The sequence below is a fragment of the Pieris brassicae genome, chromosome 12 (assembly GCF_905147105.1).
Source record: "Pieris brassicae chromosome 12, ilPieBrab1.1, whole genome shotgun sequence".
Lineage (NCBI taxonomy): Eukaryota > Metazoa > Arthropoda > Insecta > Lepidoptera > Pieridae > Pieris > Pieris brassicae.
This window is the reverse complement of record NC_059676.1, coordinates 6964532-7036620: the sequence shown is the minus strand read 5'-3', so window position 1 is coordinate 7036620 and position 72089 is coordinate 6964532. Positions and strand designations below refer to the sequence as shown.

The 72089-nt window shown below is 34.1% G+C and overlaps 6 protein-coding genes and 1 non-coding gene across 13 annotated transcripts; 2 read left to right on the top strand and 5 right to left on the bottom strand.

Annotated features, from left to right (window-relative positions):
- Positions 1-11571: 11571 nt before the first annotated feature.
- LOC123717376 (pro-resilin-like) lies at positions 11572-27828 on the top strand. The gene is made up of 7 exons (XM_045673331.1): positions 11572-11651; positions 13042-13072; positions 21285-21396; positions 21775-21902; positions 25540-25675; positions 26115-26201; positions 27533-27828. The coding sequence occupies exons 2-7, from the start codon at positions 13055-13057 to the stop codon at positions 27643-27645; spliced, it is 594 nt and encodes a 197-aa protein (XP_045529287.1). The 5' UTR covers positions 11572-11651; positions 13042-13054; the 3' UTR covers positions 27646-27828.
- On the bottom strand, positions 22160-23469 carry LOC123717374 (ommochrome-binding protein-like). The gene has a single exon (XM_045673329.1). It carries the CDS (start codon positions 23081-23083, stop codon positions 22229-22231), a length of 855 nt encoding a protein of 284 aa, XP_045529285.1. The 5' UTR covers positions 23084-23469; the 3' UTR covers positions 22160-22228.
- LOC123717375 (ommochrome-binding protein-like) lies at positions 23555-24491 on the bottom strand. Its single transcript, XM_045673330.1, has one exon. The coding sequence runs from the start codon at positions 24407-24409 to the stop codon at positions 23582-23584; it is 828 nt and encodes a 275-aa protein (XP_045529286.1). The 5' UTR covers positions 24410-24491; the 3' UTR covers positions 23555-23581.
- A 203-nt stretch (positions 27829-28031) lies between the features above and the next one.
- On the bottom strand, positions 28032-48906 carry LOC123717526. Of its 3 annotated transcripts, XM_045673568.1 has the most exons (13): positions 48504-48906; positions 47453-47592; positions 46605-46743; positions 45237-45430; positions 38759-38956; positions 38226-38378; positions 37918-38128; positions 35853-36028; positions 32022-32274; positions 30065-30222; positions 29304-29406; positions 28280-28383; positions 28032-28121 (listed from the first exon to the last, which is right to left on the bottom strand). In XM_045673568.1, exons 1-13 carry the CDS (start codon positions 48564-48566, stop codon positions 28052-28054), a joined length of 1962 nt encoding a protein of 653 aa, XP_045529524.1. In that variant the 5' UTR covers positions 48567-48906; the 3' UTR covers positions 28032-28051. The 3 variants fall into 3 exon arrangements, with proteins under 3 accessions (XP_045529524.1, XP_045529526.1, XP_045529525.1); XM_045673570.1 differs by lacking the exon at positions 46605-46743; XM_045673569.1 differs by lacking the exons at positions 45237-45430; positions 46605-46743.
- Trnak-uuu lies at positions 46962-47034 on the bottom strand. The gene has a single exon. It is a non-coding gene; the product is annotated as a tRNA-Lys (tRNA).
- Positions 48907-48984: 78 nt separating the features above from the next.
- On the bottom strand, positions 48985-51344 carry LOC123717510 (ommochrome-binding protein-like). 2 transcript variants are annotated; one of them, XM_045673532.1, is made up of 2 exons: positions 51156-51344; positions 48985-50186 (listed from the first exon to the last, which is right to left on the bottom strand). In XM_045673532.1, exon 2 carries the CDS (start codon positions 50180-50182, stop codon positions 49373-49375), a length of 810 nt encoding a protein of 269 aa, XP_045529488.1. In that variant the 5' UTR covers positions 50183-50186; positions 51156-51344; the 3' UTR covers positions 48985-49372. The 2 variants fall into 2 exon arrangements, with proteins under 2 accessions (XP_045529488.1, XP_045529486.1); XM_045673530.1 differs by lacking the exon at positions 51156-51344 and adding an exon at positions 50712-50843.
- A 553-nt stretch (positions 51345-51897) lies between these two features.
- On the top strand, positions 51898-70814 carry LOC123717293. Of its 4 annotated transcripts, none has more exons than XM_045673209.1 (15): positions 51899-52113; positions 53841-53980; positions 55787-55864; positions 58207-58221; positions 58922-59075; positions 59745-59938; positions 60793-60993; positions 61095-61247; positions 61677-61884; positions 63393-63568; positions 64361-64613; positions 65241-65392; positions 66358-66517; positions 68077-68180; positions 68869-70814. In XM_045673209.1, the coding sequence occupies exons 2-15, from the start codon at positions 53841-53843 to the stop codon at positions 68945-68947; spliced, it is 2067 nt and encodes a 688-aa protein (XP_045529165.1). In that variant the 5' UTR covers positions 51899-52113; the 3' UTR covers positions 68948-70814. The 4 variants fall into 4 exon arrangements, with proteins under 4 accessions (XP_045529169.1, XP_045529165.1, XP_045529167.1 ...); XM_045673210.1 differs by lacking the exon at positions 51899-52113 and adding an exon at positions 53712-53769; XM_045673211.1 differs by lacking the exon at positions 55787-55864.
- Positions 70815-72089: the final 1275 nt, after the last annotated feature.

Here is a 72089-nt window from a genome sequence, read left to right as displayed (position 1 = left end):
GACTTAGAGTAATGGGAAAGTTTCACGTTTTTAGAAAATTTATTAACACTATTTAGAATTTCATTTCGTTAACAATTGCCTAGTTATTTCTTCCCATAACCTATAATTTAGGTTTCTTAAAAATTCGATTTTTCAAAACGTTAAAAATTATGTATGTTATGCTTTGGGCAAAATAATTTTTGAAAGGCTATACTGGGCCATGGGCATGACATAAAAAGATTGGGAAACACATCCAGTTTGTAGAATTTCACCAAAATAATGATCCATTATTTCCGAGTGACATTGCCTATAATTATATTCAATATATTAAAAAATAATAATTGGCTAGAAACACTGGAACAGTAAGACAGTTATGTATCTTCTGTCTACCTATTTTCAGTACATGTTCTCATAACGCTTAAGGAAATCCATAGGTTTGAACGCACGACCACAGGAGTCATCTCTTCCTATAAAAACTAATTTTTTAGATGTTTTGTACGTTTAAAACATTACAATGGATACAAACTGCTCTAATTATTCATAAGTACCGCGCGGAAAACTAATTTACATAGTCAGTCATTCCCAGGCGATAATCTAAGATTTGTATGAGAGAAGATGGCCATATTATGTAAGTACTTTTACATCAGACTTTTGTAATATATAAATTATTGTCTCCAGTATACGCTAAGACGTATAATTCTTTTACGTTGTTCTCGTTGTGGGTACTCGTAGTGAAACATAGTTTAAATCGAAGACAAAGATATTTGTTTTCTAAATGTTTCGTCTCCTTCTGTTACATTGAATTTAAGCCTTTATGACAGGGATAGAAGAGTACTAAAATGGGTGCAATTAGAATCTAGTTTATTAATAACTTTTCGCTTTAGTAATTTTTTTTACTCAGCCTACCTTTTTAGTACATAATATATACACATGAAACATTGTAAGAACATTGTAACCTAACTATTAAGTACCCTTACTCAGAGTACAATAAAAAATAACGTTTTGGTCCAGCCGCCTTCGAGTTTTGTGTTAGCAACATACCTACCTATTTTGCGAGTCATTTTTATTTATATAAATGCTGTTGTGTTTGTTACCATGGTTACGACGCTGCTTTTGTCTAAAATATTATCTACTTATTAAGGCTATATTTTTACCTCTTCTGTGCGAAAGGTTTCTGGTTACGACGGTCCATTACTTAACAATTTATTTAGAATTCCTGCAATGATAATTATTTGAAGGTGTGTATTTCATATTGCTATTACGTGTCACGACTGTCTAAAGCGTTGGCGTAGAAGACATAGACGGACAGTTCATAATTATACATTAGGGCATATTTTTTAATCAATCACAAACCGAATATCAACACAAAACATGCTTGAATTATATTATAGCAAGTGGTCTATTACTATTTTAATGTAACATTCACGGTAGTTCCACACAAAACCTAGTCCCTGATCTAACGATCAATTTTGTCAAATATTTATGTTTCTCGACATTATCGTATTGGCATAGTCTGTAAGGATAATTTATGTATATCTGTAATAATAAATAATTAATGTTCCGTTTGTGATTAAAGCCGTAAAACCATGAAAAGATTTTTCCATCACATCTTTCATATTGTTAACAGTTCAGAAACAGAGCAGCATTTATTTTAGGTAACCATAAAGTAAGCCAAGAGTGATTCAGTTAGTAACTTTACAGATTTACATTACCTAGTATCTGTGTGATATCTGTGATAGTTTTAGATATAAATTCATTTCAATTTCGAGCAGAAGCATAACAAAATAATATAGCACACATGATGGTTATGACTGATAAATGAACTTTAACTTAAAACTTTAAGGAATATGTTTAGTCTCGTACAACTAAATAAAGCATTAGTTTGGAGTACATAAAGGTTTATGACTAAGGCCAGTTTGTAGACAGTACAGTACCATAACCGACATCGTTAGGCTTTAAGCACATCGGTCGGCATTCGTTATGAATTTGGAGCAAGGCTGCAATTATAAGCTTATTGTGCTATCTTTGTGTAACAAGTAGTAAGAGCCAGCGTTTTTATTCGAAATATATGACGAGGAGAGAGGGGAATAGAATAAAGGCTATAAGGAATAAGGAACGAGGACATTACCTAAATATTGGTGCTGGAAAGACATAACGGTGACAGGAAAGTAGAAAGCCATTGCTCCGATGTATAGAATAAGATACTTTTGATCTATTTACATAAATCTAATTAGCAAGGATAGGGTGTACATTTCGAAAGCAATTTCCTGCATTTCGAGTTCAAGTGACGTAGTTACATAGTTTATATAAAATAAGTTTATAGTAGTAATGGTGGAAAAAAAACAACAACTTTTCTGTTAACGTCGAAAACAACTTATCTAACAATATTTGCGCAACACAACAAATAAAATTGTGGACCCTACGAAAGTATAACCAAGCCAAAACATTGATACAAATTAATTAGTGGTACAATAATAGTAGTATTAAATAGTATATTTAAATGTGTTACAAAAGTAAATAATAGGTACCGTAGAAGTGTGACAGGAATTTACGTAGGCAAGTCTAAATTCTTTTAATTAATTTAATTTTCCGGATAAAGAGATAAATCAAAAAAATTGACGACTTGGCGGCTGGCTTTTGCGCTTAGCAGCATCAAGTATTCATTTTATATATTATAGATTATACAACACCAAACACAAATCTAATAATCATTTAGCTGTGTGGTGTGTTCTGTAGTAAACCTGTATTCGTCTTAAAGACGCCTATGACTTGAAACAAGTATTTCGTGTAACCTCAGTTTTGTTTATTGTTTTAGAATTATTATTTTGATACTTCGCTTGTCAGTTCATTTAAGATATACTGATTTCTTTTGCATGAAATAGAGCGTGCATGAACCTTTTTAATTGTTTATCATTTGTAGTTTATGGTTAGTATCATTTGTGTATTTTGTTAAAATACATACAATAATAAAATAAGTACTTTTTAGTATACCTAAAATTTTAGTTTTATTTAGTACTTAGGTTTTTATTCCGGAGAAATAACAGTCTCTATAGGGTAGCATAGCAAATTATTCCATATATTTGTATGTTAGGTACATACAACTAGGTACATACTTAAAACGTAGGCTAAGTAAACAAATCATATTAAGGGGAAACAATGTTCACGGGGGCAGTATACCATAAAAATATTTATTTTTAATTTAAATAATTGTTTTTTAATAGAACAGGGGCAGGAACAAAAGGGCACAAGGCTCACCTAATGTTAAGTGATACGGCCACCCATGGACACTCAATGCCAGAACGCTCGCGAGTGCGTTGCCGGCCTTTTAAGAATTGGTACGCTCTTTTCTTGAAGGACCCTAAGTTGAATTGGTTCGACGTGTGAATTAAAGGTGTACGTATTTTTGTTCACTATAAACCAAAGAATTTTTGTTTATATTGATTGCTATTTTTTTTAGCAACCAAACGAGCTAATACATGAGAAGCATGTTACTAATCACGCAAAAAATGATGTTTTGTTTACAGTTCATTTATATTACGATAACGAAAACAAATGAGACCTTTTTAAAATACTCGCCAAACCCGATAAGCTGCTAATATTTCACTAAATCTTATAATCTCTAGGCGAGGCCAAAAGCCCTTTGACAGACCACATAAGTTGAATTACAAAACTATTGCAATACCACTCCTTTTGGTTTTAATTCAATCTGTACGCGGCATCTTGAAGATCTTTGATAGACATATACGATTTAGCTATTTGTAAAGAGGTTTTATTAGTTAGTATGAGCGATATAAGTACGTTTTTTTCTGAAAATGTCTTCAATTTGTATTTGTGTTGACTATAGTCCGTATTAGGCAAAGTTTATCACCGAATTTTTATTGTTACTGGAAATTAACACAGGCACTTCATAGCGATGTACTTAAGTTACATAGTTAAGTTTTACGGATATCGAGAAAACTTGCAAGTCGGGATAATCACGTTACTGACTCAATTTATTTATCGTCATTTGAGGTCATTTGTGGCATAGGAGTATTAACCTATACAAATCCCGTTTTTTCTTAGAAGCAGGGGCGGATCAACTTAAGGGCTTTTAGGATGCAGCCCAGGACCTCGTAGGTATAAAGGGAAATTTAAAAAAATACAATTATAAGGTTGGAATCCCTTAGATCAATCAACTCATGTGCGATGCGCGTCTATCAAACGGGAAGGGGAATTCGCCGTCATTTGTTTTCATGTTTATCATATCATGTATTTTTTCATGTTTATCGTGACGGGGGACTCCCCATAATAGCCCAGAGCCCTACAAATTCACGATCCGCCTATGTATGTATTACTTATGACACACATTCATATACATATTTTAAACGACCAAAGTGCGTTGTTTCTTAAATTGTTATATACATTTGATTACAATTGTTTAGCCAACAATTTAAAATCTAGGAAGTTTTCTTGTTGTAACAAAACAACACGTCGATAGCCAATTTTATTTTATAATTTTGTAGATTGAATTAAGAAATAACTTGAAAATCTTTAGAGAGAACTATGGTATGGCATCTAAGATAAACCAAAATAATCTAGTTAATTAAAAAAATATGCTTGAATTACATAATGTCATTAAAAATTATAACGGTCTTTTCTACAACTATGATTTCATTCCTTTAGCAGCGGCCATACAGGCGTAAGTTTCATTTGTCCGGCTTATTAAAGATTTAAGTTGGCGCCTGGTACGGGTGACCCCAGAGCTGGTGCTTTCCTCGCTCAATGTGTATCGCAATACAGCGAGGAAATGCTACCACCGTTAAAGGTACACTGCAACAGGGACCAAACTTTTGAATTTAGTTTGGTTGTTTATTTATCAAATTTTAATTAAATATGTAAAATTACTTTAATATAGTATATATAAGCAGTGATATTTCATTACGATAAACAATTAATAGGTAAGATTCTTAGGCTAATGAAGAAAGGAAATCTCGACCCACAAAACTTTCAACTAATCGAGGTTTGATGTATCACGATTTCTTCAATAATTTCACGATACTCATTAAATTAAAGTTAAGTAATCACGATTTTAACTTCTTAATAATTGTAGTTTCACAAGTAGTATGATTATGTATTATTACTGCACTATAGAAGTTCATAATTCTTTTTTTAATAGAACATGTAGAAAACTGGTAGGAGGTTCATTTTATACTCTCAATACCAGAGGGTTCGCGAGTGCGTTGCCGGCCCTTTTAGAATTGGCAGGCTCTAAATTTTGTATTGTTATTTTTTGAGTGTATTTTAAGTACTATTGCGATACAAATACGATTTATAACTTACAATTTTTTTCTCTTTTTTTTATTTTACAGAATAATATAATAAAATCATGATATGTTATATAGGAAAACTACTGTGACTGCTATATATGATTACCTAAGCTGAGACTGTAAATCAATTATGAAAACGATCTGATACCTTCAGTTACACTACATATATTGCATACATTGACTACATACGTTTTATGCAAACTAAAAGGGTGATCACAGGGAATCCCTATTTATGTTAAAACAAACATATCGTTGTATAAGACCGTAGAACAAAAGGCTGCGATTTATAGTCCAGTACAATTAGATATCACGAGATCCCGATGTGATAAATTGTATTAAAGAAAAGCTGTGTAAAAAGGCTTACTATAAAGTTAATGATTTCGTCTACTTGATAAAAGGGTCTGGGACTAAGAGAGGCTATTTCTAATTAATTTGCGATTTAAAAAAAAGAGTTGTTTGGCATTTTGTATGATGAATTGCTATTTTAAAAGAGTTCCAAGAATTTCTCTCAGCCTACACTCTGTCTTCTTTGCTGATGAGTAGGGATTTATGCGATACAAATAACGTGTAATAAGTGATGACCTGTATCTTATATTCCATAACAAAAATATTTTATTTTAAATCAATACATCATAATTATGCTCTTAATTTTTGAATGTCTTTTTAAAAAACTAGACCTCTTATATATAACTTATAACGCTTAATTATCATTTTCGTTAAAGTAAATACTATCCCTTGAGTACAAAATAAATAATTCAGACTAAGAAAGTAAAATAAGTTCACACAATTCTCCATGTGACTCTTACGAACACGAATTATCTGCAAAATTCGCTAATGTTTGGAGTTTAATCTAAGTATGACACTAATTATGATGATGTTTATATTTTCCACCTCACCAAAGAGGGTAATATTTAAAGAGGCGGAACGACTTTGACTTTGTTCGGCAGTAACAATTACATTTTCTCTTTGAAATATTAAGTTTTAATTGTCGTTTGTTTTATTTTTATTTCTTTTTGCCTCTTCATATACGCAATTATGTTTTTCTGCTTTATATACATTGTTTATTTATGTTTTGGCTTTGTATATGGTCTAAGTCATTTGTTTTATAATATGTATGTTAGCTGTATGATTACTAATAAATAAAAAAATTAAAATTTGTCTCTTATTACTATCGTTATATACATTAAAACATCAGAGGCTTATTAAGCAGTTTTTGCGGATTTTGAGAAATCATCTAACCTGTATTAAAAGAAGTTAGCACTAATTATACTTTTCGAAACCCTATTCCAGTCAACCACTACTTGGTGTGGGGTAAAAATCTTTAGGTAATTTATATTATTTTATTCTATTATATTCTTCAGTTTCAAAGAACTACACCTCAAATGTATGTTCTCAAATAAGCTTCTCAATTGCTAGAACATTCAAGTGGCCAGTAAGGATTTTATAGGTGTCAATGAGATTACCTCTTAATTGCCTACTTCCGAAATCAAGATCAACTGCTATTAGACGCTCATTATAAGATTTGTACGCCCATTAACAGATTACATTTTCATATAGAAATATTAAAATAACTAAGTTATTAAGTTATCACACAATTTAATTATTTGAACACCATATTAGGAAAGACATATCTTTTGATCTTAAAACAATCTCACATCACAAAGAATTGCGTAGGCCATGGTGTATGCAAATACATACAGTAATTACAAGACATGAAACTATCCATGTCGAGATTACCATTGTCTTCGTATTGACCAATTAAATATTGTTTTGGGTAATATGTTTAATCAACGTTTAGGCAAGTTTACTATTAGATTTTAATAAAAGATAAGACTTTCGTAATTTTCAATGGTTTTGTGTAAATTGTAAAGACATATGAATGGGAAGCTATAAGTGTATCAGCTCATCATCAGTATCAGCTCAGTATTCTTTAAAAGTGTTTTTTATTTATACTTTGAGTAAGTTCACAAAGATGCCCATTTGCTTGCATATAAATACCGCCCTATTTTATGAGCGATGACGTCATATCCTAAAACGCGCTAACAAAGTTATTACGAGGGCTATTATGTTCAACTTCTAGAACTCCACTGGAGCCTGCGAGGAGACAGTGGTTAGACTGGACCCTTCCTTTAGGTTGGAGGAACTGATTTCCATCATTTCTCCACAAATATTTCTTTTATATATTGAATCACAATTTGTATTCGTTATCAAAGCAGATCAGGGTGTTTGAATGAAACGCAATAATAATAATATTAGCGTCGCGAAGATGTGTTGCGTTTTTGTCGAAGAAAAGGGAGAGAGCGATTGAGAGAGAGTGAGAAAGGGCGAACGTATAAAGCAAATAGCCATAGAGCGAGAGTAGAACGACAATAGATGGTATTTTTACAAGAAATTTAGATAATGTTGAAACAGGAACTTATATTACATATTTTATTTATCATAATGCTATAGTCACAACAAACCCAATAGAAATCGCGTCGAATAGTGTAAATGAACGAAGAAATAAATTAAAAAAAAAATTATAATCTGTATTAATTTTCAATTTTAATGACAATTAAATTTATTACATTCCTAACATATATTTTTCCCTCCAAGTCCCTCAAAGTTTAGATTTGTATAAATATGAACAAGACTTCCATTTTTATTTTAAAGTAAGGCTTCTATAAGCTCTATAGTGAACGTTATGCTTTTTACTTGTCGTTGGTTGCCGCCAATTCCTTTGTCACTTTGATTGACCGTCAAAACCAGCCTACATACATCCGTCAAGTGTGAATCACGTAAATGATGTAATGTTAGGTCAATGTTTCTTGAATTTGTTGATTGCTATCTCACTTTAATGACATTTTCTTGAGATTTTAAATGGGGTGACCATGATATAGATTTTTAGAATATCGTGAAATTCTTTTGCACTTTTAGTATATTTTATGAATTACTACCATTTGGAATAGAGACTTGTGCCGTTTTAACACAGCCACTTCAAGGTCCGTATCTGAGATCGTTAATCAATTTTAAGGCTGGCAACGCACTTGCGAGCTTTCTGGTAATGTGAGTATCTATGAGCGGTGGGATAACTTAACAACAGATGCGCCTTCTGTCCGTTTATGTTCTTGTGATATAAAAAATTTAACAAACTTACATCGAGGAACTTTCAAAACAGTTTCTCTGAATGACAGAATTATTTGTGACTTTAGTTTTAACTGGCTCAGAGTCGTCGCTCGCCTTATACCTAAGTATAAACCCAGTGATGATATAAGAAAAAAAATATTATTTTAAAATTACTCTCAAGTAAACTGTAACCTATACATTACAAGAGAGGGAGATCTCCATGCTGCATCACAGTGATTATAGAGAGGATCTACAAACTGTCAGGATTTTTTTTCATCTAACAATAACACAATTTAAAACAATCTTTTCTGCCGCGCATCAGCTCTTTGTGGAGCCATCTATCGCCATCGGCTTAGATATATGCGATTAGATACTACTTAGGCGCCTTCAAGAAAAGGGCGTATCATTCCCTGAAAGATCGACAATACACCCTCTAACGTCCGGGCGTACAGGTATTCATGAGCTTGTCACTTTATTTAAAAAAATCTGCTGTCTTGCCTCGTGTCCCCTAAAAAAAATCATGGCCACCCTAATAACTACTACTGAATACGTAAAACATAATTTTACTTTAGGAAGGTGTCGCGGCGTATTCTCTTTGACTGAATCTGATTAGGAAGTTAATTTTAACTGGCACTAAAAACAGTCCCTACCTATTTCTGAGGATTACAAACTCGTTAAGGAATGGATTTTCCATAAGAATTCTTAAGGAATGATGTTAAAATAAATACAATAATTTTGATAACAAAGCTTAATGCGCTCTCTGTGGTAAATATTATTCCAAATTATAAACAAATCCTAGCGGTTCATTAGTAAGGTGTTTATTCGACCGTTTTTGTTATTATTGGTTTATCAATGGAGAAAAATAATCGCATTAAATTGTTTCATAAATTCTCAATCATGTTCTTAGGATATTTTTTTATATTTAATTTGTTTTATTTATGTTATAATCCTACAGTTAAAGTAAATTAATGTATACCAAAAAACAATTATACTAAAGATATAGCCAAATATAGAATAGATAATACATACAATCTTGGGTAGAATGCCTGGCGAACCCCGAGGGCCCATCTTAAGGGCGTGTGAAGGGCTGAGGTGTTCTTAGTGGGTGGGGACTCGCTACCCCTCTGCATAGCAGAGGGATTTGAGTGTAGCGTGTACCCAGAGGATTAGAGTGTACCCAGCCCCACAGTCCCCGCATCAAGACCGATATCCTTGGCGCGGGCCGGCGCAAGCGCATTTTCACCTCATATAAAAAAAGATAATTCATAACGTTCAAACATTTACGAAAAAAAAAACCGTATAAAATATTCAATAAATTTAACTAATTCGTGTGTTGTGTGATGATGGGAATGATGTGGAATTGACGAGAGGGTGTGTATGTGGTGTGTGTTCATGATGCAGGTAATTAAGCGCTATGGCTATTCTTAATAATCCGTTTGAGCATATTCCGCGATAGCTTAACACTGGAAGCACTGGTAGTAGATCAGCGATTGCATGAGATCTCAGGTTCAATTACCAACTGGGGCCCAAATAAAAAGTTTATTTGTAATTTTTTATTGTTACAAGAGGTAAACGGGCAGGAGGCTCACCTGATTTTATGTGATACAGCCGCTCACTCGCATTGCCAGAAGACTCGCAAACGCGCTGCCGGCCTAATAATTGGTTCTATTCTTGAAGAACCCTACGTCTAAGAAAGATTCAGGCAGTTCGGTTTCACCCTCGTGCCTAAAGCGTTAAGCTTACTGGCATGACCTTGTAATACTGCTGTCACACTTGTCACAAAGTCCCTCTGGTGTGTCTCCTTGGTACTAGGCAAGCCTCAATAGAGAAGCGACCGTGACTTTCGAGGCCGTGTTGAAGAAAATTATATTATATTCGCGGCGTATAGTCGGTAAGATTATAATACAAAAAGCTGCTAAAAAGGTCACTGTTATAAGACTTCTATTCAAATCCTTTTGTGTCTTGTCGCCTTTTAGGCGGGCATTAAGTTTCTCAGTTTGCCTCCCTCTTGTTTGCACTTATAGACGGTGCCGGTTTCCACAATATGTTTTTGATCACCGTAGGCGCGAGTAATAGACAGTTCATTGGTCCATCTCGGGATCGAACCTACAAACAAGAGAGTCGCACACAAAGCCAACATTGCTCTTTTAACGTATTATAAAAAGTTATATTAAATTCCTATTTGTGCTATAAAAATAATTCGATAATAAAGAGAATTAAGTCAATTAAGAGAATTATGATTGAATAATTTTCTTTTAAGTCTAGTAGTCTGTGCCAATATTTATAAATGATAACTTACGAAAATTAGTTAAATAATTTTTATACGTCTTTGAACTACACGAAAACTGGCCTCAATTGTATATAGGTAATTTAAATGAATAATATTGAATTTTGAGGACTAAAAAGTTAAAAGTAAAAACCTTGAATGCATTTCACCTAAATTGCTACACATTTGCAAATCAGTGTCTCATTAGCTGAAAAATAATATTGCACGTGCGGTAACATAATAAATAGGATGAGCTATCTACATAGGGTTGCCACACTTAAGTTCAAACGAATCATTTTTCATGATTCATTTCATTTCAAATATTTAATGTGACTTACCTACAAGTTGGGTAAGTTTCTAAAATTTCGTTGTATATGTCAAACTTGTGATCTATAGGAGGAATATAAAGCACGCGATTCTACTTACTTTAAAAATATGACGATATTGCAAGTGTAGTAGTATAGTTAAGTGTGGACTCAATTGCCGCACAAAGACCCCTATTTGGTCCGTTGCGCGTAAAGTCCCTAGCTAACTAAGCCAGCCTAGCTCCTTCCAGAAACTTAGAAGTTTCCTAGACACTTTACAGGTTTCACAGAGCGACGTGACTTCTCAGAAGATTTCTGTTCGTTGGTAAGCCACAGCCACACATTGCAGGACTACGTGGGTGACTGATTCTTCTGCGCCGAAATAGCCTCTATTGCAAGATTAATGAAATTTAACAAAAATATAGAAATTTCTTGCAATTTAACAAACTTGATTACAGATAAAATAATGTTCGTGTGCGAACGCGATTATTTCAAAGTAACATTAATTACATTTCTATAAAAGATCAATCGACAGCCCTAGCAAGACCCCACGCTTCTAAAAAACTATAAAATTTACATTTCGCGAAACTATATCACAGTTGTGTTTGAACTAGAAAGGTGCGCTGTGTGTTCTCTATTTAAATTTCCCGCGTAAACGTATCAAAGGCGCTCTTTATTGTGAAATTTTAGGTTAGTTTTTTTGATATATCTTAATTCATTTACTAATTTAAGATCAGCATCAGTCAAAACTAGGGCTTCTCGAATAGTGCTGGAATTTTCTAGGAGCAGATTTATTAACATGTCATTTCGGCCTCTATATTGAACAGTTTTAAGACCCCGGTAATTATATTTTAAAACGTCTCAAAGAAATCGAAAGTGCTTTAGTTATTAAGTTTGAAATGAGATTAACCACTAATGTCTGTGCTGCAAACTATATATTTTTTTGTTTTTTAGTATGTTTTGCGTGAAAAAACTGTATTTGGAGTAAATTTGTTATATTCCTTACTTATGATGTTTCGAGCTTCTGAGAAGAATTAGTTTGTAGTAAATTCGTATCCGAAATTTTAACCCCCACATAGCCAGACAGACATAGATAAGTATTTTAACAAAACAAATTCATTTTTAATTAAGGTACAAAGGTCTTATATTGTCTGGTTTAACTAATTACCATACATGTCTAGATATAACAAAAATATGAATTAACTTTAAAATTAAATCTTTAATTAAAGTACTAGTAGTTAAAATACTCGCTATATCATTAATCTTTTTTCACAAGCTAAACACAATTTTTAAGAATGAGTCTTTTTTTATTTATTTAGTAAAGCTTACCACATCATACATTGTACCCAATTTACTGCATATTTTACAAAATCTAAATTGAAATTGAAGTAAGCATAAGTGTTTCAAAAAAGAAATAAAAATTAAAAAATACAATTAAAACATATACTTAATAAATAAAAATTATCAGCAAAGCAGCGTATTAGGTTCGAGATAGGCACCTAACAATGCTTTCTCCAAAACCGATTAGCTCACTCCCGAATTTATCCAGCAGAATAAGCACTATTCAATCCGTTAAAATCGCGAAGAATTCGAAATAACTTGCTTGGACTCCTAGGCTGGTTTTTACAGAAGGAATTTGGAAGATTTTAGACCTAGGGAATGAGTAAGGGACTACAATTTTAATATCATGTAAGAGGTCACTGCTCTGTCTCATTATTTAGCAGTTTATATAAGAAGGTTCTGGGGTCTATTACTTAAAAGGGGTGATTTGAACTGATTTAGTTTTTAATAAAGGGGTTCTATTAACTTGCAGTTTACTTATTAATAAAAGTAAACTGCCTTACTTTCCCCGTGGGAAGACAGTACACACTGATTTGAATTCCGATAACCTCTCATTATACAAGGCTAATTTATAACAAAAGGTACTTATATTAGTCTATGGTACATATTCATTATGGCAAGGCCGAATTCCGGATTTTGCATTTCGCTGTTTTAACCGCCATGTGGTGATCCTAAGAAATCAATCAAAGATGTTACAAAATGTTATATATTTATTTATGTTTATTTGATTTTCTTTCAGGTACAATTGCTGCATGATGCCAATTTTAAAGGTAAGACATTTTCCAAAACTCATAGTGTAACCAATTGACAGAATACGAGAACGCTCTCTGTAATAAGTAGTTTTAAATTAGCTTTTTAAAAATCTTCCTTTGGCCGTTGTATAATTTTTTTGTCGTATCTTATTAACGCTTTAACTCGCTTTACAACTAATTATTTTGTAGAAATAAAATACTTTACAATACAAATAATTTGTCACCTCAACCATAATAAATTAAAGTTTCACAAACAATATTAAAGAAACGTTAAATCTTGAAATTACACTAATATCAAGTCGTAACGAGTGCGACTCATCCAGTTCGTAGGTTCAATCGCCGGCTCTGCACCAATGAACTTTCTTTCCATGTGTGAATTTAACACGAACGGTGAAGAAAAACATCGTGAGGAAACACGAAAAAGGTTGATTTTAGAGCCCACAACCGACTGCGTGCTGGTACACAGGAGGCTGATCACTTATTAGATTGACAAATGATCATAAAACAGAAATCTAAGGCTCAGACCTAAAACGGTGGTAGCGTCACTTATTTATTTTTATTAATACCAAGTAAAGCATTCGTAGAAAGGGTTATGGAGGTTTTTCGTGAGCCTTTTCTAACATTTTCGAAAATATTTCTCAGTAATGAAGATATACTCGTATAATGACAAAGAATTACCAAATTACATAATATTCCGTAAAAGTATAAACTAATTTGTCACGCATAATAAACTAGAAATAGGATTGACTCAATTATTATTAAATTACCTTTTGAAATGTTGTTGCGTGTAAAGGTATAATAGAGAAAATGTTAGATTAATGTTATGTCAAAATATACTTGTAGTACGGACCAATTCAACATCTTATTTGTGTATCGTAATACTAAAACTAACGAAAAATGTATATAAAAACAAACAATTACACTAAACATATAAAGAAGGTGCAATACATAATATTTACAAAAAGATTCAAATATTTAAAAGGAAAAAAAAACATTAAAAACGATTCAATACATCTTACTAATACCTAATTTGGCTGTGATGTGTGATAGTGTAAAAGTGAAGGTTTGTATGTGGGGTATGCTCATGATGCAGGTAATGTTGTGCTATGGATATTCCTAATACTCATTTTAACCATATTCCACGATAGCCTAATCAAGTCGAGGCTTAAATCTTAAATCTGCGCCAGGTGAGGTGCGAAGCGCCTTGACTTGTTTACAGTTTGAAGAGCTCCACCCCAAAGCGTAGACATCATTGATGGCGAAGTAGCTATCCGGGTTGGTACCACGCTCTACCTTGGGCTGGTTCTCGACCAGCGGTGGACTTTCAGACCACATTTCGCGGCACTTGCCCCTAAACTCACCGCCACCGCAAACATGCTCTCGCGCATTATGCCGTACCTCGGCTGACCGAGTGGGGGGTGTCACCACCTGTACGCCAATGCGATCCGGGCGAAACCATTGTACGGGTGCCCCATATGGGCCGACAATCGCCGGGCACACTCGCACGATTCTTAGGCAGTCGCAGCCAGGGTTGCGTACCGCGCCTATTACGCAGTGTGTGTGCTTCTAGCAAAGTATATAGGCGACATATATAAAGTATATATGTCGCGTTTGGATCATTGAAAAACATTTTTGTGACCATTTCGCCCCAAAGCGCTCGTTCCTGGCGTCTCGAGTCTTGTCAGTCGTCGCAAGTGGGAAGACAGATACGCGGCGGCCTGCCTTATAAAAATATTTAAAATTTCAATCGGATTTTCATGTCACTAAGCTATTAAAATCCCGTAACAGTTAAAGTACGCGAGCATATTAATAGCGTATACTATGTTGCGTAAATTCCAAGGCCCATTTTTAAGTGTCATTAATCATTATCGGGGGAAATTATGGCAATATTACTAACCTTGCTCTACATTTAATCTCTGTTTGATGAATGATACACAAATTACACGCAAATTCCAAAAATATTGATTAACTAGCTGTAATGTACTATGTCAACCGTGTTAGCTTAGTAAAAACCTCTGGTGTTCGATCCTCGGCTATGCATCAATAGAGTTCAGAATGCATCAATAGAGACCTGAGAATATAGGACGTTGCGGTGTTTTAGAAGTATTTTTATGTTAGTTAAAGAGTTTCAGTTTCCGAGATATTTGACATTTAAAAACTTTAAAAAATGCGTTTTTGGGTAAGATTAAAAAACGAGATTTAGCGCTTTGGATTTTTATAATTCGTAGCTACTGAATATCACTCTTGTATCAAATTCAGGTCAGGTATAAAATCAAGGTTAAATTTATAGATAAATTAAATCTAAACTGCTTAATACGAAAGTACCGGCACAGTGCTTGCTAAGTCTCCCGAAGAGTGAATTCGACTTCGTACCTAGTCCAGCCATAAGTTATGTTACAAATGAAAATGCATTTTTTAAATGAAGCATCATTATAAAAATTTATACCTATATATTTATTCAAGTCTCTAATTTAATGGGGTTTCGACGACTTTTGGCTTTAACAGCATCAACAGCCTTTGTAGTTCTAACAGCACGCGGCCGCCCAAAAGGAAAGGTCGGCTTTTCTGGTCTTCGACAGACGAAGTGTTGTTGTATCTGTTAATAGTACGATATACGGACACGGATGGCTTTTGACGTTTCTAGAATAAAACCGATAGCTCCATACCCACTTTGTGCAAGGCTATTTTCTTTAATATGAATCGAAATGAACTCGAAAAAATATGTGAAATGGCGCAAAATCAAAAACAAAATAATATACGTGCTCCAAATTCAAAATAATTAAAAAGTTGAAAAAGAAAAAAGTTTTTATTTAACAGTATTTATGGCCAGACAAGTTATTTTAACTTCAAAACTCATGCAACAAGATATCCTATCATAATTGAATAATACTTTATTATACTGAGTAATTATTTTAGTACTATGATTCAAAATACTTATAATTTTGTTATCAGCTTCGCACTAGATATTTATTTTAATAAAATGACTTGATACGGTACTGCGGACTTCCGACTAGATATTGCTGACTTTTACAAAACAGTTGTACATCACTGCACTATAAAGAGCAAAAACGCATAATATAATGTGTTTCATAGGTCACATAATTACATTACAATAATAACGCCCTACGATATTAAACGACTCTCAAATCTAACGAAACGTTTTAAACTAAATCTGTTAAGCTGTTCACATAATCACAATAATGTTTTTTTTTGTTTAATACAAAAAACATCATACATATACATACATATATAGTATGTAGTGAAAATACAGTGAATAGTTCCTATTGATAATTTTTACAACAACGTTGCCGTTTTGTGTTACGCTATTGTGTGAAAAGTAAGGAAATATCTATCTTTCCCCTGCCCTGCCTTACTTACCTTTTTATCCCTCAGTGGATTTGTCTCTGTGGCCGAAAATCCAGTAATTTGTCCAGGCGCCGGCGCCTTATCCCTTATGCGCGCGTAATAATTTATAAGTCTTACGTATAAAGATGTTATGATTTGTAAAAACCCAGTATGAATTAATAAGTGATGTGATAATAGTGGTACTAGCTTAAGAACCTAGGAATAAAAACACCAATTAACTATAGGTACAAATAAATGTAAATTAATATTTGCTAACAACAACAATAACTTTCTTAGACCTCACTAATAGTTAACCGTTAAAGTTAGGTGCCGCAAAAATTAAAAACCGTCTTGGAAAAAGCAATAAGTTTTTACCTTAATATTCTAAATATTTAATTTTAATCAACGATTACGATTTAACAAGTACTCATACGTCATAAAATAATAATTTCCACACACAAAATAATCGTCATATATAATGCAACATAAAGTAGGGGTTGGGTTTAGAATTACATGGCCCGAATTGGATGATACTCGGGGGAACTTGATTGGAACACTGTCAAGAGATTTTAGTGATATTTTGAAAATTATTATTTTTATTCATCGATTTTTCATGCCAAAAAACAATCGATTAATTAAAACACCGATTTTTTTATACAGAATATCACATATCTAATAGAAAAGTAAAACACGTACGGTTTGTTTAGTAATTTCAATACATTTTACAAAATTTTAAATAATTTTTTTTAATACTTAGATGCAACTCTGACAGCAAAAAGACACCTATATAAACAGTATCATCAAATTCAGGGCACGAATTTCAAAATCTTTATAAAGTAGATCGAGTCGATAAGAGAGTGAGATCGACTCATTTGTTATGATTATTACAACAAATTTGAACAATGCACAAAATTCTTTACGTATGTTTTTAGTTTTTACATTAAATTTAATAACGTGAGTCAACCCAATTAAATCAAGCGTAAACCTATTGAATGTATTACAAAGAGACATTTATCATAGCCTACACGGCATACATTAGATATTCATACGACACTTCTGAACATCTATAAAGTACACAATCGCATCCTATGAATCTGAATTGTTTGGATTTCGACACAAGTGAACTGAGAGAATATTTACGTCCCGATTATAAGTATTTTTTGATCCTACTACTACTTTTTCACCGATATCTAGTATGAATGATTTTGCAAGGCTGTTCAATTTATTGATTCATTTTGTTTTCCTTGTTACGTCACTATGCATATTGGCACTGATATCCTTGAAACGCGTGTTTTTATTGGGATTTCTTTTACACGTTATGAAAGTTTTCATATATACCCATAACTTCTTTCAAGATTTTCTATATACTATGATAGTAGCCCATGTTTATCAGGGATAATATAGGATTGTATTGGTACAAGATTTTTTTCAAATCGGTCAATTTACGAGATTATCTAATACAAACAAACAAATGTTACCTATTTAAAATATAGTGTTAAATAGTTTTAGATCTGGAAAATACACTTTATTTCGGTATTTATGGTCCTTCACGTTCTAGTGAATTAAGGTATTTATTTACCTTTAAATAAATACTTTAAATTACAAAGCTGGCAACGTACTTACAAATCTTCAGTCAATATGAGTGTCCATGGGCGGTGTATCACTTAACATATTAGCTACATCGATTTAAAAAATAATTTTACATAAAATAAAATCTGCAGTAATAACGAAACCTTTTTGAACCTTTCGTATTTTAATAGCTCGTTCATGAAGGTCAAATAATATTACTCCAATTTCTAACCATGTACCGTACATTGTAATACGGTCATAATGTTATTCAACCATAAATCAGAGTTAGGTAACCAACAATATCCTAAACAATGGCTCTCTTACATTCACTCGGTATAAGGTGGGTTTACATGTCGGCAATATCCGTTTTAAATAGAGAATATATAAACTATGTAGTATGTATAAATTATTTAGTTACTAAATAAAAACACATATCTCTTCACAATTCAGTCAGTAGCTCTTGTTTGAGCGTCGTCAGTAAAACAAACACCTAGAGCTGACTGTTCCACCGGTTTCTGTCCTTTCATTACAGTTTTAAGGATGAGTCTTTCACTTGATCGGTCCATTTGGTGAACGGCCACTTAATCTTTTGCCTCTTGTGTAACCACGGTCAGTTTCTCCAAGTTCTCATCTCCTCTGCGAATTGTATGGCTGAAATACGATATTGGTTGCCCCATATATATAGTTTGTTTCAATGCAAGAGAGAAATTAATATTTATTAATTATATATTCATTCTCGTGACAACAGATGCATTGATATAGTATCGTAAACTTGTTACTTATTCTACGGCTGACTAAGATTTATATTAAATGTCGGCATTGGACAGTTGCTTAGGCCCCTGTTAAACGTAAAGTATTTACTGTGATTCGTTAGTCCTGTATTTGTTGATAGATGTCTGCTTTTAATGATGGACTAATACAGACACACGTTCAATATTTATTACGTCAGTATATAATCCGGTTTTCTGTTGAATACACGTTAAAATGGACACAGAGCTAAAAATTAAGGTTTGTTTAGCTATTATTTTAGCAATTGGTCTTTAAAAAAAGGTAAAAGAACTCGATGGCAAAAATGTGGTACCTACAAAGAGTACTGTACACTCATTTAAATTTAATGGACGAAATTAAACTACATGGCGAAACGGATGATTACTTCTAACAATGGTAACGCCATTTTTAACAAATCTGGATACAGTAAGTAGAAAAGCCATTACCCCAAGAGAAAAATTAGCAATAACTGTGTATTACTTATCAACAGGAAGGGACTTTAATACTGACGGAGATTAAACTATCAATATTTATCACATTCTGAAGGATCGTCAGTATGAAATCTAGAAATCCATTATTACATATTGACATTCATGAGTACGCTAGTTACACGTTCAACAAATACCATGATTCATGAGCATTTATTGGCGTAAGACAGTAAATACTTTACGCGTAACAAGCGCCTTAGACCTTGTTGTTTTTGATGCAAATCTAACCTTAAATGAACAAACAAATTATTTAATGCCTAACATAAACAGGATTTTTGATGCTAGGATCTAGGATAAAAGTATTTCTACACATTTTATACAAGAATTAAGTCATAACAGCCAGCCTTATCGGTACTAAAGGATCGTTTGTCTACTTATTAATTTGCTTAAATCTGTTATATGCCAGTTATAAACTAAAAAAAACCTTGTCAATACATTCTATATATTATTTAGAAGTAGACGCGTTGAAGAACAGCTACATATAGCCCTAGCAATGGTAAAAGGTTGTTCCCGCAATAACAATAGGTGTTAGATGTCCATACATCGTCTGGTTCACAGAGAAAAATTAACTCTTATGTCAATGTTTGTTTTCACCGGCAATTCGGCTTTTTGTTTGAATTCATTTTATGTCGGAAATAAATAGATAGTAGAAAACACTGGAACATTCATTCACATATCCGACAAATCAATCCTTAACAATTTAGAGAGATCACCTTACTAGTACCAAAGGCCTAGTTAGTAACGTTAAGCTATAGGCCAGGAGATTCTGGTTTTTAGCAAGGGAAATTTAATCTGAAAAAGTTACTTGTGAGCGTTTGGTGGACTAGTGGTCGTTCACTATAACTTTCTTGAATCTGGCCAGACAATTACGGTAGATGTCTATTGTCAGCAACTGCAAACCATGATGGAAAAGCTAGCTGCTAAACAACCAAGGCTGGTCTATCACTCTAGGCCATTGCTGTTCAACGCTAGACCACACACTGCACAAAAGACTGAAATTCAATTGGAATGTCTTTAAATTTTAATTAGATATTAAAATTTAGTCATCAGGGCAGTCGAAACCGCCTTCAAAACTTTATTGATTCACGTCCGAATGGCTTTGTAAGTAATGGGACCAATGACCTACCTATAAGATGGCAAAAGTGCATAGATAGCAATGATATTTACTTTAATTAATTAAATATATTCTATTTAAAATAATTTACATTTTGTTCCTCCCATAAAAATAGACAATATCTTATACGTACCTAATATTTGTTATTGGAGTAAAACGCATGGAAATAAGTTTAGCATTGTCAAGTGACGTGGATTTAGTGGAGTTTCCCGCCTTCTGAAAAGTTTTCGAGCCACACGTTTAACATAGACAGGTTTGTCACATGACGCATAGATTATAGTTTTCTCTTCCCTTTATAAGAATAAATAAAACTGGGGTGGTGCTCCGTAACTACTAATAGTGACTCCGAAGTCTAAGTTGAGTTTTGTACCCATAGAGGATAAGGAGGATTTATTATAAAACAGAGCAGTGTTGGCCTAGTGGTTTCAGCGTGGAGCGATTCTCATCCTGGAGGTTTAGGTTCGATTCGGCTGAGCAACTGAACTTTCTGTCGAGTGCATTTAACATTCGCTCGAACGGTGAAGGAAAACATCGTGAGAACATCGGCTTGCCTTACACCTTTACAAAAGTCAACAACGTTTGTCAAGCACAGGAGGCTGTTAGATACTTGCCTGTTCGATTGACACACACATTTGTTAAAAACAGATACAGAAATGTGAGGCCTAGACGTATAAAGGTTGTTGCGCCATTGGTTTTATTATATAACATTTACACTCACACCCACACACCATACGCACAACACACGTAGAGCTGGCACAAGTAATTTGTATTTACTTAAAAGGTGCTCATACATTGTGTATAACTTTAGTTTCTTTATGTTATACAATACTCAATTTTAAATAACTTTATCATATCTCTAAAAAATGGTCGAGATTGGTTTCGTTCCTAAAAGTTATTCAGTTACCTTGAAAAGCATTCCCAATGAATAATAATAATAAAATTTCAGTTGTTTACTACCGTTCTTCTGGCAACTTTGGTCTGCTGTGAGCCTCCAGTCTACAGACCCCACCAGAATGGATACAATCGACCTTCGAATAATTACTTACCACCAAACCCAGGTAAGGCGTATTTATTAAGAGCTAAAAGATTATAGATTTAAGAAGTCTCCATATGAAATTATACATTGTCAAGTGGTTAATCTCCGTCAATTTTTATAACATGGTTTCCTAGTAAAATTAAGAGACATAACAACGCTTTGTAATACCAAATAGTATTGTTTTTTCACACACACGCAGAAATATGTCCGGGTGACTGAGTGAAAAACAATGTGGTTCATATTGTTTGTGGACGGATTTCCTATATTTGGGATTTCTTTCGACGTGTTCGACAATAATCATTATATATCAATCTATTTACATAATCACACTATCTATTCATATATTCCATTGAGGGACTGTAACGTACATAATATAACACATTTATTATTTGTTCTTCAGGATTTAATCTACCAAACACCTATTTGCCACCGCACACTGGATATCCAACAGATTTTAATGGCCACGGACAAGGTCACGGACAGAATCACGGTCATGATCATCACGGCCATGGGGATGAAAGTGAAGTGGTACGTACATATATTCATTAAGTTGGTATTATTTAAATTGTATTTGTTTACTGATATTTCTTCTTAATTTCCGGAAACTAATTGTTTGATGTACCTACAACCTGCTGTTTTGATTACCAGTAAAAAAAACGTAATTTCACTTCGACCGATAAAACCGTTATAAAATATAGAACTTTCATCAAAGTTAGACATCGGATTAACAGAAATAACGTGAATATAGACAAGTAACAATATTGAATTGAAATATAAAATTAATTAAGTTACAGTTTAAAATAATTTATTTACAGTAAATATACATTTGTACAAGCCATATATGATAGAATAACTTAATTATTGTTATTTTTCCTAACATTATAAACAAGATAAGAATTGATCGGCCTTAACCTAAAGATATTGTCATCAACAGAATAAAATATATCACCATAATCTCCAAAGATTATGCTTCTAGGGTAAAATTGCAGTGTCGCCACTTTATTTGCCGTCCCGTTCCTGCAATCAATTTCATACAAACCGTCATCTGTTACACCAAATGTCTTCTCTTCGTCACTCAAAAAATTATAGACAACATTCAAATCCGTATTTTTGATAACTTCACCACCATTTATTGCACAGAAAACCCCGCACATTGTAACAAAATGTATGTTCCTCTTGTAATCGACGTCGAAGTCCATGACAGTTTTCATGTGACCAACCTTAACCCCACGCAGGCCAAGATCATATATTTTATATATCATATGATTGTTAGCATCTATTATAAACATTTCATTATTTCGTATAACAATTTTGAATATGTTCATATTGTACAGGCCAATATCTGAAGCGATATTTGTTACGGGGTCGTATTTATATAGGCCGTTGTCCGATCCAAAGTACACATCTCCTGTATCCGAGTCTACAGCTGTAGCCTTATTTCTTGATATTCCTTTAATTTTATTTGCATTCTTTGTTATTATGTTGATGTATGCCCGGCCTGAGTTTTGCAATTCGTCATCCATATACATAAAATATAGATTTCGTGTTGAAGAATCGTAGGCGAGTTCTTTTGGGTCTTTGAAATTATTTGTTAGTAATTCTTCTTTGTAAAGACGACCGCCAATTTTCTGTATCGGCGAGTCTGTAAGGTACACACGCATTTTTGCTTCCGCACTTAATATAGTTACAAGTGTTATTACGTAGAACATTGTTAAGCTAGATTGAAAGCCAGATTCGCACTGAGAGCAATTGAAAATGTTTTCATCTTTTATCTGACTGAGGTTAAACTAATTTACGTTTGTAACTCTTTTGTTCGGTTATTGAATAGTCGACTCTATGTAAATTAAAGTAGGACGCTTATTGGTTTAAATTAAAGCCAAACGTGGATAAAGTATGAAAATTGTCATATTAGTCCAGAGGTCACGAACAACTCATCTCTTGCTAATGCGTTTAATTGTATTTGTTGAACGAAATAAACCTTCTTGAAGGGACAAAACTAGATATTGCTATTTTAGATAAGGAAATAAATTAAGATTTCAAAAACAAATGGTATATAAAACACCATCAATAAACATTAATTTTTTTCAATTAAACATCCTTATTTTTTTAAAATATATAATTACTGACAACATTTCATTTTTAAAAGGTACTTAAGATGATCTTAGTTTAAAAAAAAAACATTAGATTTTAAATAAATTTTAATAAAGTTAACAACTTTTGTTAAAATTAGGCTTAAGTCGTACTAAACTCGTTGCATTGGAGTATATTAAATTATTCTCATTATCAAACGCCAGCCCAAAGCAATCGTTAACTTCCGTCACTTTGTCAATTCCACGCGTTTCTTTATTCACTTTGTAAACATCATCTAATTCACACAAATACACATTACCATTAATATCTGTGGTCAAACTTCTGACTGACATATTGTTTTTAAATAATACAGCGTCCTTTGTTCCTTTCTTTTGACCAAACAATCCAGTGGCATTGGTATAGAAAAGCATATCTTCATTGTCAATTACAAATTGATCGACTTTTGTATCTTCCAAATCTTTGAATCGTGTCGAAACCCCATCAATGTATGTATATAGAAACTGTTTGGGAAAGTCCAAATAATACAACGTCTCCTTATAATATACTCCCCAGACGTCGGAGCCGTTTGCACCAAAGAATTCGGCTTTTTTAGATTTGTGATCGTATTTGTATATGCCATCGCTGCCTCCTATATACACTTCATGAGTTTTCTGATCAACAGTATGCGCAAAGCCATTCGTTACTCCTGTGATCTCACCAGACTCCTTAGTATTTAAGTTCAAGAAGGCACTCTTGTAGGAGACGTCGTCGTTAAAGTCGATATTATAGCTGTAATATAAGGTGTTAGTACTGTAATCAACTGCTAGTAGATACGGTCTATCAACGTCAATTCTAAGAACTTCTTTGTCGTAATAAATATCATTTATTTTGACACCGTGACATTCTTCCTTTATAACACCAGCTTCTACTAGTATGAAACTTGAGAGGAGAAAGAGAAGCCGCATTTTTGTTAGTGAAATATCAAAAACGAAGTTCGCGAAGTGGGTGATTGGTTAAAATCAACTTACTTGTCCGGTTTGTGTTGCCGTCAAGTGCTTACTGAGATAATATTAAATAAGTTGTTATTTATAATATCTATTATGTGACCAGAACAGGAAAGACGTGGAATTGTTTTTTTTAGACAATTTAAAGATTTTGATTTGAGTAAAAAATGCGATAACATAGCCAATATCGGTATCTATTATGTGACCAGAACAGGAAAGACGTGGAATTGTTTTTTTAGACAATTTAAAGACTTTGATTTGAGTAAAAAATGCGATAACATAGCCAATATCGGTATTGAATCATTTGTTTTTAAGTGTTTATATAAATAGGAAAGAGGACAAAAATAGATATCACATGTCTAATGTTACAGTCGTTTTACCTGCGCATATATATTATACGTATAATGACACAACCACTAGTAGTTCTTACTTAGTATAAAAAATAAAAATAAAACGTCACTAAGTATAGTGTCTCTAAATATTTTACAATAAACGTCATTTCTTTAGTATTATAAAGTTAAAGGTTATCTCTTGATAATAAATGCCAGACACTACGATATGATTTTAACTACACAATTAATGTCAGATATACAAAGGTCTCGAAAAAAAATCTGTCTTACCTAGTTATATTAATATTTTTTTAGAGGGCAAGGCACGGCATCGTGCCGTCGAACTCCGACAAAGAAACCTCAATGTTGAGCAAAAACATCGTGAGGAAACCGTTATATTATTAACTAAGTACCAAAAACATTAAGATGCATGTTTACATTTTTTTTAGTTTTAATAATTCCCAAATATACGTTAACTGTATGTTATACTAGCTGACCCGGCAAATGTTTTAGAATGGGTTGTATGTAATTTTCTATGCTGTATCATAAAAAAATATAATTTATGGGTAGACATTAAGGGGGTAAGAAAAATAATTAGATGAATAATAATGTTGGCTGTGCTTGTATCCGATATGCACACAAAATTTCACGAAAAACTATAGAGCGGTTTCGGAGGAGTCTAATTACAAACACCGTGACACGAAAATTTTATAGATTAGATAACACATATATATATATATAATTTAAGTTTAATGATTTCAGCCTAAGGCCTATGAGTTCGGGTATTCGGTGAAAGACGCGGCCACGGGAAACGATTACGACCGACGGGAAATGTCTGACGGCAATGAAGTTCGGGGCGAATACAGGGTGCAGTTACCCGATGGAAGGACTCAAATAGGTGAGACAAAATACTTCAGGAAAACATAAGGCAATACCCAGGGTCATACTACAAATTAGTATAATACATATAAGATTTTTGTCATTATCAATTCATATGGAATTTATTAGTATTACAAAGTTAGAGACTGCTTTTGCTTGTACTAATCTCGCATTGAAAAAATGTGTGCGTGTACTAGTACACACGTAAGAAGTGAAACCTCTTTATGACCTTATTTTTCGAGAAAGGATCTACTATATGCAACTTTACAGAAATTGGTTAAATAAAATTAAATAAGATAAAGTTTAACAAACGTTTTTTATTATCATAGACATGAATACAAATAATACAATTATTTCATTTTACATTATTACTAATTTGATTATTACAGAATTTCATGAATTGTAATAGATTTATTACTATCATCGTAATGTGTTCTAAAGAATTCCTTGAATTTCAGTATCATATCACGCGGATTGGCAAACCGGCTTCCACGCTGATGTCAGGTATGAGGGAGAGGCGCACTATCCACAAAATAATAATTTAGGTAAGAACGAATACAATACACTTAAATAAAACTATTCAATAAAACTATTTTTGGATTTCACACTTTTATATCCGTGTGAATAAATATGGAGTCAATGCACAGCCCGAATTCTTTGTCTGAGTTGACTTTCTCTAAAGATACGGCAGGTGTGAGCCTCTCCACCGTGCCACGACATCCAGAATACGTATCATACCGTACATTCAGGGATACAAATCCTTTGCTGTTTATATAGAATTGCCCACATTCACCACCAATTCCTTTAATTCTAACATGTAGTCGAAAGCCCCTATTACGCCTCTAAATCCACTTATGAATCTGAACAGTGCAGATACTTCTTCCTGTTTACGGATTGTTGCAGGCATTTTTATAGATTGATAATTTCTCGTACTCGTACTCGTACTCTTCGGCATATATTTGTGCAAAATTTTATTATTCTAATTAACACATGTGTTAGCGGTTGTTGATCTAGTTCTTAGGGTAGGAAATTAAACAATTCAATGACGACTTAATTCGCTATAATTTATTTAACTGATTTTACGTGAACTTCAAACTTGTACAAAGGAATAGCCCGAGCGCTTTTTTTTTTAAAGAATGGAATCTCGCTGTTGGCCTTAAGGGCCTTTACAGCTCAGCTCGGGCTGTTTTGGCGAGCGTAGCTCGGCCAGAAAGCCCGAGCGCATGTGTCACAACCTCTTTTATAATCACAACTTCCCTACTCCGACTCGACCATCCCACTTCGGGGAGACGGTCGAGTCAATTCGTAACAATTCGTAAACAACCGAACGAGTCAAATGAATAACTATTGCACATGCGCACTTGTAGCAAGATTCTTAAGAATATGTTTCATAAAAATGTTTAGAATTTAATTAAATAAATATTAGAAGCTAACTCATAGGACCATTCTAATGAACAGTACATAGAAAGTTTTAGGTTATAACATTACCTCTTGTCGGCCCTAAGTCCTTAGAGCCATAAAGCACCTCTATTACTCTTTTCGACTTCAGCTCAAACTGTGTCACAGATATTCATAACATACTCCTTTGGAAGCATATTGTGTTTTAAAATAGCCATCCGAGAGTAATAAAAGGTTGCACCGAATTGGTATATTTTAACTTTAAGTTCATCAAGAAATAACGGTTTTTCCAAAGTGATATTTTTATATAGATAGTTGAATATTTGGAATATATTTTTAAGCTTGCTTGCATTTTTTTGGTCCAATTTTTTATTTTGTGTGAGTTTTAAATATTATATAATAAAAAAAATGTTTAAGGGTAATTTTAAAGCAACAAGGCTTTGCCAATAAATATTTATTGTAATATTATTTTGAACAGGTTACAACACCGGCTACAACTACAACACACCGGATTACTCTGGTTCTCTCAGCGGTTTCCATGGCAACCAGCAGTTACCGAAGTCATCGTACGGACCACCTTCATTCCATTAAGAATTAAAAACGTGAACTTATTACTAACTTTATCTGCGAAAAAATCTCTAAAGCAATTTATGATAATTAACGAATTCGAAAAACAAATGTATAGTTATAGAACTTTCAACAACTTAAAAATATTTACAAACGATTTTTGATGTTATTTACAGCACTCATTATAAATACTCATTTTTTTAAATTTAAATACTCCTGTTATATTACTTATAAACTCGATAAAAATTTAGAGATTTCTTAAACTCATTATAATAAAGTATTCTTAGTTAATCGTTTAATACCACAAAGTATTTTAGATAATGTACAAACGTAGTATTATTTTTGTAATAAACACATTTTTATAAATATTTGTTTTATTTACTGAAAAAAAAACAACAAATTATTTAAGAGCTTTATTAAGGACAAATTATTATATACAATAACAGTATTTATTTAAATATGGGTTTTCGTCATGTAAACAAGCTGGTTCATTGCCGTACCTGTAAAAAAGTATAAAAAATTTAATCTACAGTGTATATCCGATTTTTAATCATAAAAACAGTATTTTCATACACGAATTTTAATTTATTAAACAATGTTAAACCACAGAAAAGAAAAAAATAACTTTATTATTAACTAAGGTTCTATTAAAACTCACGCAGAAATCCTCGAGATATCGTTATCTGTTACCGTCAACGAGTCGTTACCGGTATGATATTGGAGTGTCGCTTCGTAAATCGCTCTACCGGGGTTCAATATAATCTAGAAAATAAATGATTATTTACATTTGTTTACGCTTTTAATATTAACTAATATATATATTATATATATATTTTAGTTGTAAGTTATACATTTATACTAATATTTATATATATTTCTTGTAAGTTAACTGAATTTCAATAAAGTCTACGCGATTTTGATCTTTGAAATATTAAATTTAATGAACAGTGCTTTCGTATGGCAGCAAGCTGGTTTCGATTCCCGGAAAATAGTTGGTTTAACATATATTCTTAAAAATATCTATTTTCAAACTAGCTGCTGTGGTTTCTGGCAGAATCACCAGCGCTGTGAAACAGTCTGCTCCTCAGCATAATGCTGCTAGGGCCAATTATTACCATAGCACACGCATTGCAAAATAACAAAAAAAATGTTACCTTTTATTGAAGTGAAACTTTTTTATAGGCGTTGGAAAAAATACCGTCACATTTTACCGTTACGCGCCATCTTTTTCTTGTCCCTACCACGGTTCATTCGAAGAGATTCGAAGTCATTAATAACAGAAATATATGATAACGATAACAATGATAGTAATAAATCTATTACAATTAATGAAATTCTGTAATAATCTCATGTTAGTAGTAATATGGTAAATTAAAATAATTGTATTATTTGTATTCATGTCTATGATAATAAAAGCCTTTTGTTAAACTTTATCTAATTTAACCAAGTAAAATTTAACAATTTAAAAAGTTAAAGTAGATCATTTTTCGAAAAATAAGGTCATAAATAATTTCACTTCCTACATGTGTTTATTTTTTATCTATGATATATTTTTGATTGTTGTTATTTTGTGTATTTCTATATGTTTTGTTAGTATTGAATGTTATGTCTATGTCGATTTTGCATTACACATTTGTTTTGTAGTTTTATAGTTCACGACAGTTACATATACATATACTCACAACTAGTTGGTAGTAGACGGAGTTCCTGTAAGCATTTGAGTTCTGACCATCGCGTTTTATAACCCATTCTACTGACGATAGCTTCCTTTCAGCACACTGATTTCTGATACAATTAAAAAAAAGGTTTACAGAATAAAAAATCTGACAAAAAGTTAACTATTGCCATAACATGAAAAAAAAAAGAATAAAAATCCTCGAATTTGAATTTGGAATAACTAACTGACAATAATGTGGCAATATGTCATATGTCAGATATTTTGCATAATAAGTAGTATTTTTTTATACAGGGATATGTGGTGTTAAGTGAGATATGGCCCAACACAGAGCACTGTACATATGCCTATGTATTCGGCGCTTGTATTAGAAATGATAAAATACCTTCAAAGGCTAGGAATTTTAAAAAAAAATCTATTTTTTTCCAAGTAGAACTCATTTTTTACTTTTGTATTATTTATAAAAACCTCAAGAGTTACTCATTTCCGGAGCTGGATATATTCGGTAGTGGGCTGATCGGTGTAAGCATTTTTAAGTGCCTATCTCGAACTTAATCCGCTGTTATGCCATACCTTTATTTTTTTCGTTTAACAAAAAATTCTGGTATATTTATTTTAACTAGTAAATATTTTATAATATATGTTTACCTTAATTGTCATACATTTTAGATAAAATGTACTATGTATGATAAATAAATAAATTTCTCATAATCAAATCAATTTAATATTGGCGTGTAAACTTATGAACTTAATTACGATATAAATTACCGTTTCTCCATAGTGATGTTGTTAATATAGTCGCACAATGCGTTGGCCACTCTGAAGTAACTGGGATCCTCCTTGTCTACGTCATGCCATTTGCTATTAGTGCAAGTACACCAATGGGGTAGAATTCCTGCGTCTTCGCAGCTTCGGGTGAGCGGTATCTATAAATAAATTAGATAGTCTTTTGTTAACATAGCTTTTACATATTGAAAGAAAACACTTTTTTAACCCGATTTAAGCTATTTGTATTATTATAAACTTATAATTATTTTACATAATTTTTAATTTAAATTTTTCCGACGTTTCGCGTGCCTTACAGCGTGCGTGGTCACGGCGACAATTATAGAATTTTTTTATTTTTTATTTTCTCCCATACAACATTTATAACAATAAATAAGATTACAGTTGAGAAGGTATTGGGAGACTGGTTTCCAAAGGTAAGAACCTGTGATATGGATAACCAAGCTTCCATTCACAGCAAAGTCATATTGATTGGTAACAAAAAGTAGGCAAACAAATTTAACGTTTCAAATAAGGAAAGTATAAGTTTATAATAATACAAATAGCTTTAATCCGGTTAAAAATTAGATTAAAAAAAAATTATGTCGTAAATTTAGTTCAAATAAAACACTTCGTTTGAAGTTGGGTTTAAACTTTGGTTAAAATCATGAGCTTATCTAAGTTAATATTACGCCAATTTCATATGTAAGGACCTAATATTAAATAATGCATGTATATTAGTTGTAAGTTAACTAATGTTAGGTTATATCTCGTGATACTTTTTTTATAGAGATGTAAGAAAGATTTTGCAGGATTTGCCCTGTAGCTACAGCGTGCGACTCTTACCTCTGAGGTCGTAGGTTCGATCCCCGGCTGTGCACCAATGGACTTTCTTTCTATGTGCGCATTTAACATTAGCTCGAACGGTGAAGGAATACATCGTGAGGAAAAGAGATTGCCTTAGACCCAAAAAGTCGACGGCGTGTGTCAGGCACAGAAGGCTGATCACCTACTTGTCTATTAGTTTAACAAATGATCATGAAACAGATACAGAAATTTGAGGCCGAGACCTAAAAACCCTTTTTTTAAAGAGCCTTTTGCACCTGACACACGCCGTCGTTTTTGAGTGTAGTGTCGCTTTCCTCACGATTTCTCATTTCATCGTACAAGCCAGTGTTAATTGAGCAGACAGACGCAGGTTGCTTAGCCAAGATTGGAACCCGCAACCTAAGAGTTGAAATGCGCACGTTGAACCCACTATACCAACGCTTCTTTATATTAAAAAATGCAACGTGTCCATCCAAATTAACGCCTTCACAAATATAAGGCTTAAAAGGGTTTACAGAACTTTGAGTCGCTCAAAACTACCCTCTTATAAAACTTTAATCAAACTTCACTGTCAACTAAAAACTCACCTGTATTTAGTAATGACAGTGAAATGACAGTTATTATCTCAAGGTAAACACAATTCGACAGATAGAGAAGAAATACCTTCGGGTGCGTTGAAGTATTACGTAGCGAATTTGGGGGGGGGGGGAGGTCCTCTTGTAAAACGTTACTATGCGGGGCGGGGATTGAATTACGCGTTATTGTCAATATTATTTTCGACAGTACTTTACACGACATAATGGTAAGTTTTAGGTATAGAGTCACTGGGATTGGTCAAGAAACGTTTTACTATTGGACACAGAAAACGTTACGGCGCGGCGCGTAACGGGGGGGGGGGCGTTTCCAAGAATCTACAAAAAATACTACATGTATCCTAAATACTGACTGCACAGCTAACTAGCGCATGTGGATGATGTCATAGCAAAACAACTATCCAAGTAGTATATATATTATTAAGTACCACGCCACACCAGCAAGAATTCGGATTATCATTGCATACAAAAGTATATTTTCTTGATTTGCATTTAAATACTACGCTTTATAAAATCGTTTTTTTCTATGAATCAATTACCGGTTCCAGCAAACTCAATCCCCGCAAGATATTTGTATTAGGCATGGCATAATCACTTGCGTGATCTTTTAGTCCAATTGCGTCCAAAATCGTTGTGTGTATATCGAAAGGCGTCGTCAAGACCTTGGCGTTAGACCTGAGAGACCAGATCGCATTGGGACGGTCCCTTTTCAGTCTTTCCGGCAAAGTTATGGCCATGAATGGAAGACGTTCCTCCATTTTCCCTTGATACGTGTTTCGCATTGGCGAAAATCTGAAAAATTGTAATAGTCTCTCTCAATTATTTCATTCTATAGGGTTGGCCTAGTGGCTTCGGCGTTCGATTCTCAACCCTGAGGTTGGTAGGTTCGATCCCCGGCTGTGCACCAATGGATTTTCTTTCTATGTGCGCATTTAAAATTAGCTCGAACGGTGAAGGAAAACATCGTGAGGAAACCGGCTCGCCTTAGACCGAAAAAGTCGGAGGCGTATGTCAGGCACAGGAGGTCACCTAATTGCTTTTTAGATTAACAAATGATCATGAAGCAGATACAGAAATCTCAGGCCCAGACCAAGAAAGGTTCTAGTGCCGTTGTAGTTTATTAGTAATGAAAACAATCTAGATATTATTGATAACTGCAATAAATTTTGAGATTTTTTATTATTTTTTCGCAGACGGACAGATTAAGGCGGCGAACGACTGGTTTTATATATATTAGGTCCTTACATATGAAATTGGCGTTTTGTATGGGAGGAACAAAAAGTCGAATATTTTTAAATATAATATATTTAATTAATCAAAGTATGAACAATTGTTTTCTATGCACTTTTGCCATCTCATAGGTAGTTCATTGATAAAAATTACTAAAAAACCAGTCGGACGGGAATCAATAAAATCTGTGAAGGCGATTTGGACTGCCCCATCAGAGTCAAATTTTTTCCCTTGCAAGAAGTTGTCCAAATTTCGAAAAAAATGGTAATCTGTTGGAGCAAGGTCCGGGGAGTACGGAGGATGTCTTAGACATTCCAATTGAAGCTCTTATAATTTGATAGCCGTCTGTTGTGCAGTGTGTGGTCTAGAGTTGTCGTGAAGTAGCAGTGGCGTGGAGCGATTGACCAGCCAAGGTTGTTTAGCCGCTAGCTTTTCCATCATGGTTTGCAATTGCTGACAATAGACATCAGCCGTAATAGTCTGGCCAGATTTGAGAAAACTGCAATGAACAATACCGGCACTTGTCCACCAAACGCTTACAAGTAACTTTTTTGGGGTTAATTTTCGCTTGGGGCAGGATTTGGCTGGCTGGCCAGGATCCAACCATTGCGCTGAGCGCTTCCGATTATTGTAAAGAATCCATTTTTCGTCACAGATAATGATTCGGTTTGAAATACCTTCATTATTGTGCCGGTTCAGTAATGTAACGCAGCAGTCGACGCGCGTTTGCCAGTTTGCTTCAGTCAATTCGTGAGGTACCCACCTTTCAAGCTTTTTAATGTTCCCAATTTGCTTCAAGTGAATTAAAACAGTTTTATCACTAACACCGCAGCCTGCAGCTAACTCGGACGTGGTGTGCGATGGATCCGCTTCCACAATAGCCTTTAATACTTCATTATCAACTTGGGTCTCAGGCCGTCCACGGGGCTTGTTCTGCAGGTCGAAATTTCCAGAATGAAAACGTTGGAACCAAAAACGAACTGTGTTTTCTTTTACAACATGACCGCCATACACATAATTCACCCTTCGACTCGTTTCCGCAGCACTAGTGCCACGGCGGAACTCGTACTCGTAAATAATGCGATACTTTATGTTTTCCATTTTGTAAAATGAGTGACGCAAACAGAAAAAAACAAATGAATGACGGTCATCGAAGCACAAATACATGAGTAAATAGCTGTACAAATTTGAAATTGAAATTCCTAACCAAAGAGGAGGTAGTTGAGGTCAAAGTGGTCAGTACGACAAAACGCCAATTTCATATGTAAAGACCTAATATATAGTATACAATAATATATTTAATATATGTTATACATAACTGAAATAGACGGTTTTTTGAGCCAAAACTTTTATAGAACACAATCGTAACACCGATCGTAAAAAACGTTTTCGTTGCTTCAACTTTGCAAATCTAACAAATAAATCTTTTAATTTTTCGCCTATGACACTTACAAACAACGGTCCATAGAGTGCCCCCTACAACCTCACAAACTAACTATTTATAATAATAGTATAGACTTACTACATCTTTTTTAGAGAATTGCGCGTACAGAAAGTAAAATTTATATTAAATGATACATAGATTTGCTTATGTCTTCCACTATTCTCACTTAGTAGATTAATAATTTTATCGGCTTTAACATACAATTATTACAGAAATAAATTACACGGGTCGACAGAAAATGTGACTTTGACTTTAATGCATAAAATTAAGTACAGTGTAAACTCTATATAACACTGAAGAGATTGTGCACTTTATGGCGTTGTTAAATAGAGACAAGAAAAACGTTTAGATAATCCATGAGTCCTACTTATAGTCATGGTCAACAACAGTCTATACGTGCAAGCAATCCCAATTTGTAAACAAAAGAACGAATTTCTTAGTACGTCCGTATACATTATACCTACAGTCGAGTTTATTTATTTATACTATGTTACCATAATATACATAATTATACAAACAATAAAACAAAAAGTAAGTAGGTTACATTAGTTATTAGGCAACACGCGGCCTTATCGCTAACAAGCGATTTCTTCCAGGCAAGCCTAATATGGGATAATATAAAAATGAAACCTGCAGAGGATAAAGTACAGGAAGTGTATAATTAATTAACAAAAAAAAAACACAAAATAACATGCAACTATAACTAAAATTAAATCTAAGAGAAAAAATATAAATAATAATATATTTAGACAGACATGTAAAAGCTCTGTCAAAGGTTAATTGACACACAATGAATATAAGTAGTAGCTAATTATGAGGCAGAAGAAAAATGATGAGTTTATTGCTGGCTAAGGTAATAAGGCGACAAAAGAACGTGTTTTAGCAACTTCAAAGTACTTTATAACTCAATTGTTGTCGTTATTGAGAGTGGGTGTAACGCTATGTAGAGTGTGTCATTGTACGGAAGACAAGCTAAACCAACCACAGCCAATTGATTTCGACGCTTTCGAGTTCGTCGTTACATGGAGCTTTTACTGTATTTATTAGACGAAAAAAATGACGTTTGCTTTTGTATTCAGGAGAACGATATCATTTCGACCATACAATGCGCAGAGGTGATGAGAACTTGGAGTAACTGATCATGAGACAACTGAAGAAGAAAGACTCAAAACTGTACAATGTCATAAGTGAGTCTCTGGAGAGTAACCAGTGGAAACAGGTACTCCGCTCAAGAGGCTTCGTTGCTGACCACGACCCTCAGTCATGAGCTGCCGATTAAAGAGTGGACACTTTACTTTTTCTTTTATTTACTAACACTTCGTTACACTACAGAAAATAAAAAAATGAGCATAATTAAATCAAAAGGAGGGCAACTGGCAGCCTTATCGCTTTCGAGCGATCTCTTCCAGGCAACCACTGTGAGTAAAGAAAAATGTATTAAATTACATAAGATACGCAAGTAGTGCAAAAATACATGTTATACACAGTTATTAAGACTATACAGGAAACAAAAAATACAAACTAAACTAAAAAGATGATACATTAAAAATAAAAAGTAAAATGTTCATAAATACTATCTCACAATATAGTCAAAATCGTGTCCATAACTATTACAAAAGCTAACTTTATACCGAAAAACAAACTTCTTTTCGATTATGTGCATAATTAAACAAAAAATATCATATAACTGACGTACCTAGGTCCGTGGTCTCCCATGAGTATAAACAGGGTGTTTTCCAAAGAATTCGACGTCTTCAAATGCCTTAATAAGCCCACTAAGTCATCATCAACTGTTGATATGAGATTGAACTCATCATGGCACACATCAGCTATGAACGTGAAGCAGAATTTCTTTGTTTGAACATTAAGGAACTGAAATTTAAGTGAATTTATATATATAATCTATTCAAAATTATATGTATGAGTTTCAGTCAAGTTTTCCAATAAATATTTTTTTTAAGCCAAGTTTTCTTTTATTATTAAAGGCGAGTGACTCTCATCCGTGATGTCATAGGTTCGATCCCCGGCAGTGCACCAATGGACTTTATTTCTATGTGCGCGTTTTACATTCGCTCGAACGGTGAAGGAACTTGGACTTGCCTTAGACTCTAAAGTTTTATTGTGAGGCTGAAGAGTTCCCTAAATCCGGGACTGTATGAACACTATATGCAGTAGTGTAAACTACATACTTTATATGGATTTTTTTTACTTGCAGATAATAAATATAACTTTCTGGAAAACGATTTTTTCTTATATTATTCATATTTATCATATTTTCAGCAGTTCAGAATCGCTACTTAGCTAAGACCGGTTTATAATTCAAATTATTTCTAATACGGGACTCTGTAGTATGACTCTGAGTATCACTTAACTCGTCTGAATGTCCATCTTTCGGCACAAACTGCGGATTTTATTTTATTTTAACATATTGCCGTTAGTTTTAACGTTATCGGAAAAGATTAACTGCCACTTGCGATTGTCGTAATAATAGAATTGTATGTCGGCATGTACGAATAACCTTGAACATTTAGATTCGATTCCCTGTGAGATTATTTAGTGTTATTTAAAGATATTTCAATCATAAGGTCTATCGAATTTTGTATTTTATTACAAAATAATTATATTTGAAAATTGAAAAAATAAGTTCCTGATATAATTTTCATAGCAACAACTAAGTCAAACTCAAAATAACTTAATTCAAAAAATAACCTTGTACACTTACGAACGTCAACAGGAAATATGGTTAATTGAATCAAAATTGTTTTGTTTACGCTTCTAATTATTAACTAAAATATATTAATGTATGTTACTCAACATCACCAAAGACATCACGCACGGACTCATCATCATCGTCATCGTTAACCAAACGTTATTCTGGGCATCAACTGGCCCAAAAAGATCTCTAACGAGCAACTTTGGGAGCGCTGTCGAGAAAACCCGACCAGCCAGAAGATCAAGCGACGCAAATGGAAATGGAATACACTCAGAAGGGATCCCAAGCAGGCGCTTGATTGAAATCCGCAAGGGAAGCGGAAGCGAGGCCATCCCAAACAAACCTGGCGCCGAACAGTTGCTGACGAGGCAAAGAGAGCCGGAAAGACTTGGAGCGAGGTGAAACACGAGGCTCAAGACCGAACGTGATGGAAACTCACTGTGGACGCCCTCTGCCCCATCTTACATTAAGTCAAAGTATGTCACTCAACATCAATTAATATCACAAAAAACAATAAAATTAAAATAAAATAACTAAAATATATTATTAACAGGAGTCTCTTTAGGCAAGGTTCCGAAGATACTGGCAGCGTTCCCCCTTTAAATAGCTAGCCTAATTCTTGGTCAGAGGTAGATACCAGCTCTTCGGTCTCCTGTGATGTATTTCCTTAAAAAGCCTCATAGCGCTAGGACCACACGGAACAAGGGTCTCGACACCGAATGGGACAAAATCATATTCGGAGCTTAGACCTCAAAATATATTAAATTTTACATTTAGTACCAGTTCGCAAGTCATGGGCGTAGAGCGGGCAAGAAGAACTGGCAAGAAACTTTCCGCCACTCTTTATAATCGCTATGTTTTGAGTAATACAAATTGTTTGAACTGGAGCAACTTAATCCCAAGGATTAGGATCATTTAAATATTCGTCAAATTTATAATTAAAAATAAAATATATTTATAACTAAAACATCTAAGAATAAATTATTTTTCATAAACTCGTGTGTAGTTATAATATTTGAAACCAGCAATAATTAAACATTTAAACAACCTGCAATGTCAGATCCATTAACACCTTATACTGCGGCTTATCGCCGATGCAGTAGCGGCCCTTTTTCCCATGCCACCATTTAGACCCGGACTTTGTTTCTTCCATCAAAAACGGACGCAAATAACGGTCCGCGGGCGATTTTTTGAACCCGTTGTATCGGTATTGAAACGAACCAATCCATGGCATGTCTTCATAATAAGCTGTTTGGTAACTAAAAAAAATATGTGACGTCACAAAACGGTATCACCTATAATTGTGACTCATGTCAATTGTCATGAAACTTTGTGTTGTTCAACTACAAAACGTACCCATTCTGCTTAAGAGTATTAAATATGAACAAATCAGGGTCCAAATGGATGTCCTTGGAGAATGTTTGCCTGGCCCTAGGGTGTTGCCATTCATGTTTTCCCGATAAAATGGGGAAAAGAGCGTCCGGGGTGCCATCTCCGACTATGTTGTATCTGTAAATTATATATTATTTTTTTCAACACGCTTTATACTTCTGATTCTCTTTTCTTTTCACCTCTCTTTGCACAAGCGCTATCGGAACTGGGTACCCAAAAGTAGCTTTGCCAGAGTTTTTTTTTGTTGCATATAAAAGCTCCAGGACAAATATTTCATACAAATACTTAAAACAACATTTCTGTCTCTGTTCATCACAGCGTAAACACAATTTAACAGAAAAAGACAAAAGATGACTTTGAAAGAGTACTATTATAGTATTTTCTTTTGTTAACATAGCTTAATATTTATAAGTTTTTTAATAATAATATATAACTTCAATCCATTCAAAAAGTGTTTTTCTTAGAGTACTATTCAATTATTTATTATGAATACTCACCCATTAAGTATAACAGCACCAAGCTCTTCAACTAAGACCTTATAACTTTTAGGCAGCTTACGCACGATGCCGTTGTATGAAGCCGAATCGAAGCCAAGTATGAGAACATTAAGGCTGTCAGGCGATATATCCGTAGATGTTAACATAGGACGAATACCAGCTTTATATCCTTGCCATTTCCGAGATAGCAGGTTAAAACTGGAATCGAGAAATGGGCAGTTTAAATAATTGTTTAGAAACTGGAATAGAGAAATGGGCAGTTTAAATAATTGTTTAGAAACTTGAATAGAGAAATGGGCAGTTTAAATAATTGTTTAAAAACTGGAATAGAGAAATGGGCAGCTTAAATAATTGTTTAGAAACTGGAATAGAGAAATGGGCAGTTTAAATAATTGTTTTGAAATTGGAATAGAGAAATGGGTAGTTTAATGATTGTTTAGAAACTGGAATAGAGAAATTGGCAGTTTAAATAATTGTTTAGAAACTGGAATAGAGAAATGGGCAGTTTAAATAATTGTTTAGAAACTTGAATAGAGAAATGGGCAGTTTAAATAATTGTTTAAAAACTGGAATAGAGAAATGGGCAGTTTAAATATTTGTTTAGAAACTGGAATAGAGAAATGGGCAGTTTAAATAATTGTTTTGAAACTGGAATAGAGAAATGGGTAGTTTAATGATTGTTTAGAAACTGGAATAGAGAAATAGGCAGTTTAAATAATTGTTTTGAAACTGGAATAGAGAAATGGGTAGTTTAATGATTGTTTAGAAACTGGAATAGAGAAATTGGCAGTTTAAATAATTGTTTAGAAACTGGAATAGAGAAATGGGCAGTTTAAATAATTGTTTTGAAACTGGAATAGAGAAATACGCAGTTTAAATAAAAAATAATTGTGTCTCGACTGTGAAGCCTAGCCTTGACAAAAAATAAATAATCGTTTCTTTGTAATAATTAATACAATGCCATCAAAACCATAACTTGTATAAAATATAGTCTCGCAACTCAGTTCTTTAATCGTAAACTTTTAAGAGCTATGTAAATCAAAGCGCTTTGGTGTCCTAACCAAAGTGTCCTGGATAAAGATACAGGATAATATTCTTTATTAAATGATATACAATTTAATTAAGAATTGCTATGCAATCTCTAACAGGCAACTATTAATTCAGACATCAGACAAAGACATCAGTTAAAAAACCTCGATGTTGCTCCGTTAAAACTTATTTGGTGAATGATGTAGATACGGTAGCTTTAAAATATTTACCAAACGCCTGTTAAAAATTATACCGCAACGCGTCACTGCTTGAGGTCAACATAAGAAATAAATTTGATGTGATGGAATGAGAACTACAGTCAAAGAAGACAGGGAAAGGGAGAACTAGGCACAATAACAAGAAAGCACGACCTGAATTTTAACAGAAACAGGCCTTCAGATAAATTATTAAAATGGTGGCATAAATTAGTTTGTTGGCATCGGCCATTTAATTTCAAGAGTCTTAATTTGAACGACGTCGAACAGCAGTCATAGGTACGAGTGTCAAATGATTACTTTAATATTACGTCTTTATGTTACAAACGGAGCACTTATAAATAACTGGTAATAATACCTACTATATATCTATGGACCATTAAATAGTCGCTAATTTATTAATAGCATTGGCAAATCAAATCTTAATATATATAAATCTCCTGTTAGTCCGCGATGGACTCCTAAACTACTTAACCGTAATCAAGTAAGTAATCAATAGATGGCACTGCTATGGTAAACCGACAAACGTGTTTTAGGGTAGTTTTGGTTTATGTTGATTGGTCCTTATTTCGTTAAAATAAAACTTCCTAATAATTCGTTGAGAAGAGGTGAAGATGGAATGTGGAATGTGTTTAATTTTTAAAAACTGTAGATTTATATACAAAACTTATCCTACCTGGCCACTAGTGGTAACATGTGGTACCAAGATGCGAAGGGTGCGTAGACAATAAAATCGAGGCGCGGCAAAAAGTTGTCCTAACGGTAACGCAATTAACTGTTCTTTTCAGAACAAATTATTGTTTCATGACGACACGTACTAATCACCTACAGGATTCCCCCTCTAGCGAAGCGTACCGGCAGGCGTATAACGCGGCCTCGGCGAGTTGTTCTTGTAGGTATTGAGGTGTTCCCAGTGTCTTGTTGTTTCAGGTTGTTGTCATCTTGATGATTCAGGGTGTTGTCATTTTGATGTTTCAGGCTATTTGATGGTTCATGTAGTTCGCTCGCACTTGATGTGTTTTGCTTGTTGCAGGTACTCGTTGTTGTATCAGTAGGCACATCTTGCTCGGCGATAGTGTAGGCAGGTTTGAGTCTGTCGATAGAGATATTCATTTCACGGTTAGGTAACTGCAGCGTGAATATCTTACTGTCTCGTTTCAGCACGCGATAGGGTCCGTCGTAAGGTGCTTGTAATGGCTTCTTTACGGCTTCTATGCGTACGAATACGTATTCACATGTTTGCAGGTCGCGGTGAACGAATATGGGTTTTGTGTTGCTGTGTGGTTGACTCGGCATTGGTTGCAAGTTACGTATTGCGTCGCGCAGCTGATCGATGTAGCCAGAGTCCATGATGACGTCATTGCAGGTCGTTGATAACAAATCACCGGGTAAGCGTATGTTGCAACCGTAGGTAAGCTGAGCGGCGCTTACGCCGGTGTCACTTCGCATAGCGGCGCGTAATCCGAGTAGGACGGTTGGGAGCTCGTTGATCCAGCTTCTTGCGGTCTGTAGTCTTGCTTTTAATGCGGCTTTAAGGACACGGTGCCATCGTTCGATGATACCGTTACACTGTGCGTGGTATGAAGTTGTACGCGTTTATTCGATTCCTAGTAAGCGAGAAAGAGATGCAAATACTCTGCTTTCAAATTGGCGTCCTTGGTCCGTTGTTATTGTTACAGGACAACCGAAACGGGAAATCCAACCTTCGTATACCGCTTTGGCGACGTCTTCAGCTGATATTTCGCATAATGGGTATGCTTCGGGCCATCTTGTTGCTCTGTCGATCATTGTCACGAGGTATCGATGACCGCTGGCCGCGGTAGGTAGCGGACCAACGATATCGATGTGAACGTGTTCGAATCGTTCGGTTGGTGAAAAAATTGATAATTGACTTGATGTGTGGCGTTGTATTTTGGCGCGCTGACACTGTAGGCATACTTTTGCCCACTTGCCGACGTCTGCGTTCATTGAGGGCCAGAAGTAACGTTGCGTAATTAATTTTCTCGTAGTCTTGATTCCAGGGTGGCTAACGTTATGTACTGCGTTGAATGCGGTACGTCGGTATTCTTCTGGTAGGTACGGACGTAACTGTGAGGTTGAAGTTTCGCAGTGTAATTTGATATTTGAGACGGGCAGGTTGACTTTCTTGAAACATAAGTTGCTCTGTAGACTGAGTGCTTTAATGGTATCGCTATCGCGTTCTTGAGCTTCTGCAAGTAGATTGTAGTCAATCGGCGATGGACAGGTGATTGCTTCGACACGTGATAATGCGTCTGCGGCTGCATTTTGAGATCCACTGACGTGTCGTATATCAGTGGTAAATTCGCTGATATAAAGTAGCTGTCGGGTGCGTCTCGGTGATTCGCTGTTTGTATTCGTTTTTGTGTAAGCGAAAGTTAGCGGCTTGTGGTCGGTGAATATTATTATTTCTCGTCCCTCGAACATTTTGCGAAAATGTTTGACAGCCATGTAGATGGCGAGTAGCTCTCGATCGTAGGTACTGTAGCGAGTCTGTGCGTCGGTGAATTTCTTCGAGAAATAGCCGAGTGGTTGCCATGAGTTGTTGATAAATTGGTTGAGTGCGGCACCAGCTGTTTTGTCGCTAGCGTCGCTGAATATAGCAAGTGTCGCCTGGTGAGACGGATGAGCAAGTAAAGCGGCGTTTTTTATGCTCTCTTTACATGCTTCATAAGCTTGCGTTGATTCAGTGGTCCAGTCGATCTTAGTTTTGTCACGCTTCTTGACGTTGTGCAGGTAGGTATTTAACGGCGCTTGAATGGTGGCGGCATCTTTGATATTTTCACGGTAAAAGTTTATCATACCGAGAAAACGTCGTAGTTCTTCTACGGTTTGTGGTTTTGGAAAATCTGTAATAGCTTGTACCTTCTCTTGGGGTGGCTGTATTCCTTCCGCTGTGACTTGGTGACCGAGGAATTTCACAGTTGGCTGGCCGAAAACACATTTTGATGGGTTGATGGTGATGCCGTATTCTTCTAGTCGCTGTAATACGATGCGTAGATGTTTTCGGTGCTCTTCCTCGTCGATTGATGCTATGAGTAGATCATCAACGAAAGGAAATACGAAGTCGAGTTCGCGCAGTACTTCATGAATAAAGCGTTGGAAAGCCTGTCCGGCGTTCTTTAGACCAGGACACATGCGCGGAAACTCGAAAAGACCAAAAGGTGTGATGATGGCGGTTTTCTCCACATCTTGCTCGCTGACTGGCAGTTGTTGGTACGCGCGATTGAGGTCGAGTGTGGAGAAAATTTTCTTCCCTGCGAGTTGGTATGTGAAGTCACGTATACGTGGTATGGGATACCGATCGGGCTTGGTTATGGCGTTGAGTCTTCGGTAATCGCCACACACGCGTAGGTCTCCATTCTTCTTTGGCACGACGTGAAGAGGTGATGCCCAAGGGCTTTTGCTTGGTCTGCATAACCCTTGATCGATCATGTTTTGGAATTCTTCCCTGACCATTTCGTAACGATGCGGTGCAATGGGGCGTGGCTTGCAGTGAAGGGGCGGTCCATTTGTTTCAATGAAGTGTTCAACGGAATGTTTGGGACTAAGCTTCATTGAAGTGATTCTGGTTGTGCCTGGGAAATCTGCTAGTATGCTGTGGTAATTTTGCTCAATGTCAATACTACGAACTGTAGGTATGTCTGCAGTACTGAGTTGAGCGTTTGTTACCAGTTTTGTTTTCCCGTCGATCAGTCTTCTGTTTTTTACGTCGACAATGAGGTGGTGGTACTGCAAGAAATCTGCTCCCAGGATTGCCTTAGACACATCTGCTACGACGAATTTCCATGTGTATGGTCTTCGGAGGTTAAGATCGAGTTGGAGTGACTTCTCTCCGTATGTTGGAATGACCGTGTTGTTGGCGGCGTAGAGTTGAAACGGCAGTGGTTTTTCGCGTGAGCCTTTTGCCTTTGGTAGCACGGAGATATTGGCTCCTGTGTCGACCAAAAAGGTAAGTTTCGTTACCCTGTCGGTAACGAAAAGGCGGTGTGATGATTCGGTAACGCCGGTTCCCGCCGCGGCCAGCGTTACTTTTAGTTTTCCGACTGATTTATGGGCTTGAAACATGGGCATGGTGGTGTGCATTTCTTCGCGTCCATACCGTAGCGATGATGGTAATAGCAGTACGGCATTGGAGATTTTTTCCGGCTTCGATCTTCCATCTGCGACTCTCGTCGGTTTTCGTTTCGATTTGTTGATGCGTTCCGCGAGCGTGATTGTAAATGGTGGCGAGAACGACTGTTGCGGTAGTTGTTGCGAGGTTGTGCACGTATCTCAGCGACTTCCAAAAACAACCTTCTTATTTCACCGATGAGGGTGTCGATGGTTGGTTGTTGTTCTGGAGGTGGCACACGGAGTGACAGTGAGATACCGGAGACTTCTTGGCTCGACGGATGTGATGAAACATGACGCTCTGCACCGGAATTTTCTGTGTTCGTCATCTTCAATTTTCTTGGTGTTCTTCTCGGGGTCACCACTTTAGGGTATACTGGTTTATGTTGATTGGTCCTTATTTCGTTAAAATAAAACTTCCTAATAATTCGTTGAGAAGAGGTGAAGATGGAATGTGGAATGTGTTTAATTTTTAAAAACTGTAGATTTATATACAAAACTTATCCTACCTGGCCACTAGTGGTAACATGTGGTACCAAGATGCGAAGGGTGCGTAGACAATAAAATCGAGGCGCGGCAAAAAGTTGTCCTAACGGTAACGCAATTAACTGTTCTTTTCAGAACAAATTATTGTTTCATGACGACACGTACTAATCACCTACAGTGTCATATATGCTACAATTCAATATCATGATTACCAACACGTGGTATTGAGGCTAAAATATAAATTAAATTTATTTTGTAGAAAACGAAATAGCGTGAAATTCAATTATTTCTACTTTTTTAATTTTTTGTGTTAGCATAGCCAACCACGTGTTACTTAGACCGAAGTATAAATCAAATTTAAATTTTAGTGACGATAATACAGTAAAATTATTCTTTCGTGTCACGGTATTAAGGCTAACTAAAACCACATTAAGGAGAAACGAAGTTCGCGGGGGCAGCTAGTACACCACTAAAATCAACGGTTTTGAACTTATTTGACTTTGACGTTGTTATGAGCTCTGCGACGTAAAGACAATGGCAGCTGACAGAAACGCCAATGCTCTGACACATGCGTTACTAGAAAATACTTAGAAAATATATAGTTTCATAATGCTCACCCTTTCTTGTCATAACCAAAACAAGACACTTTAAAATAATCGCTTTGATTCAATATGTATTTTTCATCGTTGAACAATTTCACGCCATCTGCGACTATGTATGTATGATCATCGACGTATATTATATCTTTGTATGTACAGGATATGTCCTTCATAGTGTCGAGTATTTCATTAGTAACGTAGCATTCAGACATCTGGAAAATTTAAGACAACATTCGCCTCATTTTGTATAAATATATCGAAGAATTTTATTATTATCAGGAAATGATACGATCGAATCAATCATTGATTTTATTGTTGCTTTGGTTGATAATTGAGATTTCTTCTATTGCTTTGAAGAATCATAATTGAATTTGTTTTGTTATTATTTAATTGTTTCATAGTTTGAAGTCCTTACATAAAGAATAAAAGTAATATCACCATTCAAAGTAGAGCAAATGTCTTGAGTGGGTCGAGGCGCCAGCTTGAATTGAGACAATGCGTATAGAGGCTACTGGACAGTACTTATATAGTATAGCATTGTGACCATGGGCGAATCGTGAATTTTTGGGGCTCTGACTTCCCCGTTCCAATCATAGACGTACATCGCACGTGTTTTGATTGATCTCAGGGATACCAACCTTATGATTGGATTGTTTAAAGATACGTTTTTTAATCTAAAATATCGCATATAGTTTTCAGTGTTGACTGGGGCCCCTTTTGCATCCACGAGGCCCTGGGCTGCAGCCCAAAAAGCCCTTAAGTAAATCCGCTCCTGATTGTGATGATGAGACGTTGGACCGAGATTGTAATTAAAAGTGAAATTGGTGCTTTGAAACCACTGATCGTTATAATTTAAGCTAGTCTCATTTGTAGTGTAAAGAAATAAATTTTGTACGATAATTATTCTTGTGTGTTTTGTTCTCGCTATATTTAGTATAAGTTGTCCTGTATTCAATTCCCGTATTTTAGAACGACAAACATAAATATAGCTTCACTGTCAAATAAAAGGTATAACGGTTGTGAAAACGAAATTATGGTTTGATAAGTAGTAGAATGACAGGCACTGAAGACCAACTATATCTAGTTAGCACTGCGTACACGTTTTTGGAGTTGCGCTTGCACATATTATATTTTCCGATTTTATGCAGATAATATTTTTTAACAATCAGCCAAGTCAAATTAGCAGCCAAATACCAAAATAAGATAAATATATATAAATTGTGTTAATTAACAGGTATGTATAGTGACGTAACTATTTTATTACGATAAGATCATGAGAAGGCTTCTTTTCTTTGGCGAATTTCTTTAAATACAGTGATACTACTGTGATTTGAATGACATTTTTTGACATTTCTTATATTTCGAGGTCTAACTACTAATACTAACATTGCACACAACCCAGTCTTTGCCCTTACAAACAATTTTTGGGAAATCTCGATTAAATTTCATGGCAACATCCGAAAATGGATCTAATTTTGGAAATGTACAGCCGATATCGGAGGAAGATTCTTCAAAAACATGAAACCTGTGTATTTAAATAATATTTATTACATTAGAGGAGTTGAAACGTATATTACTTACATATAATTTTTAGATACGTTAACAATGTCGTGGCTCAGATAAATCACCGGTTGGAAGGAAAAATAAAAAAAAATCTGTTGTAAAAAGTACCAGATATCATATATAGATTAGTGGTACTTCATGTTGTTTACTCAGATCGTAAAAAGAAAAAAAAACTTTGGCCGCCCGAACAGGGACTTGAACCCTGGACCCTTGGATTAAAAGTCCAATGCTCTACCGACTGAGCTATCCGGGCCTTGTTAAATATGTCGAAAAATTGCTATAAAACTCACACAATCACTAGTCAAATTTGATATTTTCAAATTTTTTAATGAATTTGATTTTTAATGTTTTTATCATTAATCAGCCCTTTAAACTTTTTTATTTATGTATATTGCCTCCAAGCACCATTTTCAAAGGTTAAATACCTTATTAATTAATTTTATTCATTTACAAGATATCAAACAATTAATATGGAACTACATATTACTTTTTAATTCTCTATAAAAACAAGAATCAAATAGGTATTGTAGGTGTATTAAACATGTAATATTTGAACTGGCTACTGACTAAAAAAGATATCAAGCCAGCAAGGCGAGTCCAGAATCAAATAAGTTCATAGACATTCATAATATACCTCGGTATATCATAGTTATAAAACAGACTATACTTACGGGTTATTTCTTAGCATGTCATCGTCCAACTTCCTATACATAAGAATATAGAAACCAGTCATTACAAAAGTAATCAGTATGAGGGTTGTCAGCATTTGAAACTTTTTAGAACTTTGAAACCATCTCAATACTTTAGATATCTGAAATTGTATTAATTATGTTATAGTTATATAGGCTACAGTCATGAGACCATACTACCCTGTACCTGTACCCTTATGTAAAAATATTCTTAGAAAATTCCATAATAACATAGTAATATTGTAGGACTTATTGTTTAGCAAAATGGTAATTAAATGGACAATCAAACCAAAGTTTCAAAAACTGTTTGTTAACCTTAAAGTTTATTATCTTAACACTTATACAGATTTATGCAAACTGTTTAGATAAATCACTCGAATTAAGCCTTAGATAAGCTTATTTGCAAACATAATATTCCAAATACGTAGTAGGGGTTATTGTAACACTTGTTATCAAAAGATAATTCTTCTATATAAAATAAAGAAGAATTTATGGAATACAGAATTAAAGTGTTTATAGATTATTATTTTATTTATTTGGTTTAAATTATTTACGGAAGCTTAATTATTCTATATGTACTATTTTATATGTTTAACCTAGGTTCAGCTGGATTGATATTTGATTATTTTCAGAATTATGATATCTCTTACCATATTTTACCAAAATTTTGTATTATATTATGCATAAATTTATTTTGCAAAATTTGTTGCAAAAAATATCTCACAAGAAAATGTAAGGCAGCAGTTATTTCTATAAACGTATATATTATTTAGTAATTAAACCTTGTATTTTTAAACAAGTACCATGCCAAGTTAACTTTGATAAATTTATCAATTTTTTTTCTAGGTAAAACTAAGTAATATATAAAGCCTGAAGTTATCGAGATAAAGAATAACCGCACCGAAATTTATTTATTTTTTGTTTAACCTACACATTAATATATATGTTTAATGTATAATTGAGAATATTAATTATTATAACATATAAACACATACTTTACCAAATATGTTATAGTGATTAGAGTAATACATACTTTCAAAATTAAAAAAATAATTTTCCATTTTAGGCCCTTAGCATCCTCCATGTTATTATTCATTTTGGCATAAAAACTTAAAACAAACTGGCTTAGTGATAGCACACAAAGTATGCTAGAAAGTAAACAATACTTAATATAGAATATAAATCGTCCTTAGTTTTAAATTATTAGCGGCGGGCGATGACTGCGCCCAATAATCGCGCGTCGAGCGGTTCGTTTAAAAAATTTGTCTAATAAAACTACGTTCAAATTTCTGATTTTTTTTTAAATATTGCTGTTAATATAATGTTTAACCAACACAAAGGAAAAAAATACGTTTCAAAATATTAGTTTAGCCCTTTTCTCGTGTTACATTTTTGTGCAACATAAGGTTTTTTATAGTTAAATTGTTCATCAGATTGATTAAATTGTTGATGGATGGTTAATACAAAGTCTTAGTGTCATTTTCAAAGATATATTATAATATTAACATGTATTTTTAATGGTAAATTAGGATAAAAAAACATATTATTTTAAATACACAGAAAAAACTTGACACACAAAGTAACTAATTTTACGGGAATAATAAAATAATATTGAGACTTAATTAACTATTTACAGTCTGACTTAATCAATAAGTACTTGATTTTGTGATTCTTTAAAGATTCTATATATTTACATAAATGAGATGATGCTATTTTATACATCAAGTATTGTTTGCATTTCTTGTAGTTTTTTCTTGCCTATCCAACTCACAATAAAAAAATTAAAATTAATAATTTTTATCTTTTACAACTAAAAGACATTCTCTTATAAGTGATAACTTAAGAGATAAATGTTGTTAGTACATAAAAATTACTTTAAAATTAATATCTTGTATACGAACTTTAATCTTCGAAACAAGGTATTTCAGTTAATTTTAATTTAACTAAGTAATCAGCTACCGCGTAAAGCGGTTCATTTCCTTTGTTAAACGTCAAACCCTTTAATCCAGCTGTATTAGATACCTTGTCATAAACATATTTGTATTTGTTATACATGTATACTCCTTTACTTGTGCAAATGTACGGCTTATGATATATGTCGGTGGTTAAATAATCAACTGTGTACATTTCATGTGAGTTAATAGCTCTTGTTCCTAATTTAACTCTAAACAACTTCTTATCTGTAGTGAAAAATATATTATCGTCATTGTCTATAACGAATTTATCAACTTTTACTCCACGCAGCTCTTGAACTAAAGTGGCATATCCATCTTCAAACTTGTATGCTTCTCTGTTCGAATTTGTAAAGTATAACGCGTCTCTATAATATAGACTTCTTATATCATCTTGTATTGGAAGTCTCTCTACTAACTTTTGATCATTTATTTTAAAAAGACCATCAGCACCTCCTACGTATACTTTCCCATAGAATTGGTCTATAGTAACAGCAGTTGCATTACGAATACCATGTATGACGTCTGCTTTCTTTGTAACAATGTCCAGATAGCCCAAGACTTTTGAAGGTACCTCAGACAAAGTTTCGTATGTGAAATAAACATTATTGTCATTTCTATTTAAAGCTATGTCATGTAGATGGTTTATACCTTCTTTGATAATATCAAGGTTGAAATATTTTTGGTCAAAATCAATTCCACGACATCTCTTGTCAGCGAACGCAGAAGTAATTAACGAAATTAGTAGGAAGACCTTCATTGTTCTGGAAAATTTTTGAGAAAAAATTAGGCAAAAATAAACTGATAAACAGATAACAGTATTCGTTGAACAGTTGAAAATACAATAACAATAGATAATGGTGTTTAGTCGTGCATAAAAATCTATAGTAATCTATGTGGCCACTTGAGTATCCAATATGCCATTTCTTTCACGTTCGTCGTTTCATTCACCATACTACTTATTTTCCATAATCATTATTTAACAAGCTCCCGATTATATAATAATATTGAATAACAAGATACCGAATAAACTTTCTATTCTAAGTTACATATCTTTACAAGGAAAATATATATGAGGTACTCGGATAAAGTGTTATTTCTTTATTAAGAAATTTTAAGTAAGATTTTTTTTTAATGATGCAAAGTTACTACTTTACGACGCACATTTTTGGTAACTTAAACGTTTCATTATATTTATTTTTTAAAATAAGGTTTTTGTTCTCAAAAGGGAATCAATAAAACAATATATGTTTATGTTATTAATAAATTTTGAATAATTTCGAACTAACCTTGATTCCCAAGGCAAAATGCAACTAACACGGTATTTGCGCACAACAAACACTACGTAACTGACAGTAATTAGAGTATGTTCATGTAATATGTTTGTGAGACATAAAATTAAATGGCAATTTGACCTTTTGGCACTCAAACTTCCATTCGAGTTTACAGATCATTTCAACAAACTATATAACTTTTTGTGAGAAGTATGACACGAAGTTTTACAAGTAATTTATTATAATATTATTTTTACGAACTAGGCGTTAGAACACGATGATACTGTAGTTTATATTATAAGCAAATATATCAAAGCTACTATTCAATTAGTAAATCCAATGGAGTAACTTTTTTTTAAAACTTCTTGCATAATATATTAGGTATATCATATAGTTTAATGTAGTTTAAATTATAGACGAGCCAACTTTATAAACCAAATTGATTTCTCTAGTTCATACCTGTGGTTAAGTCGAAATATTGTCACACACAGAAAGGTATCTCAATTCTCAATGTGAACTACACTGGCGACATCAAAGTAGACTTCGACAATTATAGGCGAAAGCAAAAATAATAAAAAAACTGATTCTTTGATCAGAACTAGAAATGTTTGGCAAAGATCTGCTGATCAGATAGCAACACTGTGCAAAAATTTTGATAGTACACCACAGCTGTACTTAATCTGAACTCTGTGAATTGAACATAATTCAGTGTTGCCAGATCAGAGGAATTCCTTTTAGATAGAGGAGTTTGTCAACTGAGTAAGGGGCAGAATAGGGTGAAAGAATATTTTGGGATTTTATAGGGGAAATTTCAAAAACACACCAAATACAGTTTTTTGCTATTGTATATTAAGTTCCTGATTTTGGATCTAAATTGAAGTACGAAAACATCGTAAGAATAGGATCCGTGTGGTTAACCTTACTAATTGTATATTGGTTTAACCAAAAACCGAATAAAACTTGATTCGGTCTTGTTTTGCCTTGTGTGCAATCCATTTTCTATTACAGATACTTTGCGTAATGCTTTTCATTACCCTACAAACATGACCAGGGTTTTAAAGAATCGCGCCATGACTCATACCATCATCCGCTTGGAGAGGGTATCCTTGGGGATTTCTGGGGTAAATCAAATTAGGCCTGGGCTTACGTCGCCGAGACCATCTGGCAACACCGACATGATATTGTAGAGTGTACTGTGACAAGTAACTAGTCTAGTCTATTGCTATGTTTGATTAGAGTTGTGTGATTAACTGATTAAGGCAAACAATAATAAAAGTTAATTATAAAAAATTCTGTATATATTGCAATTATTTGAAATATTGTAGAACATCACTATAGTGTTTGTTTTGTGTTGCTAATTTACTTTGTATCAATATTACCTTGGTGTAAAGTACTGCCGAAAAGCCGCAGGAAGTATGTAAGTAAACATATTTTTAGTCTTGGTATTTACTTGTCTGCCTCATATTAGTTAAATTTTATTCACATTTTCATTAATAACTGGTACTTTGCCTTTATCATGTAAAAATGAATAAATATCATTAATGTAATGAGTTCATACTTTCTTAATTTTTTTAAATTGGTAATTAATTTTTAGTAAAATATTATTATAAGATTCAATACTTACCATTTATTGAAAGTACTTATTAGTAATAATCAACATCATTTCTGCTATAAAACTATACATGCTATAATGGCAGAAAAAATGAAGTTGATTCACACATATTAAGGTCTGGCCAGTTCAATATATTATAATATATAGCTTAATTTTCAGCTAATCTACTTTTTACATACTCTCTCACGTGTGTGCTAGGCTATCTTATCTAAACTTTTCCTCCTGTCTGCTTTTTAATTTGTTTAATATAATTTTTACAACATAAATGTTTAATAAACATGGTTTCTAAGGTTTTGCTATTTCAGTTTGCCACTTTTACATTTAACATACAGTTAGATTTTTTATATAGAAATCATGTGTTTCTTGTGGCTCTACTTACTTTTTTCCATGCTAACTATTACAAAAAAAGAGAAATATCAATAAAACATTATTTCTTATTAAACTTTTAGAAACTAAGATATTAACATAATTGTGACAAGTAACTTATCTATAATCTCCAATAAATACACACATACATTTATCTGTATTACATTCTATATACGCTTTGATAATAATAGGACAGATATAATTTTTATCTAATATAATTTTTTATGAAACTTTTTAAAGTTAAACATAGTTAATTTGTTAAAAATACTGCTCCACAGCCACAAATATGAAAACATCTATGTTTTTATCAAAGGAAACCTTCTTAAAATATAGTAATAAATTACTAACATGCCATAGTTTTATAAAGTCAATAAGAGGAACATATTTTAATATATAGAACGAATATGGTTCTGTGTATAATCAATATTTTTTTCTTGTTATCAGTGTGAAGAAGTGTTGTAAGAACTAAGTCTAAAGATAAAATTGATAGTACTCTATCACTCTGATATCTCCAAAATTTTATTGACTATGATTTGGTTGTGGTACACAATTCAAATGAATTGGTTTTTTCCTTTAATTTAAACTAATACAGGCTTTGTTGATTCCATAAAAATTGTAAATCTGTAACTAAGTCATTTTTAAGGTGTACGAGCCAAGGCTGGACATTGTGCCTACTCAGTCTTTCTTAATTTTATAAGTGTGGCGATTTCCTGAGTCGTCGCAGTTACGCCACGAGAGTCTAGATATAGATAGGAACTTTATTGAACAGATACTTTGCATTAATTTGTTTCATAGCAATTAAAATTTTATTATTTTGCTTATATTCTATTGTTGTATGCGAGTGGTTTATATAGAGATATAATCCTCCATTATTTAAAGCACCAAATGACCCAGTGACCTTACCTAAGGATTAAAGGATATAACTTTGCTTGCATTTTTAATTGTGACACACAGAACAGACACACCATTCTTGTATATAAATATGAATTATAGATAAAAGGTAACATGACCACTAATTATTAGATATGTCTTGTCAAAAATAATGAACGCACGCGCCTATATTTTTCATTTTTAACGGAAGTATATAATTCAAAGGTTGTTTAAAGATTTTATTGAACATTATGTATTTTATTCCTTTTTTATAGTTTTTTTTATTTGTTTTTCAGATGATTTACGGTATGCCGAAAGTATGGTATCGGTCGAGGCGAAACCAAGTGGTAATATTAGTTGTGATTGTGTTCTCTATCCTATATTATGTTTCATTAAATAATACTTTAAGAGAACCAAACCTTGATCTTACAAGAAGGTAAGTGTTTCTTAATATTAATAGATATAGTGGATTTGAGTAATTTTAGAAATACATAGGTAGTACGGGTCCCACACATCAATTCAATTCTTGTTTATGGCTTTTATTTGTACAAACTGGCCACAAGGTACTTCGCCAGTGTCGTGTAGGGTATAATTTTTTTTTTTGGAAAACAACCTTTTTAAGTAAAATTTGTTAAAAACTAAACCGAAAGTTGGTTATCAGTATTATCTTGTGCGGGCATATGGTGACACAGCTATTGATAAGCGAAATCGATTCTAATAATGCAATATGGTCATAGTGAGTCGATATAAAAATTATCGAACGGTACTTTGGTTTGATAAATGTTATTATCTGATAAGAGTACTTTTTGTGTGGTACCTGTATATATTTAGCGATAATAGTAGATTAAGGCATGTATTATTCACTAATACGGGACAGGGTATTGAGCTGATGTTACCTTTTCTTTGTTTCCAAAGCTACATGTTATGATAATGCAAAACTAACATACTTCGAACAAACTTTTAATACAAAGTTAAGTAAAGCAGTCATATAATAATAATAGTTTATTGCAAGAATTTGGTACAAAAGGCTGGTACAATAGTTCGCATATTCTGTCACATGCAATGGCGCGAAATTTTGTCTTTCAAAATCAAAAATGAAAATCAAAAGTTTTTATTTCAAATAGGCCTTTGCAGGCTCTTATGAAACGTCTAGTTGCACGGTTCCAAAAAGTAGGTCTCAGGGAGAAGAACCGGCAAGAAACTCCATGGACACTCTTTTCAACAATGGTTTAGCTTACAAAGACTCGGTTACAATAGTAATAATCGGCTGAGAAGTTTATATAATGCAAGGTATACAGAGATTCTATACAATGCAAAAAAAATGAGTTTTTACTATTAGTGTAAAATGAGATACACACACTTGCACAGCGCAAGTTGCCAGGGAAACCGCACATGCAGAGATGAATTAGCGCCATACATCTTTATCGTCAACATAGTCTTGGATTTTATAATACGCTTTTTTAATTAGGATTCCTTTGATGACGTTTTTGAACTTTTTAGTCGTAAGATCAGTTACACACTTCGGTAGCCTGTTGTAGAATCTGACACAATTCCCAAGAAACGATTTATTCGATTTTGTTAATCTGTATTTTGGGACTACTATTTTGCTTATTCCTGGTATTTATAGAATGAATAACACTTTTGACAGTGAATTGATGCAAATTTTTACGAACAAAAATTAAAACTTTAAAGGAGTTTTACATTTTACATTATTAGTCATATAATATATAATAAAATTATAATCATATGTACAAAGCGCGCTATTTTCAACGATTCTTTTGTATCTATATATAGTTAGTATTTCATATTTTTCAACAGACTGCGACCCCTTTTCAAAACAAACTCGATATTGTAGATATTTCCCGATTGTCTATGAATATTAATAATACTTTATGATTTAGAACTAAAAAAACACTTAATGGTTAGGAAAAAAACTCAAATTACTCTTAATTGAAGTAATATTTTGGAAATAAAAGTTTAATTATGAAAACGCTGAGATATAATGTACTAAATGGCAGTTTATATTCGATAAAGAATAATGAAAGTATATTCCATAGATAAGAAATATTGAGCGAAAATTTTTGCATTTTGATCTAGATTATAGAAGCTTTTCTTTAGTACACCTTTATTTATTTATTATCTTTGCATGCCTTATCTACATTATTATGTATTGTTAATGCTTTAGATTGCACTTATATAGCTTTAGTTAGTTAGTTAGTAGTTTAGTTGCTATTGTTTTTAGTTCAAGTGGTGGTGTTACGCAACCTAACGTAGCTAAGTTGCCTGTCAAAGATGATCCGCCCTATAACCAAGATGACAGGTAATGGTCAGCACATATTAACAACTAAGGGTGAAATTTATAAAGCGTAAGAGACTTAGCTTACTTAGAACCTGAGCTGATGATTTGAACTTAGTAAATTTAGACAGAGGGTTTAGTGAGGATATTTAGTCATACCCTCGCCCATAGACCTCATATTGCCAGAGGGTTCGCATGTGCGTTACCTCGGCGGCCGTTCAAGTATTACGTAAGCACTATATGGGGGGGGGGGGATTGTTGATTTTCTTATTTGGTGATGAAGAAATTTTTGGCTCAGAGGATACATAAATTTGATTCAAATAACTATAAAGTTAGCATGTAAATTATGCAACTGGATTTCTTTGACCATCTTCAATCGGAAATGTTGGTGTCCCATCCGCGACCCTTTTCTTCTGCATATTAATGACATGTTGCAAATTAGCAACATTCACAGCTATGCGGATGATGGCACTGCCGATTTATTGGTTATGGAGGTAGTTCTCGGACAGTTGTCGATCAATACCGGAACAAACTGGTGTCGGAATTGGAAACTCTGCTACGTGGAGTAGTCCAACTAGAACTCCAATTTCACCAATATAAGATAGAATATTGCACGTTTTCCGCTAACAAGAACAAGATTTGTCGCTACTCCTCTCTTCGAAGACACTCTTAAAGCTAAAACCGGGAACCGATACTGGGCGTTGCCATATTGAACTATGTTCAGTTTCGTGGTCATTTGGAAGGAAAGGCTAGATTAGCCTCCAATATTGGTGTGCTGAGCCAGGCGCGACGGTACTCTGGGCCATCGCTTGCAACTAGATAGCAGAAATTCGGTTCCACATGGAGTACTGTTCTCACCTCTGAGGGGAGCTCTCCAGCACTTTCTACTTGACCGTATTCAATGAAGAGCGATTCTTATCGTGGAGGACCAGTGACTTGCCAAACCGCTTGACGTTGCGTACTTAAGAAGTTGGGTCTCTCTGCATCTTCTACGGTATTTACCATGGAGAGTTCAGAGGTCTTTTGCGGATTAATATCTCGATATATAATAAAAGAGCATATCAATTTTTAAAAAGCCGGCAGGCAGTGCACTTGCGAGACCTCTGAGCCCACTTTACAACAGTTGAGCCACCTGCCCGCTTGGTCCCTGTTGTATAAAAAAATTAACGTGGGGTAATGCGTTGCGCGACTATCAGATTGCCTTAAGTTCTCAATACGCTTAATAAATTTCACTCTAAGAGACAAAATACACAAGCTAATAGTGTTTAGACAATGTTTAGTACAGTACAATGGTGGTACTAGGTCAGTTCGGCGTCGATTTTATTAATTGTTTTTCGTATTTAGGTTATCTTACTTAAAGAAAGATTCGGTGTTTCCCCTATTTTCACGAAAGGGATCTCGCCCTAGACATTGTCACACGTTAGTTAGTATTAGTTCGCATAATTCGTAAAAAGTTATCATTGCGCACAGACTAGTAGCATGCTGTCATGTGTCAGAATATATATGTGTATTTTGTCTCTAGGTGATTGGAGTGTTTATACTCGGTTTTGCACATTAAAATATTTAACTGCTTTCAATTAAATTTTAGATTTATTGATTACAATTGCATGGTATGTTTTTTACAGTCTTAAAAGTATGAAACTTGAAAATTACCCTTAGGACCTCTAGTTAAACGAATCTTGAAATTTTGGATATTTCTCAAATATCGGTTTTATAACATAATCGAAGTTTAAGCATGCTCTTGTATTTTGTATCTCTGGACTTGACGCCTGGGTTCCATATTCAAAATTTTATTCTTATTCTCGCGCTGAACTTCCATGATTTTTCATAAAGATTTTATGGCCTGGTAATAAGACCTTTAAGACAAACGTATTTGAAATACATATATGAATATGTATCTATGGACAAAAGAGGCTTTAAAACAATCCGTTCAATCGAGTAGATTTTGTATGAAAAACGTGAGCAGTTGCGCTCCGAGTTTTGTTCTAAAGGATAAACATAGCAACGACGAATTCCCATCTTTATAGCTTTTATGACGTAAATAAATTCCTTGGGAAATGCGTTCGAACTACGAGCTCTTAATAGTATACAACTTGTCTAAACTGTAAAATTTTGTGATGTCAAAGACTTGTAAACATTGATGCACAAACACGAGTGGAACGGACCCATTACAGACTCCGCTATACTCGTTGATGACTTTCATACTTGTGCTTCGACCAAAGCGGAGAGGGCGGGCATAAAGGTCCCGTTCAAAAATCGCGTAGGTTATTTTGTCTATGGATCCCAGGGGTGCATGATTAAATGTATTATTTATCTTCGCATGATTTGTTTTAAGTGTATTTATTTTTGTTTTTTTTTTATTTCAGACAATCTGTGGCAGAGTGAGTATTTTTGTTAACAAAATATTTTCATTTCACTAATTTTTATTATACATAATGGTGGAACTTACAGAATTTAAATGACTTTAATCTCGTAATATTACATAACATTTTCCTTTATGATTTTAATAGTTATAATGAGGTTAATGCCCAGTATTTTTGAGGTTAACTTGTATATTATGTTCAAAATCTTGTTAGCCATTTTATTGTACTTAGAGTTTATTCGTTTCAATTATAACAAATATAATGCATATATTAAAAATATAAGATCTATATAAAGTATAATATATATACTTTAAGAATAAGTTCTTTAAGGAAATTTTATATAATAACACATCTTTCTCATTTAATAAATAATTTTCAGTGTTCAAAGAGTTTATATTTCATAAATTAATCTCTAATGGTAAATTAAATATAATAAAATAATTTTTGAAAGCAGAGAGTAGCACCTTTTTGTTTCAAATGGATCTGAACCTCATTATAAAGTCTCAGTCTGTATCAACGTGGTGAACTCATAAACTACCAAACAGTTTTAAATAGGTAACACGTAGTTGACGTTGAAGTGAAGAAAGCTTTGGGTGGTTAATTCTTTATTGTTGAAGAGGTCGGAACAGTGTTGCCAACTGCAGGATACAGCTAAATTATGGCATAATGCTCTACTCTGTGGGGCAGATTTATTATTTTATTAAACAAATTATTTCAGATATATAGAAAAAAGACTGGAGGACTCCTTAAGGGAGGATAAGAATTCGGGGTGTGAGATACCCAAGTTAGACCCCTTCGCACCGGAAGTGACCAAGTTCGATAAAGATCTACCCAAAATTGTTTGCTATGGCGTGGATTGGGTAAAATGTTATGTAAGTATATCATATATTAAAAAAAATCATTGGATATAATTGTTCATACGCGCACAAAATTAAACAAGTAAAGCACTCATCTCTCTCTAATAAAGCCTAAACGCGATTCGACATAAAGAGACGAAATACTACGTAGCGTTTATTTGAGACAAAACAGTACTTTTCGTTTATTTGAAAAACGCTCGCAAAGAGTAAAAATATCTATTTTTTGCTCGGCTTTGCGACCTGTAGATGTTCATTCTATAATGTGCTTTAATTCATAGCAATAAAGGCAAACATACATACATATAAATTTAGCACAAGTCTTTGAAAACCTAACAGCCTACCTTTGTTGTCGGTTAAAGATAAATGCTTAGGTTAAGAGAGTGGTAACTCCTAGATGTATGAGTTATTGGTGTATATTTTTAGTTAAACAGTGTTGGTCTTAGTGGCTTCAGCGTGCGACGCTCCCCTGAGGTCGTAGGTTTGATACCTGGCTATTCACTAATGGACTTTGGAAAACATCCCGAGGAAACCGCTTGCCTTACACTCAAAAAGTCCACGGCATGTGTCACGCACAGGAGGCTACCTACTTGCCTATTAGATTGACAAATGATCATGAAATAGGTACAGAAATCTGAGGCCAAGTCCTAAATAAGTTGTAGTACCACTGATTTATTTTATTTTTAGTTAGACGAGTGCAAAGTAGTACCAGAGATATTGAGGACTACACGAGATATTATATGCACGTACAATGATATAGTTTACGAAAGTGATGCTAAATACACAATAGGTCCGTCCATAGAGATACGTGGAGCTGATGTGTATCCGCTCATTAAGAGCGATCACGTGAAGGTTAAATGTACTGGAACACATGAAAATAGGTGAGTTGTATTGTTAGTCTGATAAATATTGTATACATTGATAGTATGCGATGGAGGCTGTTTTAGACTTCATAATGATTCAATAAATCGTCATCAATATCTTTAAACATTGGCGAGAATTATTGAAGACCCTAATTTTCAATTCGCGTGTTATGTCCAGCTCTTGTATATAAATAAAGATATACAAAAATTATTTTATTCTACATAGACTTAATAAGTCAAAAAAAAACGATCGAATTGTTGCTATTTATGACTATAAATATATACATTCAAAATCGTTTACGATGACATCGTTTAGTTTTAAGTATATACACTGTATAATGCTTCCTATCTCCTATCCTATCCTATCCTCATTTCCTACCATGTTTAATCTTATAAATTTATGTGTCTGTCTCTTTTTGTTTTCATCGACTTTAAAATCACGACAGTTCTAAAGCGGCCGTTCAAGTACGTAAGTAGATTTACCTATTGTAATTTACCCCCCTTTTCTTGTCAGAAAAAGTAAGCACAGCTCTCAATAGTACATAAAGATATTATTTTTTTGTAGGATCCTCGAAAATGCATTTCGTTTTCAAGCATAGATGGTCTATACTTGGAATGGGTAACATGTGTAGAAAATTACATAATTACTGTTGACGTAATGACCAAATAAGAAATCAAAGACCAACCCCCCCCCCCCCCCCCCACGTAATACTTGAATGGCCCAAAAGAAGTTTTGACAACAAAATTAAAATGTGTGCATTACTTTTGTTGTTGTAGTAGTTATGATCTAATAATAAAAATAAAATCAATTCAGTTAGAGTTAAAATCAGAACAAAATTAATAATTTATTCAACAATATTACTTTGTCATAGCATCTTACCAAGCAAATGGCTGGGCCACGGTATAGGCTTCCGATCAACAGTCCACCCTAAAAGTCCACCAGCGGGTCGAGAGAACACATATGATATACTGTTCTTAGGATTCGATTCCACGGCAAAGAATGGTTTCATAAGACGCATGCCGAAAAGCTATAAGGTCGTTAACGAATTACTTGGAGCAACTGTATTGAATTCGTAAGTATATCTGTAAACTTCAATGTATTATATTTTCTCTGATAACTGTTTTTTATAAATACTACAGAGTGTGCGCATTTGTTATGATAATTCGATTACAGCTATAACATCGTTGGGGATGGAACACCGGCCGCGCTGTTCCCATTCTTAACTGGCAAGACCGAATTAGAGTTGCCAGATGTAAGAAAGAAAACGAAAAATAATTATAGTCTGGACAATATGCCGTTTATATTTTATAGACTTAAGGATGATGGGTAAGATTTTTATTAATAATTTATCGCATTTTGATGTAGTCTGTAGTTGTAGTAAATCTATTTTGATAATCAATAATATTTATCAAAAGTTTTGGGACTATTTTTGTAGTTTCCGACTTCATTTAGAAGTTTTACTATCCTGGGGCTTTAAATATTATAGTATAGAACCACGTCAGCTATGCGGGATTCTGGGAGAAGAGAACGAGTTGCCCCCATTTTAAGGATGTATGTTATGTCGTTATAGTTCGTTATAGTCTTGATATTTAATATGCCGGCAACGCACTTGCAAACTCTCTGCCAATGTGAGCGTGTCTATGGGCGGCGCTATCACTTAATATCAGATGAGCCTGGCTGGTTTGAGCCCTGTTAAATAAAATAAAATAAAATTACGTTTTGTACTTTCCCAATAATAATGATAATAATGTTTAGGTATCGTACAGCCTATTTCGAAGATATGCCGTGGATTGGTACTTTTCAGTACCGTTTCAAAGGGTTTGTTCGCCAGCCAGCTGATCATTACCTACGAGCGTTTTATTTAGAAGAATCTCAGAATGGAATGAAATGGGGAAGCAAATCCAAGAGATATTGTGTGGGAGACACGCCGCAGTTCGAATTGATGTTAAATATTACGGATCAGGTATGTGATTATTTTAGGGTCATGCGCATATTTATCTATTGAAGAATTTCGTTTTTTTTATTATTTGCTATAAATATATAAGGCATTATATACAGATTGTACACACATACACATCTATTATATTAGAACATGAAAATTTCAGACTAACAAAGAAAAATACACATTATAAAAATAAAATAAATAAAGCTTAAAGAGTGATATCATAAAGTATATATATTTATAGAATGTCTACTGATTCTTCTGATGATTCTGCCACATCGATAACAATATTATAAAATTATATACCGATTTTGTTAAATTTTTAAGATTATTCTCTTCATAATAATTATTATAAATGGATAAATAGTAAACTAAAATAATTTTAAAACGCTTGGTACAAATATGGAAATATGGAAATACATATTTTTGCTTATTATTTTGAGCCTGCCCTGCGGCTGCGACAATATATGTGCTTGTCCAAAGGTTACCGTATTTGATATAAGATTAAACCTTTATAAATGTTAAACGCCTTTGTAAATTTATAACTGTAATACATACGCTATTATGACAGTACGATACGTTAATTAAAGTCAAATATAATATTATATACCTAGTCTAACTATAAATACTGAAACATAGTAAAAAAAATATTCAATTTCTATTGCAAATAAAATGTATTACTTTTACAGTGTATTAGTTTAATATAAATCAATTAAAAATATAAAAAAGCTTATTTGAAGTGTCCATTGGCTGCAATACAGTCCTTTAAACGTTGAGGCCAGATATCGGTAGAAACACGCACTTTTTCAATGGGAAAATTCTTCACTGCCAATCGTACGAATTGTGTTAGGGACTCCAAATTATCATTGCGTTTAGAGGAAGCCTCTAGTACCCTCAAAACTCACAATAAATCATAACCAGATTATGCTCGGGACTAGACGACGGCCAGTCTTCAGCTCTGATCTAGTCCGAAACGTTCGTTTCCAACCAAGACTGCGTAGACTTAGCTTTATGACCCGGCGCCGAGTCTGGCTGGAAGGACCATTCTTGGTTATTGAACATGGTGTTGTTAAGAAGCTTTACTACCTTCTCAAGAATAGTATCTTATTACACTTGTGCCAATGTTTTGATACCTTTAACACAAAAGTATGGCTCTGTCAATCCCTCATAGCTCCTACCCCACCAAACCATCACTGAAGTCTGATAGTGCCCACGTTGCATTCTGTTGAGTAATTGGGAAGCTTCGAGCTTTGAGCATATATACGGTAATGTTTTTTCTTAAAATGTTGCTAAATTGGCAGACTGGTTCTGGCCAACCTTCTTCTTGGTGTTCGCCATCGCCCTAGTTCTTGAAGAACTTGGGACGCTTACCACTCCTCCAAGCAAGACTTTAAAGTAGGTAGTAGGCCAACTTTAAGTGCTGTCTTGTTTCTAATTTATTGTACCCCATCAGAGGTAAGAGATACCTGTGAGAAAGTAACCTTTGTTGTCTTATTCTGTTGTCTTAAATAAGTTCAATTCTCTTTCAGTTCTTCAAGTTAGACGGTAAAAAGTTTGGTTTCACCTTCATTGCTGATATAACACACGATGACTTTAACATGATACCGACGGCTGATGATGCGTTAGCGGCCTTTTTAACTGATTTCATGGAAAAGGGAAGGGGGAAAAACACAATGCTTCTATTGTTTGGTGATCATGGACCTAGGTAAGTGATAGTTACAAGTTATCAACAATGTTATCTATTTGATATTTTGCCTGAGATTTTACCATTTCAATATCGTAATTTGTTCTGCAAACAGTTTTCTAGTGAAATTGCATTTAACTTTAAAAATATACGGTAAGTAATTCGTTCCGCAGACGTACGGTATTATGCTATGTATACTATTTCATTTGCCGTAGATGAAGTGGGTGTGCCTTACATCATAGATGGTACTATTAAGCCTGGTACTCTGTAAGTCCCTTCAATGTTGAGCTTTTGTACAGTGACCAAGGCAACGACCGACGAGAACTTCATCAAAATTCCATATAAACACGTCGGCAATGGAACTTACAGAGTACTACCACAGGTCATCTAACTTTAAATAATAATATAAATTAACAAAATTAAGTTTACCTAAAGAAAAATATTTGTCAGAGCAATAGCGCAACTGTCAGCTGTCATTCACGTAACTTTCATGTCACAAGGCTAATAAATTAACAACGTCAAAGTCAAATTGGTTCAAGGCCTGTGGTTTAAATTTGTTAATTAATGGCTCTGTGACATACAATGACAGTGGCAGCTGATAGTTACGACATATAGGACGCCTCATAAGACACTTCTTGCTCTTCACGACTTTATGGAAATAGCCGCCATACCAGGTCTTTTACAACCGTTACGACTTAGGGGCCTTCAAGATAAGAGTGTACGACCGACCGGCAACGCACTTGCAATCCTGGTGTTGCGGGTTTGCCTCCTGTCTCATAAAAAAAAATTATCAGTTCAAACATTTGGTTACAGATACGCCTACGTTCGCGACACATTACAAGGAAAATTCGAAGAGCGGTTGCCCCTTATGGCTATACGTTTACCAGATGACCTCGTAAGAGAAAGGCCAGAAGCACAAAAGAACTTGGAACGTAACGCCGAAGTTTTGACGACGCCCCATGATATACACGCAACAATTTTGGATGTTATGGATATGAGAAAGGAGTGGAATCCATATAAGGTTAAGGGTGCAGACTTAACGCGTGGTTTAACGTTATTGGAACCGGTAAGGACGGATATATTTTGTGGCAAAAGTTTGATTTTAGGCGGTATTTGACAGACGAGACTTTTGTTTGACACTTCGAATTCGACTGCTCTCTGGCCGACTCTTCTAACAAATGAATATTAATGTCTCGATGAATTGTAGCTTAGACCTCCTCTCTTTCTTCTGTCTTAAAGTATAAAATAACATATTTGATGGGATTAAAAATAAAGTGGACAAACCCTTATTTTTAAGTCCCTATGGAATCTTTACAAGTTATTTTAACTTTTGTCTCTATGTCTCTATGCTTGTAAACACGTAATGAACGTCAAGTTTTTTTGAGAAAGAACGAATCGTTTGAGAACGATACAAATAAACTAAAAAAAATTAAAGCTCCGACTATATTAAACTCGAAGATAACATAATGATTATATCGCAGGACCTAGGACGCTTGTAAATAATATCATAAGACAGGTGATGATATTATTTACAAGCGTCCTACGTCATCGTCATGATCAATATTAATATTTTTTTTTGATAATTACTTACCAGTTATTTTACCTCATACTACTTTTTGCAGACGTTTTTAATACAGATTCCTGTTTATTTTCCATACTGACTTTTAATTAATAAGTGTTAAAACCTTTCGAGATCTCATCAAACCGATCCTGTAGTGAGGCGGGAATCGAACCCCACTGGTGTTCTTGTTTATCCTGGGAAGAAGTGGAGAAATCTGATCCTATGTTCACGAAAACTGGGAAGGCCCTGGTGGATTTTATCAATTCACTTACAGATGAAGCTAGGTTAGTACTTAATAACTGTGTAATTAAATATAGTTAACAAAGCATTGTATCTTTGAAGTTATACTTCTTTTGGCACGTTAGGGGAAAATGATGAGAGTAAATTTTTACGATGCGCGCGCACGCCGTCACAATAAACCGACACCCCGAAGTTACCGATAGTCGACATTTTAGTTTTTTTAAGTTATACTTTTGGCGCGTTAAGGAAAAAATTATGAGAGTAAATTTTTACGATGCGCGCGCACGCCGTCATAAAAAACCGACACCATGAAGTTAGTTATAGTCAACATTTTAGCGTGTTATAGTTATACTTCTTTTGGCGCGTTAGGGAAAAATGATAAGAGTAAATTGTTACGATGCGCGCGCACACCGTCACAAAAAACCGACACCGTGAAGTTAGCTATAGTCGACATTTTAGTTTTTGAAAGTGATACTTCTTTTGGCGCATTAGGGGAAAATGATGAGAGTAAATTTTTAAAAAGATTTTTATCTCGTTACGCCAAAGAACTCCTAACACGTGTACATAGGTAAACACACGTTTTTTTTATGAATGGAACAGTGTTGGCCTGGTGGCTTCAGCTTCTAATTCTTATCCTTCCTGAGGTTCGTCTGAGCACCTATGGACGTTCTTCAATCTTTCTATGTGCGCATTTAACACTCGCTCGTAAACTCAAAAAGTGGACGAAGTGTGCCAGGCACAGACGGCTGATCATCTACTTACATATTAAGAGAAAAAATATCACGAAACACATTCAGAAATATGATGTCCAGACCGAAAATGTAAATTATATCAAACTAGCTGTGCTCTACAGTTTCACCTGCATTAATTCAGTTGCGCACGATGTTTTACAGATTAAAGCTTCTCTCTGTAAATATATTTTTAAGATGCTATGGTCTGGTAACCATCGCTTAATAGACATAGTCATCTTTATATTTGTTTTATAATAATTATATAATTTTTTTTTCAGATCAAAATGCGTTCCCCGAACTCTTCAAAGTGTTCAGTGGTCGATGCGTAAGCGGCCTAATAATGGAGTACTAACATTCGTGGCCGCGAAGGATATGGACGGATACGTTGGCAAGTTCGGAAAACAGCTGAATACTGATAGAGAGGATTATACCGTTAAGGTAACTTATTTACTTTAATTGATAAACATTTTTTTATAGGGGCAAAGGGGCAGAAGGATCAAGGGTTGCCTTTAAAGCATTTTGGCCTTTCCTTGAAGGAGGTTGTTTTTTTATTATTATTTAAAATATAATAAACATACATTCGTTTATCAGTCTTATCTGCCTAGGGCTCGCGATGCAAAAGAATTGTTATTTTATGTTCAGTAAACTGCCTTATAACACGATGTACTAACGCATTTTCCTCTTACGCTGTATAGCACGCGTTATTGCGTTATTTTTTGTATTGTGTCATTTGAATGATTTGTACGCACATATTTCGGTCATAACTATGTTTTTTCATTACGAGAAAAGTTAAACGTAAATCATATCCGTATCACGTTATATGGGGTCAAAAAGGGCTTTATGCGAGAATACTCACAACGCGTTTCCTATAACGCGTAACCAATCTACCGTCTTATATGATTGTATGTGCTGAGCATTTGTAAACACTCGGTTTAACACATTGAAGGCCTTAACAATAGATCGAAGTAATAGCCGGAAACCAGAACTTTTTATGGCGAATTTTGATTAAGTAAATATGAATGTTTGAACATATTGTTACGAAGACGGGTCGACTGCAATGTTTCTAGATTTTTCCACTACTTAGAGAACTTTTCAGCAGGCTGTAATATGATTTCTGACCGTTTCAGGAGAGGGTTAATCACATATTAGAAAATTGTAATTCTCATAATGTTACCCTAGTTTTCAGGAAGCTGAAACCTTTTTTCAGTCAGTTTCAGAACATGTGTAGTCGATTGGTGCAGTTTTCAGGAGACCCGTTTTCAGGCGTTTTCAGGCCTATGTATACCACTTTGATGAAGGAATATTCTAGATCGAACTTTCTAGGTGTGAGACAAGGACGAAATGATACGAGAGAGAGAGAGAGAGAAGATTAGAACTTTCTCGAAACTAGACTGAGCACTCTAGAACGCCGTACGACAAGGACGGAGCAACGTGCGAAAGAGACAAAGAGTGCGGACGTTCTAGAATTGTGCAATCGCTACTCAGTAGCAAGCCCGCCTAGAAAGTTCTCGAATATTGTTTAGAATTATACCCAGGGATATATAAGCGAGCCGAAACGCGACTAGTCGCCTTTAGTTTTGAATGCGATAACAAGAGAGAAACACCGAAGCGATAAAGTGCGAATAAAGTGAATACAAGTGATAAAGTACAGTGTGAAGTGTGCATAAGTGAAGTAATAAGTGATTGTTTTGTGTGTGTAATTAGTGCATCTCTGCGGTTAATTTGTGCCCATAAATTCCTCATTGATTTACCAAGAAATAAACCCTTGAATAAATCTACGGCATTTTCTATCCGATCCCCTAGCTCGTAACAATATGTATGAATGTATATTATTATTATTATTCGTTTTCGTGAGTTGACTATATTGCCACAGTGGGCACGCAAAACAAGGTGAGCTCGCCTCAAAAGCCGGGTTTTGCTGGATCACGATAGATGTTTTCACGGATCCGAGTAGATGGCAGTTAATGTGTTAATAAAGATTAACCTCATAATTTCAGGTAACAGTTAACCCGAATAATGGTGTGTATGAGGGTTCTTTGATTTATTACAAAGCAGCGGACAGATTCGAGATCGACTCGAGAGATATATCAAGGATTAATGCGTAAGTGAACTTATCTTCATAATATTATAAAAATCATACTTCGGAACATTAAAAAAAATCGCTGGCACTACACCCACTTTTAGGTCTGGGCCTCAGGTGACCGTATCTGTTTCATGGTCATTTCTTACTGTGCCTGACGCACGCCGTCAACTTTTTGGGTCTAAGGCAAGTCGGTTTTCTCACGATGTTTTCCTTCACCGTTCTAGTTAATGTTAAATGTGCACATATAAATAAAATCCATTGGTGCACTGCCGGGGATCGAACCTACAACCTACGAGAGGAGAGTCGCACGCTGAAGCCACTAGACACTGTTCTACTTCAGAAGATTAGCTATTTGAATATCACATTAGTAACATTTTTGAATGTTTAAACACTTAGTGTTATTAAAATATGTTTAGGTATAGTTTGTCTCCTTCACTCGCACCGCTGGCTCTGAAAATGTCTTTATTTCCAAAATGAGATTCTATCAGCGCGTCCTGTCCTGTGCCATCTCCCGCCAATTGCTGGCCGGTGGTGGCAAAGTTATATCTAGTTTGTCTGATATCCCAATTTTATTAATTTAAAACAAGGAAAACACAAATAAAATTGTATGTAATTTTAGTTTTATCAGCGTTTGGACTTCAATACTTTGGTCTATATTTTTATTTAAGCGAAACATTTAAAAATAATATATATTATTCCGTTTCAGATACAACAACGAGCCCAGTTGTATTAGTGCGACGTTACCGCATCTAAATATGTACTGCTTTTGTAAAGAATTTCTTTAACCTCCATCATCATTCAATCGGTGATAAATCGCGTCCTATATAAAGTTAAGTGCCTTTGAATGTTCGAATATCTATAGAAAGAACTAAGAAAGAAAGAAAAGAAGAAAAGTACTATGATTGCTCACGTCATACTAACTAACAGTAATAAACGTGTAGAATATATAAAATGAAAAGAATCTTTTCATAAAATGGCAAAAATCCTCTTAAGAATTCTCTCAGTTTAATCTTAAGAATCCCTCCATAGATCCATCTTAGGAAACTTTATTATTCTGGGATGTATTGTGATTGAAATAATCCAATTAATGTGGGTGAAACCGCACAGCTCAGATAGTTTAATACAGTGTAACTCCATGTAACGATCGCTTGATTTAACGACGAACTCGAAAGCGTCGAAATCAATTGGCTTTGGTTGGTTTAGCTTAGTATACACTCTACATAGCGTTACGCCCACTCTCAATAACGACAACAATTGAGTTATAAAGTACTTTGAAGTTGCTAAAACACGTTCTTTTGTCGCCTTATTACCTTAGCCAGCAATAAACTCAACTGTCGGCATCATGCATACGGACTTTCTAAGGAATTCGTTCTTCTGTTTACAAATTGGGATTGCTGTCGGGACTGTTGTTGACAATGACTAATAAGTAGGAGTCATGGATTATATATGTTTTTCTTCTCTTCGTTTAACGAAAACTCTCTATAACGCGATAAAATGCAGTTATATAGAGTTTACGGTGTATCGTTTTCAATGCTATTATAAGAAATAAAGTCAAATGTGCTGGAGCGATTCCAATATTTTTGTAACATATTGCAACAGGCTATATTTATTTCGAGTATGTTTATGACCGGCATTTTTTTTTAAATCTAGAAATTCTAAAATAATTATATCTGATCTATTGACATCTCATACCGCGGTATTTTACTTGGATATGTTAACTGATATGTTAATAATGCTTTGAGCAACTAAATTTACTCATCAATTTGGCACTGGATTAGTAACATTTTAAAACAGCTTGCAATTCATGTCAACAACAACACTGCCACTGTCAGTCTGACACAAATTATAGGTGTTAAATTGTCATAGAGTGTAGTATATGTTAATGTAAAGTTATGTAATTGTCATAAAGTATATATACATTGTCATAGTGTAGTATATGTTATATAGTAATTGGACGTAAATAATTTCAATGGATTTAAAAATTAAGGCTGAATGAATGTGTATAGTTCAAATTATAAGGGCAAGATTCAATATCGATACCTAATGCGTACGCCTTTAAACATGACTCTTGTATGTCAAAGAAATGTTTTGACATTCATACGTAGTTTGCGGTAAGTTTCGACACCAATATTTGTGTCTCAGGGGCTGTCCATTAATTGTGATGTTTTTTAAACATTTTTTAACCCCTCACTTCCCCATGGTAAGGCTTAAGGCCCCCAACCCACCACCAAAAATCACGTGTATTTTTAGTACCTACAAAGAATCTAAAAAAATTATAATATTATTTTTAAGTACTGGTATAAAGTTTCCAATCCTATTCTAGAAAATTAAGGACTATGATAAAAATGTCTAGACCGAAAGGTTGCATGTTGTTTTTGACTGGCATAAAAATAATATTAATTGTAATCTTGCGAAAAACATATATTGTACTTCGTTCGTTGCCTGGCAACGGTACACAAACAAACAAACCGCTTTTCGGTTTAGAAATCGCGTTGTGATATTTCGTGATTTTTTGCCGAACCACTCCCTTCCCCCTTCGAACCTCACGAGAATAATGGACAGCCCCTAACACTGTATATATAGTTGTATATTTTTATAGTATTGTCTTTGGTTAAGATAGCTTTTACACATTAAAAGAAAACAATTTTTTAACCGGATTAAAGCTATTTGTATTATTATAAACTTATAATTATTATACATAATTTTAAATTTTCTTAGCTTTAATCCGGTTAAATAATTGTTTTCTTTCAATGTATATTTTTATTCAAATATCTGAAGCAAACTTAGTGGTAATGTTAAATCGAATACCTAACGTATTTGTTGTTTATAAAAATAGTATTTATTGCAAAAAACATATGTATGATGTTAAAACTTTTGGCGTATTTGGAATAAACTATACAAATTTTATGACTCCAACTTGCTATAAAGATGCGTTGATTAAGATCATAATAAAATAATATTACCTTAATTTTAAGTAAAAATTTCAACTAAGCTATCCATAGTCGAAATTAATTATTAATCACACATAAAAGCCTACATTTCCGTGTAAGTGTTACGTAGAGGACGCTTGTTGCATTTGTGTGTTGTCGCCATCAACATTTGCAACCGAAGTTTATCTAAGTGTTATATCAAACCTAGAATGGATAAAAAAATCGTAAAATTTTCAAAGTGATACAGTAAAACATAAGGTATACATAAACACTACATCGCCTTATAATTTTTAGAAATAACACTCTCATAATTTTTATAAAGAATTGAGATTAAAATGGCTAATTGATCATTTGAGATTAGATAAAAATAACAATTTGTCAACAAATAAGTGTTAGAGCGTCCCAGTGATCGCAGTGATATCGACAAACCATGCGAGTGAGATCTACGTGATGGTTTGTGTTACTCATAAGATTTTAGGTTCAAAATCACAAAACCTAGTCCAAAGCTGTCAAACCATTTTTTCTGTAAGTCATTTGACAGCATAGACGAAATTTTGACTTGGGCTGTTAGAGTATGGTCTTCTGACACAAAATCTTTTTAAAATGATTATCCTATGATAATGAAAAAAAAATCTAATGATAATCCTAAAATTACGCGTCACTTTGTTTGTCCGCTATGGTTTTAAACTACTCAACCGATTTCAATCAAATTTGAAAACCGTGTGCAGTTTGATCTAACTTAAAAGATAGCTAAGCTTACATATATATATAATTCTACTGTAAGTGTGTATGTCACTTAAGTCCTCTTAAACGGCTGGACCGATTTGAATGTTTTTTTTTATGTTGTTGTTGAGCCCTGGATGGTTTAGATTAACAAATCGGTATTTTCGTACTTTGTTTAATATCTTAATCGCTTGTAACATGCGGCGCTACGTCTGTCGGGTAATATATGATTCTCAACCTACATAGTAATAATAATTATTAAAAATGGATTAAT

What these genes read in the sequence shown, in the direction of transcription:
- LOC123717526 (XM_045673568.1), bottom strand. Translation starts at nt 48,566, where the DNA reads ATGAATAATAACATGGAGGATGCTAAGGGCCTAAAATGGAAAATTATT. An exon ending in AATACTCTTAAGCAGAATGG is followed by an intron (nt 38,129 to 38,225) that starts GTACGTTTTGTA and finishes TATTTTTTTTAG; the next exon opens with TTACCAAACAGCTTATTATG. An exon ending in AACATCACTATGGAGAAACG is followed by an intron (nt 29,407 to 30,064) that starts GTAATTTATATC and finishes TAATTGTATCAG; the next exon opens with AAATCAGTGTGCTGAAAGGA.
- LOC123717293 (XM_045673209.1), top strand. Translation starts at nt 53,841, where the DNA reads ATGATTTACGGTATGCCGAAAGTATGGTATCGGTCGAGGCGAAACCAA. An exon ending in ACTGGAACACATGAAAATAG is followed by an intron (nt 59,939 to 60,792) that starts GTGAGTTGTATT and finishes ACTTTGTCATAG; the next exon opens with CATCTTACCAAGCAAATGGC. An exon ending in GGAGCAACTGTATTGAATTC is followed by an intron (nt 60,994 to 61,094) that starts GTAAGTATATCT and finishes ATTCGATTACAG; the next exon opens with CTATAACATCGTTGGGGATG.
- LOC123717510 (XM_045673532.1), bottom strand. Translation starts at nt 50,182, where the DNA reads ATGAAGGTCTTCCTACTAATTTCGTTAATTACTTCTGCGTTCGCTGAC.
- LOC123717376 (XM_045673331.1), top strand. An exon ending in TTACTTACCACCAAACCCAG is followed by an intron (nt 21,397 to 21,774) that starts GTAAGGCGTATT and finishes TTTGTTCTTCAG; the next exon opens with GATTTAATCTACCAAACACC. An exon ending in ATGGGGATGAAAGTGAAGTG is followed by an intron (nt 21,903 to 25,539) that starts GTACGTACATAT and finishes TAATGATTTCAG; the next exon opens with CCTAAGGCCTATGAGTTCGG.
- LOC123717375 (XM_045673330.1), bottom strand. Translation starts at nt 24,409, where the DNA reads ATGCGGCTTCTCTTTCTCCTCTCAAGTTTCATACTAGTAGAAGCTGGT.
- LOC123717374 (XM_045673329.1), bottom strand. Translation starts at nt 23,083, where the DNA reads ATGTTCTACGTAATAACACTTGTAACTATATTAAGTGCGGAAGCAAAA.